This window comes from Eleutherodactylus coqui, chromosome 9, assembly GCF_035609145.1.
Source record: "Eleutherodactylus coqui strain aEleCoq1 chromosome 9, aEleCoq1.hap1, whole genome shotgun sequence".
In the NCBI taxonomy this organism is placed as follows: Eukaryota; Metazoa; Chordata; class Amphibia; order Anura; family Eleutherodactylidae; genus Eleutherodactylus; species Eleutherodactylus coqui.
In genome coordinates this window covers 57,801,157-57,873,071 of record NC_089845.1, presented here as the reverse complement: position 1 = coordinate 57,873,071, position 71,915 = coordinate 57,801,157, and the positions used below count along the sequence as shown (strand labels likewise).

The 71,915-nt window shown below is 46.5% G+C and overlaps 3 protein-coding genes across 3 annotated transcripts in view; 2 read left to right on the top strand and 1 right to left on the bottom strand.

Annotated features, from left to right (window-relative positions):
- The first annotated feature begins 37,617 nt into the window (after window positions 1–37,617).
- C9H6orf62 (chromosome 9 C6orf62 homolog) lies at window positions 37,618–48,203 on the top strand. The gene is made up of 5 exons (XM_066579438.1): window positions 37,618–39,034; window positions 42,646–42,822; window positions 43,337–43,459; window positions 43,961–44,095; window positions 46,927–48,203. Exons 1-5 carry the CDS (start codon window positions 38,906–38,908, stop codon window positions 47,050–47,052), a joined length of 690 nt encoding a protein of 229 aa, XP_066435535.1. The 5' UTR covers window positions 37,618–38,905; the 3' UTR covers window positions 47,053–48,203.
- Window positions 48,204–58,149: 9,946 nt separating this feature from the next.
- On the bottom strand, window positions 58,150–65,673 carry ACOT13 (acyl-CoA thioesterase 13). The gene is made up of 3 exons (XM_066579437.1): window positions 65,491–65,673; window positions 60,072–60,256; window positions 58,150–58,428 (listed from the first exon to the last, which is right to left on the bottom strand). The coding sequence occupies exons 1-3, from the start codon at window positions 65,572–65,574 to the stop codon at window positions 58,272–58,274; spliced, it is 426 nt and encodes a 141-aa protein (XP_066435534.1). The 5' UTR covers window positions 65,575–65,673; the 3' UTR covers window positions 58,150–58,271.
- A 682-nt stretch (window positions 65,674–66,355) lies between these two features.
- The window catches only part of LOC136579114 (tyrosyl-DNA phosphodiesterase 2-like), a 12,535-nt gene continuing 6,975 nt past the window's right edge, over window positions 66,356–71,915 (top strand). The window contains exons 1-4 of the mRNA XM_066579435.1: window positions 66,356–66,477; window positions 68,294–68,406; window positions 69,650–69,826; window positions 70,673–70,764. Of these exons, the coding sequence (XP_066435532.1) occupies window positions 66,388–66,477; window positions 68,294–68,406; window positions 69,650–69,826; window positions 70,673–70,764 (472 nt within the window). The 5' untranslated portion in view covers window positions 66,356–66,387. The remainder of the gene's footprint in view (window positions 66,478–68,293; window positions 68,407–69,649; window positions 69,827–70,672; window positions 70,765–71,915) is intronic.

Below are 71,915 nucleotides of genomic sequence, written 5' to 3'. Positions count from 1 at the left end.
AACCCGGAGGCGGACGCCCACTCCGGATTCCGTAATGCAAATCCACCCGTGTGTAGGCGGCCTTAGAAAGAAAATCATACCTTGCAAAACCAACCATAGTGGCTCAGTGTTTAGCACTGTGCCCCTGCAGTACTGGGGTTTCAAATTTGACCAAACGCAACATCTGCATAGAATTTGCATTTCTGCATATTGTTATATGGGTTTCCTCTGGATACAGCGGTTTCTTCGTACTCCAAAATATACTATTAGGAGAATGTAGATACCGGTAGTAACCCCCCATGGGTACAGAGCCCAGTTGTACATGATGATAATCAGTGTTCGCTGCTGTGGAATCGGTAAGTGCAATATAAAAGAGTAACATACATATAATAACTGATTAACTAGCGGTCATGCATGTTGCCCATAGCAACTTATTAGATTCCAGCTTTATTTTTTCAGAGTGAGGCCCAATGTCCACCTGCAGATTTTATTTGCAGAATCCGCGGAAATCCGCAAATCCGGCTACCCATAGGAAAGCATGGGGCGTCCGCAAATGATTAAAACCACGCAGATTTGATTTTTAAGGTTTTTATTGGAGACCCATGCGGATCTAAAATCGCAGCATGCTCCATTTGATCACATATGTGGCTCCATTCATCCACAGCGATCTGCAAATACATTTAAATACATTTGCGGATTTCACGTGCGGATTTGAGTCCTGGGAGGTAGGGAAAAGGGCTGCGTACTTCTGAGAAACAGCTCTGTCGGCTATTTTAGCCAACATGTTTAGCATGGGCAGACTAGTGGCCTTGATGCAAGACTATCCAGCTATTTGGGAAACAAAGCATGCAGATTTTGCCGAAAGAAATATCAAGGAGCGGAGTTGGGAAGATTTGGACATGCCATGTATGCTCACGAATGGACCGATGGCAATGTCCAAGCACAATGGATTCCAGGCATTGGCTTGTTGGCTGGATATAGTTAGAAGGTGTTTGTCTTCTCTTTCTGCGTGGATTATCCACATGTACATCTGCGCGGAAAACCCCCACAATCCGCGATCACCCGCAAGTATTTTAAAATCATTTAATAGATGATCCGCAGTGCATCCACTGTGGATATCCACATCATATCCGCACTGAAATCACTGTGTGCCGTGGACATTTGGCCTTAGAAACGACCTTATTGCATGATGTGCATAGCACTGAAACTTTTTTGCTAGAACCTTTTCATTATACATGAGGGCTACTGCATTTACATTTATATTAAATGGCTTCATAAAGTCCAAAACTAAATGCTGCACTCCACACTTAGGCTGGATTCACACGAACGTATATCGGCTCGGTTTTCACGCCGAGCCGATATACGGTGTCCTCATCTGCAGGAGGAGGGGGGGGGGGAGAGCCAGGAGCAGGAACTGAGCTCCCGCCCCCTCTCTGCCTCCTCTCCGCCCCTCTGCAGTATTTGCAATGAAAGGAGGTGGGGTGGGGCTAAGTTCTGAGAATTAGCTCCGCCCCCATCCCGCCTCTCCCCATTGCAAATAGTGCAGAGGGGCGGAGAGGAGGCAGAGAGGGGTCCGGGAGCTCAGTTCCTGCTTCTGGCTCTTTCAGCCTCCACCCCCTGCAGAGAGACGACGTATATCGGCTCGGCGTGAAAACCCAGCCGATATACGTTCGTGTGAATCCAGCCTTACTGTGAAAAGCTAGGATTACTTTGTTCGTCCATGCAATATACTAGATCCCCTTAGACTATGTTTTCACATGGAGAATAAAAAACAAGGGTGGAATTAACTGAAAAAAGCAGCAAAATTCTGCATATGTTACATGCAGATTGTGATGTAATTTTGCCATGGCGTTCTTGCAGTGCATAGCAATGGTTGGTGTCTGTGACAAATCTGGAAATGGGAGGTGTTCATACAAAGTCTGATACTATCAGTGATGATTGGACGGTGTCAGACTTTATAGAGACACGCCCCACTGACAGAGGGAATGGTAGTAGCACCTAATTGTCAATTTATTAATGGACTTCTAGGAGGAATAACAGAGGAATGAACCAATCCAGAGTGTTTTTGTATAATGCCATAAGTGCATGTATGGTCTGCAACAAGGAGATACTTTACAAACTTTTTGTGTAGATAGCTGACCCATGTATGGTGGTATTATTTGCTATATCAGTCTTAGTATACACTTGTCCCTGACTGGAAGAACAAGCATAGACCTTTCCCGCTCTACTTCCCACTATTATTTTCTTTATTGTGCTAATAGTGTGGTTTACATATTAAAGACAAATCTGACACATGTTGATGTTTTTTTTAACCCACCACCACCAGATTGCAATACTGGACCCTCCTTGGAATACACTCATATGAGCGGAGACAAGACCTTCAATACAAGATGCCTACTACCCGTGGGTTCTGTGTTTCTTGATGCACCCATTCAGAAATTAGTATTACACATAAACAAGGCTTTAGTGCCCAAGACGGTCATTGGGCCTATACTGTGACAGTCGCCTCACCACGTGGCTCTGTGACTCCGGGGCTGAATACCTTTGTGTATTTCTCATAGAAACTTTTCCAGAAACTGCGTCATCTATCTGCTACATTTTTAGCAAATCGTTGATGCGGCGATTAGTCACCACATCTGTAGAACGTGTTGGAATAGCTAATGTAAAAATGCTAAAATAGAAACGATAGAATTCCACTCAATTTAGATGATAGTTACGGTCAAATAGGGCGAATCATTCTGACTATGGCTTTATTCTGCAGGTGGGGGGATACAGGATAAGCCGCTTGTACTTGCATACAGAAAACATTTGCACTCTCCGTAATACAGTGCCAGATGCAAATAAGTAAACCTTACTACATTGAACTAAGGCCATTTTTGCTAACAATGGCCAGCTCCCATTTTCCCTGCCGATGTCCTATTGAAGCTGATTGTGAATTCAGGGTCGTGTAAATGAAAAATACAGCATTTAGCTAAACTAACAGGAAAGCATTTTTCAGGTCGTCCCTCATGACAGTACACCGGAGGTAGGTCCATTGACTTCTAAAGGTACAGGAACGCATTGAGGTTAAAGGGCCCCTTCCACATTATTTTGCTACCTCTTCAGGAGTCGGTAGGACAGAGGTTTCCTGTATGCTGCAGGAGGCTTGAGCGGCATAGGACGCACATTTGCAACCAGAGTTTCGATCATGTTCAGCATTCCCTTCCCTACTTTGCAGCCAGGCCAGCAGCTTCTCCTCGAGAGGTCTCCAAGCCTTTAGGTACGCTGGAGCTATTGACTCAGTATTTCACACCTGGTTAAGAGCTCCTGATTCCTGAGGTTTGTCTCCCCTGTATGGGTTGACCGGCTGTGGGACCTCTAGATCCCCTGTACAGATCCATGCCTATATGGTCAGTAATTCTCCTGGAATTGTAGCACTTTTCTTGCGTGCTGCATAACTGGAAGTAACATGTCATTCACACTGACAGATGATCACTACAATATCACTACTACGACAGTTTGAGCGATCATCTTTGCATAGTTATAGTTGTTAAGTAGCTACTTAAGAGCTATGCAGGCAGAGCGGGACACCGCCGCTATCACTTGGCGAACAGTATAGCTGTTTTGCATAAGCCATTGGACATGCGCAGTACTTTCTTTTTTTAACCCCTTAAGGACATGGCCTTTATTTGGGCTTAAAGGGGTTGTCCCGCAGAAGCAAGTGCAGTTATGCACTTCTGTATGGCCATATTAATGCACTTTGTAATATACATCGTGCATTAAATATTGGCCATACAGAAGTTATACACTTACCCCCTCCCGCTGCTGGTGTCCCCGTCTCCATGGCGACGAACAAACTTCTCCTCTGGTCGCCGCAACAGTCGCGCTTGCGCAGAGAGGAATCCTCTTCTGGATGGTCCGGGCTCACGAGCTGCGTCCTGGCTCCTCCCCTTCTCAGCGTCATCGTGTAGCTCCGCCCCGTCACATGGTGCCGATCAGCCAATGAGGTGGCTGGAATCGGCAGTGGAGCGCACATAGCAGAAGAACATCCACGGTGCACCGTGGGAGAAGACCAGCGGCAGCCATCTTGGAAAGAAGATTTTTTAAAGTTGCTGAACGGGGATTCAGGTAAGGGAATTTTTTTTTTTTAATAACACCTGGCAGCAGTATTCCTTTACAGGTACTGGGGGACTGGGCAAAAAAAAAATTTTCTCTTTAGGCGCGGGACAACCCCTTTAAGGTTGCAATGATTTTTAGCAGATTTTTCAAAAGCCATAACTTTTTTATTTTTCTGTCGACACGGCCCGAGTAAAGGCTTGTTTTTTACATCGGGAACTGTAGTTTTCATCAGTGCCATTTTTGGGTACATAGACTATATTGTAAAACTTTTATTATTTTTTTTATGATAGCAGGGAGAGAAAACGCATTAATTCTGCCATCGTTTTTTGTGGGGTTTTATTTACAGCGTTAAGGTGCATTCAGACGACCGTATATCGGCTGGGTTTTCACGCCCAGCTGATAAATGGCGTCCCTCTCTGCAGGGGAAGCTGGAAGAGCCGGGAGCAGTGCTCTGAGCTCCCGCCTCCTCTCCACCCCCTCTCTGCCCCACTTGCAAATAGTGGCGAGGGGCGGAGAGGGGGTGGAGAGGAGGTGGGAACTCAGAGCACTGCTCCCGGCTCTTCCAGCTTCCTCCCCCTGCAGAGAGGGACGCCGTATATCGGCTGGGCGTGAAAACCGAGCCGATATACGGTCGTCTGAATGCACCCTTGATCATGCTGCATAAATGACACAATATATTTTTTCTGCGGGTCGGTACGATTACAACAATACCAAAATTCTTATACTTTTTTAGTTTTTTTCACTTTTCCGCAATAAAAACCCTTTTTTTAGAAATTATTTTTTTCTAAATCACTGCATTCAAAGTCCTATAAGTTTTTATTTTTCCATGGACGGAGCTCAGCCCATAATGGAGCTCTAAACAATTGTAACACAAAAGCTGTGTGGCTGAGCTCTTGGAAGGTTTAAAAATAAGCTAAGCTCTATCCCTTTTTCACATGTTTTTGGCCCAATCTTAGAAAAATATTAGAGAAAGCCCCGTTTACCAGAGAGAGATGACAGGAGGGAGGATTACATGGCAGCCTGCTGCACTGCCAGGGAGACCATAGCGGGGAGGACAGACACTGGCTGCGAGGTGAGAATTGCATTTTTTTTTTAACCTAGTGTAGCTAGGGCTTATTTTCGGTGGAGGGCTTATATTTCAAGCTCCTTCCTCTGAAAATCAGGGTAGATCTTATTTTTGGAAAAACACGGTAGAGGCTACGAGTATATTAGGTTTCATGACCATTTGCATTCAGATATTACCTTGGAACCGGTTTCCTTCCAGACTACTCCCGCATCTAATCGTATCCTAGGATTGTTGGCATAACTCTCTGAATATGAAAATTCTGATCTCAACAAAGGTAAGTCTTTGGATTTGTGGAGGATCCAAGAAAACCTGAAAAAAGGTACACTGTGGAAACTCTCTCACCACATTCTAATTTGCATAGACGCAAATCACCAAGGTTGAGGAGCTCAGGTTCAAGGACAGATCTTTCAGGGAACCTGGCCTCAGGCCATACATCAAAGATCTTCCAACTACAGAAAGCTAAGAGCAGTCCTGGAGACTTTATGGAACGTAGAGTCTCTATTGGTAAATTCCCATACACAAATTATGTTTGACAATGTCACAGCGATTGCCTTTCATCGACATTAAGGCGGTACAAGATACCATCATTTCCAGTCACTGGCCTCAACAATTTTAAAGTGGGAAGAGCATGTTCTGTCTATTTCAGCAGTCCATCTAAAGGGCTTGAAAAACCACACAGCTGACTTTCTGAGTCGCAAGAAAGTCAAACCAGAGAAATGGTAATTAAACCAAGAAGTTTTTCAAATGGGATCTTCCGCAAGTGGACTTTTTTACCATGAGGATGAACACAAAGCTAGAAAAAATATTTTCCTTAGACCCTAGAGACAATCCACTTGCAGTAGAGGAGTTATCCCATCCATGGCAGGTGGATCTAGCCTACGCTTTTTCACCATTCCCTCTGATACCTTTATCAGAAGAAAATCTGAAACTCCACAGTAAGAGTAATTCTTGTGGTTGTCTTCTGGCCAAAACACAGTTCTTCACTACTAAGAAGTCTAGCCATAAAGGATCCTCTCTTTTTTCCACTAAGGAAATATCTCCTGCACAAGGCCCATCATATTTTTACTACAAATGTAGAATTTAAATCTCACATCATGGAATCTTATACGAGGAGTATATCAACTCGTAGGAGTATATCAAACAAAGAAGCCTATCAGACTGTGTAATAACTACTATACAGCAAGGGTCAGAAGCCAGTTACTTCCTCCATGTATCAAAAAGTATGGAAACGATTTTGCTGGTGTGTAGCCTGAGGGCTTCGAGGAATCCCTATGCAGATATTCCATGTACACTAGAATTTCTTCACAGACTAGTTTCAGACCAGTTCACTACAGTAAGTTGCGATCCCATGCACGGAGCAAGGAATGGAGTGTCCAATCCAGTTCAGGATAAATCACAGCAGAAATGAAAAAATCTTCCAGCACTCAAATATATATATAAAATTTAGCTTTGATTCGATGGTATTAAAAAAATGCAAAACATAAAAACAGAATGATCTAACTGTGTTTTGAGCCTAAACACCTCGGCTATGAGTAAGAGCCAAGGTATTCAGACTCGAAACGGGTAATAAGTGTTCTGTGTCTTTTATCTCTTGCATTGCATTCTAATACAATGAAATTAGAGCTAAGTTTTATATTTATTTTTTCAGTGCTGAAAGATTTGTTCAATTATACTGGAGGTTCTGCAGGAGTTTGACAAAGGGTTAAGTTTCAGTACTCTGAAAGTCCAGGGTTCTGCTCTCAGCAGTTATATGGACTTCCCACTTGCAAAATATCTGCTAAAAGGTATATAACAATATATTTGAGAATTTGACCACAACTCAGAAAGTTATCTCCACCCTGGGATTTGAATGTTGTGATTAAGGGCCTCAGTACAGCCCTATCTATACATTTGTCAGCAGTTACCTTGAGAATTTTGTCTCGTGGGCTGCATTCCCACGAACGTATATCGGCTCGGTTTTCACGCCGAGCCGATATATGTTATCCTCATCTGCAGGGGGAGAGGATGGAAGAGCCGGGAGCAGGAACTGAGCTCCCGCCCCCTCTCTGCCTCCTCTCCACCCCTCTGCACTATTTGCAATGAAAGGAGGCGGGATGGGGGTGGGGCTAAGTTAACTGAATTAGCCCCGCCCCCGTTCTGCCTCTCCCCATTGCAAATAGTGCAGAGGGGCGGAGAGGAGGCAGAGAGGGGGCGGGAGCTCAGTTCCCGCTCCTGGCTCTTCCATCCTCCCCCCCCCGCAGATGAGGACGACGTATATCGTCTAAGCGTGAAAACCGAGCCGATATACATCCGTGGGAATGCAGCCTTAAACAGCTTTCTAAGGGTCCTTTTAGACAAATTGATTCTCATTTGAACGAACAACTGATGTCACTGCTAACTCATTCACACTCGTGCAGCCAGTTTAGACAGGCAAATGCATCTTTGGCTCGTTCAAACAAGAATCGTTCAGTCCCTGTATAAGCGAATGAGAGGGACTGAACAATTGCCATTTATACCAAACAATAATCGAATGAGCCAACTATGGTTTTTTTCTTGCCTGTATAAAAAGAACGACGAACGAAAAGTGAACAATTCTTGTTCGTTGTTGGCTCGCGCTTAGACCGAATGATTATTGCTCACTTTCACTCATTTGAGTGATTTTTTTGAATAATAATTGGTCCGACTAAAAGCACCCCCAGTTACTGTCACAACAGATGGGAGACTAGAAGGACAGGTCCTTTCCATAAAGGGGCCATGTTTAAGAATCCTACAAGATAGAATTGTCTTAAAATTGAATTCAAATTGTAAGGAATGGAGGCAGCACTATGGTATACCTGGCTAAACAAACAATTACCAAGAAAATTGCCAGAGGCAAGAGAATAGCCTACGGCTGGGTTCACACGGTGCAGAAATCCTGCATAATGCCGGCAGCGGGACCACACGGAAATTCCGTGAGATTTCCGCAATTGAAATGCCGAGACATTTGGCGCAGGCTTAATCCTCTGCGGCCATCTCTACTCATAAAGAGAGGGCCCGTAGCAAAAACGGCGCTACAATTGACATGCCACAGCTTTCAATTCCACGTGGCATGTCAGTTTTAGCGCTGCTTGGCCACAGCGGACTGGCCGCAGCGTGTGGGCGAGATTTTTGCAAATTTTGTCTACTTTGCTGCTTAGTCTCAGGCTTAGGCCTCATGTCCACGGGGAAAATCAGGCCCGCTATGGATTCTCCATGGTGAATCCGCAGCGGGTCCCTCCTGCCCCGCGGACATGATGCTAAAAAATCTGAATAAACTTACCCGCAGCGGTCCATGCGTGTCTTCCTTCCATCGTGGCCAGATCTTCTTTCTTCGGCCCGGCGGATGTACTCGGCATGTCGGCTGCGTGCCGCGCACATGCGCCACGCACTTCCGCCGGGCCGAAGAAAGAAGTTTCCGGCCGTGAAGGAAGGAAGACCTGCATCGCCCGGAGCAGGTGAGTTTAATTCAGGCGCGGGTCTCCCGCGGATCCAGACGGCTTCCATAGAAGCCTGCGGGAGCCGTCCCCGCGGGAGACCCGCGCCTGCAGGGAAAAATGACATACACAGGTATTTGACTACCTGCGGGTGTCTAATGCATCCCTATGGGGCGCGGATCCACGTGCAGGAAAAACGCTGCAGATTTAAAATCCGAATTTGCCCGTGGACATGAGGCCTAAGGATTGCAGGCTGAATTTCCATGTGGAAAGTCTGCACATAAATTCAGCACCAATGTCATTGCCCAGGTGGCTAGGGTCTCCTGGAGGAAACACTGTCCCAGTTGACATCTGCTGCAGGCCATGCGCCTTCCCAGCCACCAGGCTAGTTACTGTGACTTGTGGCCTGCCCACCTTATAGCCCCCATACATCTCCTTAGCCACTCCTGCTGAGAACAAAGATGCTTATCTCTATTAATAAGGGTACCAGTTCTACAGAGACACCCAACCATTACAATTGTGAGACATTTGGAGGGAGCACTCCTTGATTTATTGTGGCATTTACAGTGGATGTGGGACTAAGGGACCGTTTACACCAAACGATTTATTGTTTAAATGAGCGAACAAAGTCAGTCATAGTCAGATACATCGTTGACTCGTTCAAACAAGAAATAGTTCAGGGCTCCCACACACTTGCTTTTTTTAACGCTGCATTTTTTGTTAACGCGATTGTCAATGGGTCTTTCTAATGTTAAAAACGCAACACACCAAAAACGCAAGTTGCATTGCGTTGCGTTTTTAACATTAGAAAGTCCCATTGACAATCGCGTTAACAAAAAACGCAGAGTTAAAAAAACGCAAGTGTGTGGGAGCCCTAAGGCCTCATGTCCACGGGCAAAAGAAGAATTAAAATCCGCAGCGGATTTTAACTCTTCTCCTGCCCGCGGATCCGCATCCCATAGGGATGTATTGACCACCCGCGGGTAGATAAATACCCACGGGTCATCAATAAAAGTAATTTAAAAAAAAATGGAGCATGAAAAAAAATGGACATGCTCCATTTAGGTGCGGGTCTCCCGCGGGGACGGCTCCTGCAGGCTTCTATTGAAGCCTATGGAAGCCGTCCGGATCCGCGGGAGACCAAAATCGGAATTTTACTCACCTGCTCCGGATCTTCCCTTCGCCGCGGCTTCATCTTCTCTCCGTCGCGGCCGTATCTTTTTCCCTGTGGACATGAGGCCTAAGTTAATGAAAATAAATGAATGATCATTATTTAAACTGAATGATGAGTAAACGAGCCAAGAGTGATTTCTATTCTTACATAGAATAAACAAAAAGCAAACAGTTTATCATTTGTCATTGGTCAGCCTCATGTCCACGGGAAAATTTGGGCCCGCATGGATTCCCCATGCAGAATCCCACAGCGAGTCCCTCCTTTCCCACAGACATGAGGCCAAGAAAATAGATAATACTCACCTGTCCGTACACTGCGGGTCTCCCCTCCATCGCAGCCGGATCTTCTTTCTTCGGTCCGGCGGATGTGCTTGGCATGCTGGCAGCATGCCTGGTGCATGCGCCGTGCAGACTTTTTTTAAAAAAACTCCTGCTTTCCTGCGGTGCTGCGGCATGGCCGCAGTGACAGCTGCGTTTGTACCACAGATCCGGACGGCTTCCATTGGCTTTAAAGGCGGAAAAAAACACACAACAATGGAGCATGCTGCGGTTGTTTTCCCGCGCGTGCAGTCCGCATGCCGGGGAAAAATTACATCCGCAGGTATTTAATTACCTGCGGGTGTCCAATGATTCCCTGTTGGCGCGGATCGCATCCACGGGAGACCCGTGCGATTTTTTAATTCTATTTTAGCCGTGGATATGAACCCTTTTCGTTCACTTTCGTTCGTTTGAACTATTTTTCCATCTAAAAGGCCCTTGATTCTCCCTTGGGCAGTGTAACATCAATCTGCCCTGTATATACTTATACACTACAGAGTTCTGTATTTCAATCCATTAATTATACAGCCTTATTGGTCTAAATTCTTAACTACATTGTAGAACTCTAATCCTCTATTGCCACCTAGTAGTCAACTTTGATATTTACACCAACCTTACTTTCTGGAAACCGGATACACGTAGGAAAGCGCAATTCTTTTTTGCCAAACCATAATTTCAGGATTGCCACTTGACTTACTATAAGGGAGTCTACCCTTCTACAGTTGTTTTCTGGAAGCCTGCCAATAAGGAACTTCCAGTGGTGGTACCTTAAGCAGGGCCACATCTTAGTAACACCTGCACATCCGAAGCAGTTCCAGTGCACCTTTGCTTTCTTCCTGGAGGTATTGGCCTTCATTAGACATCATTCTTACCAACATAAACTATGATATCTAACTGGCAAAATGTTTTCTATGAGTAGTGAGTTGCAGTGACACTGGTGTGTGAAACTGTGACCAACAAGCCTACGCACTATTGCCAATCATTTAGATTCACCCAGGACAATCGCTACTCCTAACATAACCAGCTCTCCCTCGCAGAAAGAGGAGGGGGATAGCTTAACCCACATATTACCCTTTGGCAACTCACTCTAGAATAGACAAATTCCTGGAAGACCACTCAGAAAACATGGTCAAAGATAACTCGAAGTTTAAAAATTCTCTGCAACCTTCTGATACGACACAAAAACTGTTTGACGTTGTGAAAAATGGACAAAGCAGCCTCAAAAATAGTAACCTCTCACCCTCCCTCACCAACTACCTCGGAGATGGGACCATCGCTGTCACCAAGCTCACAAATTTGCTCACCCTCTCCCAGTCCTGCTGTCCTCACCTCCCTGGAACGCTCTCATGCTGTAGCAGTGGCAGAAGAGTTTTGCCATCTCATATTACCTCTTCGATAAATGACTAGAAATTCTCCATACCTCCATCAATAATGACCTGACACCAATAACATCCAATACTCAATGACCGGGCAGGGCAGAAACACGAATTAGTACCTGCAAAGAAACAATAACAACAGTCCAGGAAACGCTCATTCAACAAGCTGAAACCAACCAACATCTTCTGGATAGTTCGGAAGACTTATAAAGCAGGAGCCAGAGAAGTAACTTCTGCTTTGTAGGCATTCTAGAAGCAATAAAAGGGGACCTCTTTACTTTTCTAACAGTTGTCCTCATGAAAACTCTTAACCTCCCCACTGAACATGTTCTTCCTCTAATTGAACGGGCGCATAGTTTAGGTAGGGAAACCGATAACAAAGATCAACCCAGAGCCACTATTGCAGAATTCCTTCACTTCTGCTCTAAGGAGAGCATATTTCATGCTTACAGATGGGTCAACACCCTAGAAGTTAGGCATCACAGGATACTAATATATCAAGATTTCTCAACATTGATCACACAAAATTAAAAGGCATTCTCAACAGTGTGCAAAGCTCTTATAGAGAAAAATATAACATTTTAGTTGCAATATTTAGCCAAACTTCGAGTATCCCTCCATGGCAAGACAATAATCTTTAATGGCCAAGAGGAAGCTTGGATGAGAATCCTTGAACACCTGCCTGCACATGAATAATACCAAAAGGGACTATATCCCATTTACATTGTTCATAACCCCTGCCACCTTTCTTCCTCTTAATGAGGTTTCTGAACATGCTTACTGCATTATTACAGTTTTCTGGATTTTACATGTTTATTGTTCATTTTCTTGCAGGGAGATGCAGGGATCACTCATACTCTGGCTCTTTAGTGACCCGCTCACTAGGATGGGAAGTCTGGGAGAACTGAGACTATTTCTATATACTCAACTCCTTCTTGGTCAGGTATAAGATGACTCCTTCCCCCCTTCATTCTGTTTCCACTCATACATTACCACTAACTTTGAACATAGTCTCTTAGAATGCATGTGTATAACTCTCCTAAATAGATTACATACTAACCTCCACCTCCCTTTACCCAAAAATTCAACATAGGTTCAAAGATAAAATCCTGATCTCTTATCTTGGCCCAATTTGCATTATTGTAGATCTTCAAATGTCCTGCATGATTATTTAGAATTGGAGGTTTCCATCATACTTGAAAGAATTTCCTGATGGGAACATTTTTTTAGATGACAATATAGCACAGACAACCCAAGGCTTTTTGAAGGACTTCAAATGCTGTGATGCATCGTATATTATTTTTCTCACTGTAAAAAACAGCAGGCTATTAAATATAACACTCTGTATCATGCACTCATGGAGGCACACGATCACCATATCAGAACCAATACAACTGAGTCCAAACATTGCTATCTCAAGGCTAAACAATTAGTGGAAACTTTCCTGAGGTACCAGGCACAGTGGTCTGTTGACACTTCCAAAAACAAACTTTTTTTTTTTTTTTTCTTCTCTTCCAAGACATTTTATTGCTTTTTCATAAACATAACACGTAAGATTATAACACATAAAGGAAGGCTTTCTGATATTGTACACCTCAATCATATAAAAAAGCAACCTTTAACGTTTTCAGATATCTTGTACAAAATCACCAATAAACCTTCTTGAACTGAATAAACTTCCTATGTGTATTGATACTCATAATTAACGATAACAAAGGGGGGTTGGGTACACACCGACGGGTGGAAGACAACAAAGGAAAAGGGGAGAAGGGTAAGGAGGGGGCGGGGGGGGGGGGGGGGGGGAGGCCATCCAGGATCCATTCTTAATTGTATCAGCTGTTATATACATGTACTGTATGTATACCACACGTCACTCACACTTGCCTGTTGCTAGCCATCTCGAAAACCTAGGTGTATTTCGTATATCTATCCAAGTTGCCCAAGTACGATAGAACTTATCATATCCTGTTGGATCTTCCGCCACTCTGAGTCTCTCCAATCTCTCAATCTCATCCATCGCTCCCACCCATGCACTTCTGGGAATCTCTACACTCTGTTTCCAAAATCTAGGAATCACCTGCCTTGTGGCTATGATAAAGAATTTTAGCAGACCTGTTTTGAACAAATGAACTTTCTCGTGAGCGATGGACAAAAGTGCCAACTCGGGTGTCAGGGAAAATGACTCTCTACACACTCTCTCGTATAGGTGTTTCACATCCTGCCATATGGGTGTGACCATGGGACAGTCTCACCAAATATGGAGCATTGAACCGGTGTCAGCTCTGCAACGCCAGCAGATGTTCGGAGTTGCGGGAAAGAAGGAGTGTAATCTCTCCGGGGTCAGGTACCATCTTGAGATGATCTTGAAATTTAGCTCCTGAAGCCTGCTGGATATTGACATTTTGTGGGTAAGCTGAAATGCCTTACCCCATGCCTCCACCGGGAAAGACCTGCCCAATGCCTCCTCCCACGCGCCTATCCATCTGGGTTGGTGATTTCCAAGATGTTCCTCTACTAGTAGATTGTAGAGTATTGATACCGTGTGTTTAGGAGTTTCCGAGGCACAGCAAAGTTTCTCGAAGGGAGTATGCGTCATGTTCCAACCCTGGGAGGGTTTAATCCCACCCATATAACTACGTATCTGTAGGTATTGCATCCATGAGCCCGGGGCCGCCCCTCCAGGTCCCCTCAGGGACCCCAGATCCCGTGTGTCCCCTGATTCTATTATTTCCCCCACCCTAGCCTCTACTCCTGGGGGTAGGAACTCCAGGTTTCGTGTCATTAGAGTTGCCCGTAGATTTGGGTTTCCAGCCAGAGGGGTAAGGGGCCCCGGGACCGAGATCCTGCATCCCCCTTTCCAAGCCCTTATCAATGTGTTCATCATAAATGATATCTCTACCTTCTCCCAGTGTACCTTACCCGGAATCCAGAACACCCCTCTGGTTTCAGAAATGTTGTTATTGTTTTCTATGTGCACCCAGAGTTTATCCTCCCTGTGATGGAACAGATCCAATATGAAAGTTCCAATTGTCGCTTTGTGATACCAGCGAAAATCGGGAAACCCCAGTCCACCCTTATCTTTTGGTTTGGTTAGACTTTTATGACTAAGTCTTTTAGAACCACTTTTCCAGATGAACTTAAGCAATTGGCCTCGCAGTTTATCGAAGAAGGTGCTCGGGGGGTTACACGGAGCGGTCTGGAAAATATATAACAGTCTCGGGAGTATGTCCATCTTAATTGCGCTCAATCTCCCAAACCACGTCATAGGCGTCCCCGACCATCTCTCTAAATCTCTTGCTAATGTCCGTAGGATTGGCTTATAATTTAGCTCGTATATCCTAGTCAAATCCGTCGGAATTTGTATCCCTAGGTATTTAAATGAATCATCTTTCCATAGAAACGGGAAGGCTGAGGCCAGTTCATCCGCTTCCCTTTTAGGAATCGACACATTGAGGATCACTGACTTTTGGGCATTAATTTTGTAATTGCTCAATTTGCCAAAGGCTATAAATTCTTGCATGATATTAGGGAGGCCTATTCGTGGTTCTGTGATGTAAACTAGTAGGTCATCCGCGTAGAGTGAGACCTTATGTTCTCCCCTTCCCACCCGCATCCCTTTTATTGAGGGATTATTCCTAATGGCGTTGGCCAAAGACTCCATCACCATTATATATAACGTGGGGGAAAGGGGACACCCTTGCCGTGTACCATTCCTAATCCTGAAATAAGTAGACAGCTTGCCGTTGACCCTGACCTGGGCCGAGGGGTTCCTATAAAGCGCCATGATCCAAGCCAGGGCTCTAGGCCCCAGACCTATCCTCTCCAGCGTTGTTTCTAGAAATCTCCAACTGATCCTGTCGAATGCTTTCTCTGCATCGACAGAAAGCAGGCAGAGTGAAGATCTTTTCTTTTTTGCCCAATCGATCAAGGACAGGGTCTTGGCCGCATTATCTCTAGCCTCCCTTCCTGGGACAAAACCCACCTGGTCCCCATGTATGAGTCGTGGTATCAAGGTATTTATTCTGTTGGCTATGATCTTTGAGAAGATTTTGAGGTCGCAGTTAATGAGCGAGATCGGTCGGTAATTGCCACACGCCAAGGGATCCTTCCCGGGTTTAGGGATTAGTACAATGTGGGCCTGAAGAGCCTGGGGTGGTAAGGGATGGTCCCGGGAAATAGTGTTGAAGGCCCTCAAGAGTAAGTCTGAAAGTAAGTCTCCGCAAACCTTGTAAAATCCCGGTGAGAACCCATCAGGTCCCGGGCTTTTCCCAGTTTTAATTCCTTGAATCACCTGTTTGAGCTCCTCTGCCTCCATATCCCCTTCCAGCGCCAAAGTTTCCTCCGAGGAGAGATGCCTCGATAGATGGAGATCAAGATATCCCTCTATCCTCTGTCTGTGTTGAGCATCTGATGTGGCCTGTGTCTCGGGAATATTATATAATTTTGAGTAATAAAGGCGGAACTCTTCTAGTATATCTTTCGGAGAATACAACCGTCTGCCCTCCGCTGAGTTGATATGGTGAATATGTGGGTGTGCCGTCCTAGGATGTAACGCTCTAGCTAACCATCTACCGCTCTTATCCCCATATTCATAATAACCCGCTTTAAGTTTATCCTTCCTCCCCAAGGCTTTTTGATCTAGAACGTCTAATATTTTATGTCGCAATTCCGAAATTTCGACTTGTAGGGCAGCAGTAGCCTGTGATTTATTTGATGTTTCTTTGGCGTTTAGGTCCCTTATTAATTCGGTGAGTCTAGCTGTTTGCTCTTTTTTGATCCTGGCTCCATGGGAGATGAACACGCCCCTTAACACACATTTAAGGGCTTCCCATTTTATTGGGGCTGGTGTGGGGTCCACTGCGTGATCAACTCTAAAATTTTCTATTGTTCTTTTTATCTCATTTAAGCATATGGTGTCCCTGAGTAAGCTGTCGTTGAGACGCCATGTTGGTATGCCCCTTTCCCCCTCTCCCGGGCCCATGGATGCAAACACTGGTGAATGATCTGACCACAAAAATACATCTAAGGAACATAGAGGGTCCCCATCGAGTAAACTATGCGATATGAAAATATAATCAATTCTACTATATGTATTGTGTGCCATGGAATGGAAACTGTAATCACGCTTACCCGGATGGAGAGTGCGCCATAAGTCGATCAGGTCCATACTCACAAGTGTTCTCTGAACTTTACGTATAGCTGCTCTTGTGAGTGCGGAGCGTCCCGTGGAGGAGTCTAGCCGGGGGTCCATACACATATTAAAATCACCTCCCAGGATGATTGGTGTACCTTCCGCGAACTCCTGCAGTCTCCGGAGAGTCTCCAAAGCAAAGCCCACTTGACCCTGGTTGGGGAAGTACATGTTAGCAATTGTGAGACTTCTATTGGCCATGGATACCTTAAGGAAAATGTATCTCCCGTCATCCCCTATCTCTTGTGACAAGATTACGGGGTTCAGGGATTTATGGAATGTTATGGAGACTCCACAGGTTTTGCTTTCTGGGTGTGTGGAATGGAACCATACCGGGTAAAATTTGTTCCTCCCACAGTCCGGGGGACCCGTACGTGGGAAGTGCGTTTCTTGGAGTAAAGCAATTGTTACCTTTTTCCTGTGGAGCCTGTACAACACCTGATTACGCTTATTAGGGCAGTTCAGACCCTTTGTGTTGAACGAGCAGACATTTAGTCGGGCCATCTCATAGTATGAGGAGGTTGTGTTGGTGGTCTTCTAATTCTTGGAGGTAATATCTCACCTCGGAGGGTGGCCTGAAATAGGGGGGGGAAGGGATCACACATAAGGGTAAAGGGGTGAGGGGAAACATAAAAAACAAGCATCCACTTTTGAAGATACATTAACATTGCCGGCTTTGGTCTCATGGGTGGACAAGATTTGGTTACTAACAAACGACTATCGTCTGTACAACCGTATGCGGCTGTAGTCCCTAGTGGGGGGGGGTGACTGGGTCCGGTCGAATCTGAGTCCCGCTCCCCTCCCCCACGGCGGCTGAAAACAACATGTTGGGCATCCATCCCTTTGTAGAAAAGAAAAAGGAGAGAAAAAAGGAAAGAAAAAACTCAAGCGATGGGAGAGAGAAGACAAAGTAACGAAATATAGGGGAGGACCCCCCCCGAGGAGGGAAGCCAAACCAGACTAAACATTCGAGAGGTGAAAGGGATTTAAGTATCTCAGGATATGAGGGTATGCTGTCACTGCTAGTCTGACTGTCCCTGGTGAGAGAGTCCGTCTACTCCGATGCCAAATTCGTAGTGTGTCCCGAATTCTGAAGCGGGATATAAGTCCCATTCACCCAGAGTCAGTAGCTTCTTGTGGAGTGGTTGTTGAGATATATGTCCCTTTGTTTATGTCTCTTCAGGGCTGCCTTGTGCTCCTCGGGAGAGACCCGTATTGGGTACGTACTGTTTCTGTTTCATTAAGTGCGGGTCTTTAGGGGGGGTTCCTGGTTGTTCGCATTTGACCTTTTGCGGTTGTTGTTCACTGGTTGCCATTGCCCCCTAGGGGGGGTGAGTGAAGGGGCCCCCATTTTTGGCCATTCCGGTAGTGAGACCGTCGGTAGCTTGAGTGCCGTGAGAAATTTGGGAAGGTCTCCCAGAGATCTAAAGACTGCCCCTTCTCTCCCCGAGCCCGCCATCAGTTGGAAAGGGTATCCCCAACGGTATGGGATCTCCCTTTCCTTTAGCAGTAGTAGCAATGGTCTGAGCGCTCGGCGCTGTTGAAGAGTCTTTCTGGAGAGGTCCGGTAAGAACTGCAGATTTCTGTCTCGGAATTTGATCGGTCCTTTATTCCTGATCTGGCGTAGAATTTCTTCTTTCTCCTTGAAAAAGTGTATTCTACAGATTACATCTCTAGGTCTATCTGGGTCTGTAGGCCTGGGGCCCAGGGCCCTATGTATCCTATCTATTTCTATTGGGTCATTCGGGGGTTTTTCCAGGAGTTCCCCAAAACACTTGATGGCCCAGGCCTCTAGGTGTTTGTTTTCTATTTCTTCATTCAGTCCTCGGATTCTTAAATTATTCCGTCTGTGACGGTTCTCTATATCATCTAAATGATTGGCAAGTTCAGCTATTTGAAAAGCGTGCTCGCTTAAGATGTCGTGATGTTCGTTTAGGTGCTGGAGCATTAGGTCTTGGGTCTCCTCGGTTTCTCTGATGCGGTGCCCCATTTGTTGAATTTCCCTTTGTAGGGACTCCAAAGCTGATTTTTGTGATGAGGCAAACTGGGCAAAGTGTTTGTCCAGGTCCTCTCTGGTGGGGATCGACCTAAGGTGTTCCTTCCAATCCAAACTATCTGTGGTGTCTGTGCTTGGGCGTTTTGGGTTTTCCCCTTCTCTCTGCGCATGAAAATCGTGATGGGCCCTTGTGCCTGATGTTTGTCCCCCTCGTTGTTGTTTAGGGGACAAGGGATTTGTGGGGGTGATTTCGGTGGCTTCCCCGCCGGATATCAGTGGCTGCGGCATTCTCCCCTTAGCCTTGCCTTCTCTTGTGGTCTCATAAGCGGGGGATTCTGGGGCTTGCCCTGTACTGGGCCTTTTGTTTATGTGACTTGCGGGCCTCTCTCCTCCTCTTCCCTTCAGGGGTCCAGGAGGTCCCGGTGAGGCAGCCCACTCTTCTTCCCCATCTGATATGGTGTCCCTGGGATGTGGGGGCGGTGGTCTGCGTATTGCCCCCTCTCTGTATATCGCCTCCTTCCCGGGTTCATATTGCCCCGGCCCGGCTTCCCGCATGGTGGTGGGGTTGGCCCTGACCCCCTCCCCTGTACCTACATTTGGGGGAATGTTCTGCTGTGCTGTGGGATCTCCCGCCGCTTCCCTCCGCGGCCGTGAGCTCGCTGGATCCCTCACTTCCGGTGGAGGGCTACAAGAAAATGGCCGCCGGGCCTGTACTTCCGGCTTGGCCTGCGGATCCTCCGGGCTCAGCGCCTGTGTCTGGAGTGCCTTGTGCGGTGAGTGGGGTTTCGGGTGTGGGAGGGGAGCCGGATTCTTCTCACCCAGGTCCGAAGCCGCGTTCTCCGGTGTTCGCGGGCGCTCGCGGTCCGCCGTGCTGCGACCGCCGCCATCTTGGGTGTCGTCCGGGTGCCGCGCTGTCGCTGCCGAGTGCACCGGTCTGGTGAGGCTGTCGGTTCTCTGTGGGGGCCTGTCCCCCGCGGTAGTTGCTGCTGTGGTCGCCGCTTGAGGTCTTCTCTCCTTGGCCTCCGTGGTCGGCTCCGCGGTTGATGGCTTCCCGCCTTCCCCCTCCTGCTTGCGGCGGTCCCCGCCGGCAGTCATATAGCGGTCCAGCGGACCGGGGTCCTCATCTCTGGGCTTGCAAAGGCTGGTGCCCCCCTTCTTCTTTCCCATCCTTGTCTCCTGCAGTAATTTGGTAGGTGGATGCCTATTTAAGAGCGTTTAATGCCGTGAGGGAGACGGAGCGCAAGTACTGCACGTCCTAGCTCTCCATTAGCCAGGCCACGCCCCCCAAAAACAAACTTTTTTCACATATCCTGAGATTGAAAGTACCAGATGGGTCAGTTTATACCTTCTCCCCATCCATAATACAATAACTTTTCATAGTTTACTAATCCTCGCTTTATGCTAACTCTATGTACGACTCTCTGTTTACCTGGGATCTACTACATGCCACTGAACCCCCTAAATTGTCGACCTCACATCAGGAATTCCTCTCTAGTTCATTTATGGAAGATGAGATTATACATACCATAAAATTCCTTCCTAATAAGACTCCCAGTTCTGATGGCCTTTCGGGGTAATACTATAAAATCTTGACACGACTACTTGCCCCGACACTCAAACAACTCTACAATGCAATATAAATTGATGGTTTATGAATCCCACAATCCCAAAAAGCAAGCCTGATCTTCCTCGCAAAACCAAATCAAGATCCTACTCTAGTACAATCATACAGTCCAAATTGTTTGTTTAACCAGGATTACAAAATCTGCACGAAGATGATTGCAAATCGACTGCAAGTCATCCTGCCTGGGACTCTGACCTCTTCCCAGCTGGACTTTTTAAATGGCAGACACTCCACTAAAGAAATTAAAATGGCCATAGTGGCAATAATTCAGGCTAAAGATAAATTCTGTCCTTCCACAATGCTTCTCAGCCTAGCCTAGATGCTGAGAAAGCATTCAACATGGTCTCATGGCAATACCTGCAACTATTCTCTTATATAGAAACTTTGGTACTACTTTTTTTCATTCCTGAACATCCTACATTCTATTGTTCAGATATTTATCATTGTCAATGAAAAGAATAGCCCCCTGATAAATTTACATTGTGGCACCAGGCAGGGTTGTTCTCTGTCCTCCTTGCTTTTCAATTTGTCCTTAGACCTGCCTAACACAAACTGATCCCTCAGTTGAGGAGATCTCACTGGATTCCTAGGAAATGACACTGGTGGCGTTTGCCGCCAACCTTTTGTTGTTTTTATCGTATTCTGCACGCACATTGCATCCAGCTCTTAACCTCATAAAACAATATGGAAAACTTTCCGGATTTGTGATTGACCTGGACCAATCAGAAGCTCCTATTCTGCAGGGCCCAGCGAGTCCCTCTTGGGGTGCAAATATACCACCAAATGGGCAAGGTCTTTTACAATCCCTACATGCTATTAACCTAAAACCCAAAGATGAGAAAGAGATTAACACTCTCTTTAGATCCTTATCTGGAATGATAAAAAAAATAGCTCTCTGTATTCTAAATCCAAAACAGAATGGGAGGCTCAACTTTCCAAACGTATGTTACTACAATTTGTCCTCACATTTGCGTGGTGCAGCAGACTGGAATAATTCCTCAACTTCCTATACAGCCACGTTCATAAGTCAACACTTTACGAAACCCTTCCCTCTACTTCTTGCACGCCAGACAAAACTCATTTCCAGTGGATCTGAGAGTCAACTCACCCCTTGTTCTTTCAATTATAAACGTTTGGCAACATCTAGATGCTTACTGGCCATAATCTACATTATTCTACGCTTTGTGAGTTATCCATTTTGTCAAAAGGGTGATCTACACAGCACCTTAGACTTTCCTGGGCATCACTAAGATAGGTAACTTTTAAACTATGGATGGCAGGCGCACATTAACCTTTTCAGAAGTACAGAACAAATTCCACATACCAAATAATAGGATCTGACACTACATGCAAGCACAAAGCTACTCAGCGAAGGTTTGGCACATGCTTCCAGCCACCAGTGACATTATGGTGGATACTTTAGTAAATGCTCCCCTTTTGATGTGTAAGATAATGCTACTCAAAAGTTTCCATTGCAATGTGGACTGTACCTGCTGCCGCATGAGTGTCTCAGGATGGTTAGCGAACTTTCCAGGTCTTTCACCAGGAGACCTAGTTGAAATCACCTACAAAGCTAACAAGTGGTTGCCATCCTCTATGTTACCTGACATAGCACTTAAAGGGGTTGTCCTGCACCGAAACGTTTTTTTTTTTATTCAATAGGCCCCCCGTTCGGCGCGAGACAAACCCAAGGGATGGGTTAAAAAAAAAAAAGGTTTAGTACTTACCCGAATCCCTGCGCTGCGGCGACTTCTTACTTACCTTACCAAGATGGCTGCCGGGATCTTCACCCATGATGCACCGCGGGTCTTCTCCCATGGTGCACCGTGGGCTCTGTGTGGTCCATTGCCGATTCCAGCCTCCTGATTGGCTGGAATCGGCACACGTGACGGGGCGGAGCTACGAGGACCAGCTCTCCGGCACGAGCGGCCCCATTCACCAGGGAGAAGACCGGACTGCGCAAGCGCGTCTAATCGGGCGATTAGACGCTGAAATTAGACGGCACCATGGCGACGGGGACGCTAGCAACGGAGCAGGTAAGTGAATAACTTCTGTATGGCTCATAATTAATGCACGATGTATATTACAAAGTGCATTAATATGGCCATACAGAAGTGCTGAACCCCACTTGCTATCGCGGGACAACCCCTTTAAGATCGTACATAAAGCTTATAATTCTCCCTCCCGTACAACTGACCATTTGTTCACCCTTGGCAAATAATGCCCAAATGGGTCATTTTTGGCCTAACACCCACCCATATACAGGTGAAACTGATAAGCAAGAAATTACTTTACTTCATCTCCAATGCTGGAGACCCTTCATTAATACCCTGCTGCTTCGGATACATTCCAAATTGCATTCCTGCTTCCAACACACCACCTGGTTCTTGGAAAGTTATTAAGACAAGAAGCGCCGTTAGCCGTGATTGAACAAGACTTCAAGACATTGCTCTCTAATGATTAGAAATTTGTGAGCGGTCATTTTTTAAGTCCTTTGGGATATATTTTTCAATTGGACCTTAAGATCTGTGCACAAAGAAATCCAGTGATGGAGCCAAAAACCACATGCATCAAAGCCAACTATTGAAAGTCTCAACCCACTCAGATGAACGCCTTTTTGACATTGTTTGAAAGGATACAGAGAGGAGGTCCCATTGCACTAGCGTAGGAAATCAAAAATAACATTTTTATAATAATATCCCTGGCCTCTTTATGCGGGATGAAGCCCACCTGGTCACTTTGTATAAGAGAAGGAACAAGCTGATTCATTGTATTAGGCAATAGTTAGGCATATATCTTATGTGACAAATTGGGGGTTGTTAGCTCATCGGCCCATAATGAACCTTAAAGGGGTGGTCTCGCGAAAGCAAGTGGGGTTATACACTTCTGTATGGCCATATTAATGCACTTTGTAATATACATCGTGCATTAAATATGAGCCATACAGAAGTTATTCCACTTACCTGCTCCGTTGCTAGCGTCCTCGTCTCCATGGTTCCGTCTAAATTCGCTGGCAGCTTGCTTTTTTAGACGCGCTTGCGCAGTCCGGTCTTCTCCTTTCAGCACGAGCCGCTTCAGTGTGCTCCCCGCTACAGCTCTTCTGCGCATGCGTAGACGAGCTGTCACTGCTCGGGAGCGCGCTGGAGCGGCCATTCTGTACCATCCTCTGTTAGAGGAAGGTGCAGAAACTGGAGCTGCCCAGTGGAGAAGCCCAGCCCAGCCCAGCAGCCCCGAGAAGCCGCCCAGGTAAGTGATGGGTCGGGGGGTGATCTTCACTAACAGGTGAAGGTCCCGGGCCACAGCGGTAGGCCCCAGAGCCCAGCGCTAGGTTCCGGAGCCCAGCGCTGGGCTCCGGAACCTAGCGCTGGGCTCCGGAACCTAGCGCTGGGCTCCGGAACCCAGCGCTGGGCTCCGGAACCCAGCGCTGGGCTCCGGAACCTAGCGCTGGGCTCCGGAACCTAGTGCTGGGCCGAGGGGGCCTTCGTCTGTCAGGGTCTAGCGCTGGGGAGCCGGGGCGGTAGCACTGGGGAGCCGGGTCTAGCGTGGGGGGGCCGGGGGCTGCGCCAGTTACCTGCTGCCTGGCGGTGGGTGACTGGTCGGCCGTGTTCACTCCAGGGGTCCGGTCGGCGGCTGCGGGGCGTCGTGTTGTCATGAAGACACAGCTGGCAGCGTCTCGGGAGCGCGCACGTCGGGCTACAGCAAGCGACGGGAAAAAAGCCGGCGGCCATCTTGGGGAAACTTTTATAAGTTGCTGGAACGGTAAGTACAAACCAGCTAGAAAAGTCATTTACAGGGGGGCTTAGTAATGTATGCTTAATTAGGGGGACTGGGCAAAAAAAAAAATTCACTGCTTCCTCGAGACATCTCCTTTAAGCTCCGAAACTTATGAGCTTTTCTGTACTGCAGCCACACTCACCCAGGTGTTAGCTAATTTTAAAAAAAAAACTTCTGTTCTGGAGATTTTTCTCTCAAACCCTATTCTCAAGCCCCCTAGAGGCCACTTCTGGTACTGTACTCCTACACTTAACATCCTACACTATATTGACTAAAGATAGGTCATTCTATGATTGGAAGACCATCAGTATACTCCTCTAGGGCCAACAACACGGATGAGACTAAGTCCACCTGACCTCGGTGAGAAAGACAGAGCTTGAGAAAAAGAAATCTACCATTTAAATCCAACCAGGACTCTAATATAGTATGTGGCATATCTTGATGAACAGGTATTGAAAGTCCTCAGGTTTTGACTCTGTGAATGCACAATGTAACTAAACTGTGTAATATGTGTTCTTCCAAAGGAGATCTGGTTTAGTTGAACATGCCTTTTTCTGCAGCAAAGCTAGGGAAACCTTCTGCAAAAAATTATTTGAACCGTTTAATGTTATAAGAACAAACCTTTATCTAACCCACACCCATTTATATTTATTAATAAAAAGTGTAAAAAGGAGGGGCAAAGAGGGGAGTAAAGAAAATAAGTGGGGAAGGACAACGGACATACCCAAACATAGAAAAGGAAAAGACAAGTAGACAGTGCATGAAGAATTTGCATAAACATATAAGATGTTACTATACCCCCCCCCCACCCTTCCCCAGCAAAAGTATAATTATAAAAATAGAATTCTAAAATTTGAAACCTTTAGAAAAAGTTGAGAAAAACATTTTCGCAACAACAGAAGAAGTGAGCTATCTTCACTACCAGAAAAAAAAGGTAGCCCATGTGTCCCATAACATTGCAATGTGTCCAATAACGTGACCCACAAAGCCTCTAGGGCAGAATCCTAAACACAAACAACTGAACTGAAACCCAAGTGGTTTTAGAGGGTGAGATCTGGACCTTCATCCTGGACCCCAAAAGAAAAGTGGCCGGTCCCCTATGGGTCAAGCCTGAAAGGGATCATTTGAATTTTACTTAAACATCAATAGAAAGTGCCTCTAGAGGACGACATACAGCAACAGAAACAAAAGCAAATTTTAGATGTAATCGATATGGACTGTTCCAAAACTATTCCTGAACAAACACAGATTGGGCCCCCTTAGCCCAAAGTGTTCTTTTTTGACTTTGAGAAACGAAGAGTCACTTCCTTCCATTGTTCCCTTTCAGATGGGGATATCAGGGCAGGTAGGATCGGCCATTCAGATAGAGAGGTTATCGGGAGTTCGAGCACCCCTTATTAGTTTAGGCAAGTCCCCAGTATCCGAAAACAGACAATTTGCTGTCCTTCTTGGCAATGGGATGAAATTAGTCGCCCCACCAGTAGGAATCATCCCTTTCAACATAATGAGAAGCAAACTGTTCTACAGATTTGAAGAGTTTTGCGAGAGAGAGAGAGAGAGAGAGAGAGAGGAGAGAGAGATCAGGGAAGCTCTGTACGCTGGCAACATCAATGTTTCCTTTCTGCCACGCAGCTTTTAAGATGTCTTCCTTAACTGTATACACATTGCATAAAACACTTCAGGGTTAAGAAGCTTCTTTAGAGCATGGGCCCAAGGTCCAATTCAATGGGGGGGGGGGGGGAGATATTACGAGCTGGAAACCAAAAACGAACTTATACCGTTGGCTCCAGTCATAGGAACTATTTTCCCAGAAATTTTACCCCCCATTTTTTTTTACAAAGTTAGACATTGTACATTCATCAATCAAAGGGTCTATTGAAGGGGATGGGGGGTTTGAGCGGGTTCAATTTCTTAATATGGACAGCAAGGGTTGTGGCTCTGTAAGTTCAAAGAATTACTGGCAGGAGAGCTTCATATGGGTGCTGTCACCATTACATTTATATATGTATTTAAATTTGACAATTAAACATTTTCTTCAGTTTAGAGCACTGCCTAAATGTAACCTCCCTTGAATGTCTGTAGTAGACAGATTTTGTGAATACTTAGATACTTCTTCCTCTTGCAAACCACTAGCCTCCTTTTAACATAGTATCTGAAATATACTCATTGTCAAAAAAAAATCAAGCACCTAGAAGTTTTTAGAATGGAATAAAACTTTCTCTGTGTGATTGCAACGTTGATAGAAGTAAGTGATTACAATATTACACCAAAAGGGTAATTTATTGTGGAAAAATGAACCCCTTGAAGGAAGGCTCTAGTATCCTGTTGGGCCACATCTAGCCTGGATACAAGATGTGATATTGGCAGACATGGAGGCATACAGGTTCTGTATGCTATCCTGCAGCATACTGCTCCACATTTGCTATAACTAAGCCTCTGGATTGTGCAAACTCGTTGGCTGTCAAAGTTAGCATCCCAGATGGTCCCATATATGTTCTATGTACGATAAGTCCGGCAATTAGGCAGGCCACAGAAGTGTGCACCCTAGCATTATTCTGCTGGAAAATGCCTCTTGAAAGCCCTGCCACGAGAGTCAATACATGTGGAAGCAGAATGTCCTGAACATATAACTGAGTTGTTGTTACGGATTTACAGCTTGTGGATCCACTGGACCAACCCACCATGCTGAGGCCAGTCCTGGAGGCATATTAGCCTTTTACTCCACACTTCTACACGAGCCAACCTAAACAACCAATGACCGTAAAATAGCCAAACCAAATAACCAATCACCATGAATGAGGCAACCCAAATAACCAATCACCAGGAATGCGTAAATCGCAACAACCAATGAGGTTGCTGGAATTGCTCAATGCTACTGAGGTGCTGAGTAAAAGGCTAATATGCGTCCTGGAGAGGTTGGTAGCTGACTCCTAGACAGACTGACTGTGGACAGGTGTTCAGCACGAACTCAGATTCAGGAATACAGGCAGAACTGAGAAGGCATAGACAGAACTCAGAACCAGGAGACGAACTACATACTCGCGGACAGGCAGAGGCGTGACTGACGCCAAACACCCAAAACACTCACCAGCATACCCACACGATTAACCAGATGGAACTGAAATAAAAGTACGAGAAATTAGTTTGTAAATTGGCCAAGACGCTTAAGCCGCAAGCCCAACTTCAAGGGTCCTCGTTGTCTCGCGGTCCCTACTCTAACGAGACGACTAACCCCAGGATACCTGCCTGCAAGCAGGGCGATTTCCCCGATAAAGGCAGCCCTGCACTGCAGCCTCGGGTCTGACTATCCCTGATGGTGTAGCAAACGTAGAAACAGGCTGCAGAAAAAGGAGCACACAGATGCAGGACAGAGAAAATCATAAACAGAAATGGGAACTGACAGAAAATAAACGTACAAACAGATCAGATATGCAAGAAGCCTCAGACAGAACAGAAGGCCTGAAACAGACCCAACACAGAGAATCAGACAAAACACAGATATGACAGAAATTAGACAGAACAGAGTGACCAAAGAAAGCAGAGTGCCAGGAACTAACAAACACCAATTCAGAGGCAACAGGAAGTACATCAGCTCAGCTTAAATAGGGGAGCAATACCTAATCAACCCCTCAGGTGAGCTGAGAGCCAGAGAGCTGGTTAACCCTCTCAGCGCTGGTAACCCTCTCAGCGCTGGACAAAAGCAGACAGGGAGAGCAGAAGGAAGCTAGCGACTGCCCAAAACCGCATAAAGGCAGCAGAAACAAGCAGCGACCTTACAGTTGTCATTGTTTCTCATACCACTACTAGGGGTGATTGTAAAAGTACAATTTATCTCACAAAGAAAGCTCTCAGTTTGCATCGTAAGGGGGGATGAGAAGTGCCTTCCTTCTTTTTACTTTTGATTATAGCTGGTTGACTATTAGCCACTCAGTGGCATCCTAGATGGAGCCCTATATTCAGGTTACAGACTGTGTTGTCAAAGTTGACCACAAAAAGGAGCTCCAACACAAAAAGACCCTAATGACCTGAGGGCCAAAGAGATGGCTGAAAGGAAAACCAAACTCCCTCCCGCAGATGCCAGACACAGAGGAGTCGGCGACAGGACGTCAGCGTAGAAGAGAAGGACCAGCACAAAGTGTATACTCTTTCTCCCGAGATTGTGGCCAGGGTAGGCGATGTGGACTTTATGGGACTGTGTTAATAAAAGCGTATTGGATTTATGGCACCATAGTTGAGTGTGAGGTCTCACAGAGTTAATAGTTGTGTTGTAATGTAATGTATCCATGATGTACAGCATATATTATATTGTTAATGGCACAGCAAGGCACTGGATGGGTAGAGCAGCACTGGATATTTAAGGTGGAATGTGATACTGTAAGTTGGCCAGGTATGCGGGGAGAGACCTGTTTTGAAGATAGAGACCTCGGTGGAAAAGGAGTCTACGACATTGTGCTTTCTGGTGAAAGGTCCTACAGAACAGCAGTTGGGGCTACATATGAGGCACTCCAATGTAATGGCTAGTGGTATAAACCCTGATCCCGGTGACGTCTATGATGTCATACGTCCTGTGGAGAAAGGATGCAGCTTTCAGAGTATAAGGAGTCGGCCAAGAGATGGCGTTGGTCATAAAGGAAGAAGTCCAGTGAGCCGTGCCTTGTTGCTACTAGATTAAGACAATGTACCAGCCATGCAAGGCGGTGTGAGATACCAGGTGATAAAGACATATTTTTGGGATTAGAACATATAATCAGTTACTGTCTCTTTATGAGTTTATGACACAATTTTTATTAGGCCAGCTTCACATGGGCCTGGTTTGCTTGTAATACCACCACTGAACTCATTTTCTGCAGAAAGGTGACCTAATGGCCGTGGGAAAGTGAAATCTTTAAGCCTCTGGGATATCTGTATGGGTTAGATATGAATTCTTTGATTGGCCAGAAATAGAGATGAGCGAACGTGCTCGTTTAGGACAATTACTCGAGCATCACTTTTTTCTAGTAACTGCCTAATCGGGTGAAAAGATTTGGGGGGCGCCGGGGGTGAGCGGTGGGTTGCGGGGGAGGGGGGGAGGGGGGGGGAAGAGAGAGAGAGAGCTCCCCCCTGTTCCCCACTGCTACCCCCCGCTCCACCCCGCTGCCCCCTGAATCTTTTCACCCAAGTAGGCAGTTACTCGAAAAAAGCAATGCTCAATCGAGTAATTGTCCTACATGAGCACGTTCGCTCATCTCTAGCCAGAAACTGAAAAAGTTCCTTACATACTTCTGGGCGTTATCCTAGACAATTATGGCGTATTTATGCAGAGTATTACGTGTGCAATTTTTGCATGCGTAATACACAGTGAATAGAACCCATTGATTTCAATGGGTTAGTTCACATGCATGTTTTTTGTGTATGCATTTTCGGCCATGCATAAAAAAGAAGAGTATGCGCTATCTTTCTGCGCTTCAAAGTTCCCCATTGAAATCTATATGGGTGCGCAAATGTGAAAGTAATACGCAAGATGCGCGAAGACTGGTGTAATTACGCTGAAAAAAAGCACGTCTGGAGCTAATTAGCAATTTCAATCCGACAGAAAAAGTACAGTAAAATACACTGATACGCACACAAAAAAGCCTTGGTCATAACGCAAAAAAGTTATGCTAAGGCGTGTGCTATTGTGCTTATGCTCATGTGAAGCTGCTCTTACACAACATTTAGGGCTTCTTTAGATGGATGTATATGCGAGTGTTTTGGGGCATGCAATACGCAGAGAATAAATTGATGTCAATGGGTTTGAGATTTTACAAGAGGAACACTACTGTGTCCAGAAACTTTGGATAGGATAGACTTCGTAGGTAGAATAGAGTTGAGCAGATTGAGAAGGTTAGGCATAGACGCAGGTTGTTTAGAGAATGGGGAGCAAAGTGAGCAAAGACAAAGGCCATAGAGCTTGTGATTTGGTTGCTGAAAAGGAGGGAGCAGAGTTTGCTGAACAATGGGAAAGGATCAGGAAAAGTTGCAGAAAGAAATGTCGGGTTATGGACAGATAAGCAGAAAGAAAGGTGTATTAGATTGCTAGGAGAAGGTATAATGTAGGAAAGAGATTCAAGATGAGAATCATGAACAATGTAATGCCTTTGTGTTGACTACAGCCCCTCCCTATAATGGCGGCCACACTTGCAATGTTTCTGCAGCAAGTGTGGTGAGCCCTGCTCCCACCCTGAAATTACTTCCCCCCCCATGTGCTCACTTTCAGGGTGTGTGATGTTACTTCCGGCCATTCCAATCTGGGATAGGACTAAGCCCCGCCCCTTCCTCCTCCAGCAGCCATGTTGCCTCACCTGGGAGATTTGTAGCCCCGCCCCTTTCTGCCTCTGGCAGCCATTTTGCGGCACTTGGGAGGCCTACATTCCCTAATGCCACTGTATCGAGTGCTAACCTCATGATTGTCTGAAGTAAGGTTTTGTTTGACCGGCCTTTGTTACACTCCAAGATGTGGCCACTTTGGATGTGTGATAGGTTCAGGGAAACAAACCTTTGTGAAGATGCAGCTTGGGACATAGTAGACGACTAAGCTGGTTTATAGTGCATGGAAGATTGGAGTTGATGCATGGGGGGCAGAGGCCGGGAATACATGACAGGGGACGCTCTCTCATGTTCCCAGGGGCTCTGTTTTCCATTGCCCGCTTCTCCAATGGATGTTCAGACAGATGATGTTACGGAAGGCTCCTACAGATGGAATAATTTCCCTATAGTCACCCAGCAAACTTTTTCACGCAATTTGATGAAGTAATTTTAATTTTTATGTGAGAAAGAGGGACTGAATTGCCCAGAGTAGGATGTTAATTCATCCGTATTCTTTCGTTTTTCCTTAAGTCTTTTGTATATTCTAGTGTCAGTCTACACTGAAGCTATAATTACATTCCAACAGGAGAGTGAAAGTTAAACGCTGGACGTTCCCTGAAATACTATTACACTGGGTGATGTAAAATTGTACTTGTGTTGCGCCCCCTTGTGTTAAAAAATGCTAACTGCGACCTGAAAAAAAAAATTTTAAGGAGATTTTCGCTCAGACTTCGCTGTGTACAATGTCACCTTGACCTACGAAGTGCTTGTTTTTGTACCTCTTGGTTTCCTTTTTCAACGTTGTACTAGTTTGAACGCCTTTACTCTTTTTTCCATTGAGTATTCTGGTTCAAAAGGGGGGAGGCATAGGTGATCTGGGTCATAGATGATCTAGGTGTTGTAGATCAGCTATTGGGTTTAAAAAAAAAAAATAACTAAATGATTTTGTGCTACAAGATTCTGAGCCATGTGAAATAGACTATCAACACGATTATTTAGTACTAATACAGTAAGAAACTGCAGGTATGCAAACAGTTACCAGAATCTCTGTTTATAATGCATATGTTGAGCTTTTTGCAGATGGTACCAGGGTGAGGATTGACGACTCCACATCGGATATGCAGTGGTCACACAACAAGATGTCCTAGAAGCAGAAGCTCTGCCTCCGCATGTCTCAGCACAAGAAGCGGAACTGAAGGCCCTCACTGAGGCGTGTAGAGTGGCGAGAGGTAAGACGGCAACCATTTACACTGACTCCTGGTATGCATTTGGCATAGCTCATGATTACGGCCCAATGTGGAAGGCCAGACAGTTTTTACCTTAGCAGGACAACCAATTGAGAATGGTGCAGCGGTGCAGAGTCTCATGGAGGCCCTGCTTCTACCTGACAAAGTTGAGAGTTCGCACCGATTCCTACACTGGAGAAGCGAGAGATGACACCCTCGCCAACAGCACAGCAAAAGCAGCGGCCGTCAAGCCGTGGAAGAAAGAAGAAAGATACTGACAGCATGAGTCAGTGGTAAAAACTTTGGACATTGACAAAATTTGGACTTTGATATGCTAAAGACTTTTACAGTTACAAGCCAGCAAGGAAGGAAAGGATAAATGGACTAATATGGGAGCAGCAGAAACAGGACAGCGTATGGTGAACAGTCAACAGCACTTGCCCACCACAGTTCCTGTATCCCATGATGGCCCAGCTGATGGACGGAAAGACCCACCTAGTAAAACAGCAATGACGACGACGCTTGAAAGAGGATGGGCGACTTCTGGGTTCTCTGTAGCTGCTGCATCATTTGTCCAGTTTAGCATGATCTATGCCAGTGATGGCGAACCTTTCAGAGACCGAGTGCCCAAACTGCAACCCAAAACCAACTTATGTATCGCAAAGTGCCAACATGTCAGGGGCGGGGCTTATCACGACATGATTTTACCCCCGTCATTCTAAAAAGGACAGGGCTGCTTAAAAATAGACAGGGTGTAGATTCTGACTGCTTTTTGGATGTGGAAAATTCTGCAGCATTTCTGCATCCAAAAAGCAGTCAAAATCTGCACCCTGTCTATTTTGAAACAGCCCTGCCAGTTTCTGCCGCATGTAAACATACCCCAGTGGTAATAGTGGCCCTCCTAGCGATAATAGTGACACCCCCCCCACCCCCACCCCACCCCAGTGGTAATAGTGACATACCCCAGCGGTCCCCCAGCAGTAATAATGCCCGCTTCCCCCCCAGCGGTTCCCACAGCAGTCATATTACCCCCCCCCCCAGTGGTCCACCAGCAGTCACAATGCCACCCCCAGCTGTCTGCCAGCAATAATGCCCCCCTCCCCTCAAGCGGTTCCCCCAGAAATGATAATGCGCCCCCCTCAGCGGTCCCCTCAGCAGTCATAATGCCTTCCCCCCAGCGGTTCCCCCAGCAGTACTAATGCCTCACCCCCCAACAGTTCCCCCAGCAGTCCTAAAGTCTTCCCCCCCAGCGATTTTCCCAGCAGTCAGAATGCCCCCCCCCCCCAGCGATTTTCCCAGCAGTCAGAATGCCCCCCTCCCCCCCCGCGATTTTCCCAGCAGTCAGAATGCCCCCCCCCCCCAGCGATTTTCCCAGCAGTCAGAATGCTACCCCCCCAGCGATTTTCCCACCAGTCAGGATGCCCCCTCCCCCCAGCGATTTTCCCAGCAGTCAGAATGCTCCCCCCCAGCGATTTTCCCAGCAGACAGAATGCCCCCCCTCCCCCCCAGCGATTTTCCCAGCAGACAGAATGCCCCCCCCTCCCCCCCCAGCGATTTTCCCAGCAGTCACAATGCCCCCCTCCCCCCCCCCAGCGATTTTCCCAGCAGTCAGAATGCCCCCCCTCCCCCCCAGCGATTTTCCCAGCAGTCACAATGCCCCGCCCTCCCCCCCCAGCGATTTTCCCAGCAGTCAGAATGCCCCCCCCCAGCGATTTTCCCAGCAGTCAGAATGCCCCCCAGCGATTTTCCCAGCAGTCAGAGTGCCCCCCCTCCCCCCCAGCGATTTTCCCAGCAGTCAGAATGCCCCCCCCCCCAGCGATTTTCCCAGCAGTCAGAATCCCCCCCCCAGCGATTTTCCCACCAGTCAGGATGCCCCCCCTCCCCCAAGCGATTTTCCCAGCAGACAGAATGCCCCCCCTCCCCCCCAGCGATTTTCCCAGCAGACAGAATGCCCCCCCTCCCCCCCAGCGATTTTCCCAGCAGTCAGAATGCCCCCCCCAGCGATTTTCCCAGCAGTCAGAATGCTCCCCCTCCCCCCCCAGCGATTCTCCCAGCTGTCAGAATGCCCCCCTCCCCCCCAGCGATTTTCCCAGCAGTCAGAATGCCCCCCCCAGCGATTTTCCCAGCAGTCAGAATGCCCCCCCCAGCGATTTTCCCAGCAGTCAGAATGCCCCCCCCCAGCGATTCTCCCAGCTGTCAGAATGCCCCCCCAGCGATTCTCCCAGCTGTCAGAATGCCCCCCCTCCCCCTCCCCCAGCGATTTTCCCAGCAGTCAGAATGCTCCCCCTCCCCCCCAGCGATTCTCCCAGCTGTCAGAGTGTTTGCGCCACTGATAACGTCTGGGGAGAAGACTGCCATTATTGGGGATTAGTGGGATGGAACGCCGGAACAGACTAGTCCTATAAACCGCGAAGTGCCTTAAATAAGAAAGATAAGAGCGGGAAATCCCTAATTAGTCGTATAACCCTCCTTGAGAATAATAAAGACAGCAGGTATTGGAAGGCTGAACTTAGTATGTTGCTTGGTTTTAATGCAGTTTTTACACTAACCATGGGAGATCCAAGCCCAGGGGACAGGGGGACTTACAGTCTGGGGACATACCGGGGGACGGGAGGACAAATCCCTTAGGGAAGTTCAAAATAAGGGGTATGGTAGATGCACCCGAATGGAAGCCTTCACTTAGTCCCGTGCCCATAATTAACCCCCTACGCCGTAAGATAAAGACCTTGATGAACATGATGATCATAGCCGACCCTACCTTTGTGGACACCTTGACAGTAGCGACTGGCTACTCTGACCAGACTCTCTGGTTGGAGTTGATGAGGTACAATGCTAACAGGAGCAACAAGTCTAACTGTTGCGTGTGCGGTAGTGCCCGACTACACTTGGGGATGGTCCCCCTAAATCTCCCGGTAGATGCTGAAGAGTGGTTTCTTAGTCTCTTCACGAACATTTCCGCTAATTACACTGTCCGTGAGAAGTGGAAGAAGGAATACTCTATAACTACTTAAGTGTTTTGCACCGGAGAGAGAGTATTACTGACTACCTTGGAAACTACACCTGCCAGGCAAATGGGCAGGGTGGAGGGAGATTTTTTGGGGAACTCACTAACGGGTGTTGCTCCTACGGTACGATAGGAGGGGAATGGATGCAGAATCAGGTTCAGTCCTTAGGAGACGTTTACTGGCTTTGTGGAGACATGAGGTAGAGGACCCGCCTGGAGGGTAATTGGACAGGGGAGTGTGCCTTAGTAAAGCCCTTATGCTCCTCCACATCCTGTCAGACAGCATTGAGGATAATGAGGTTACCCCCAATAGTTACTTTATCTCGATCCAACTCTGCTGTGTTCTGTAGTTATCCTGTCATGTTGGTCTATCCTTGTTTTCCGCATAGGTACGGCGGTTCCTTCCAGTCTTGTCACTAGGTAGTGTAGGGTTAGTGTTTGCGGCCTGGACGTGTCCACCTTTGGGGCTATCTCCAGGAGGGACATTGGTGTGGGTGAAGATTAGGGAGTCCGACGCCGTGCGTACCTGTGCACACTACTAGTATTGTAACAGTACACTAGAGCGAGAAGAGAGACTCCTGGTGGTAGTTTTGATCTACACATGTACATTGACGTCATAGGGTAGCCAAGGGGGGTACCTGACGAGTTTTAAGATTAGAGACCAAGTTAAAACTAGATTCGAGTCCATTTTCCTGATCATTAGGGAAAATAAAATGTTGACTGGATTAATTATGTTTATTATAATTAGCAGCGGTTTATAAATTATACTAGAGATGCCTTATAGGGACTAGTCGACCAATAGGACCTACCTCGACTAAGACTTTTCAAAATAGAATGGCCTTAGGTACGATTTTAGCTAAAAAGGGGACTGTCTGTAAGATGATAGGGGAGACTTGTTGTACCTACATCCCAGACGACACGTGACACGCGGGTAAAGACGCAGTTGCCATTAAAGAAGCTGACCGCACTAACTAAAAAGAGCTAACCTTTGGGACCAGTACTCGCCATGGATGAGCGGGTGGTAAAGGATCCTGGCACAGATGGGCGTCGCTGTTGTATGTGAACTGATTATCTTTTTCGTTCTAGTCTGCTGTGTTATCCCCTGTGTCAGAGAGACCTGTGAAACTGATGCTGGAAAAGCCGCTCCCACAATGAGTTTGCTGGATGCATCCCCAGTGGACAAGTCCTACACCTCCTTGAAGACCCTAAATCGAACCTTCAACGCGCTCCGATTATAGGCTCACATGCAGAGAACTGTGAAAATTAGATGGAGAGTTAGAGGATAGACATTTTAAGGGGGGATTGTGATAGACATGATGATTAGTCAGTGTAAAACGTCTATTGATTTGTACTAAACTAGATGTATTACGCAGCTGTAGTGACTTTAACTCTTAGAGGCTAATGACTGCATAATTTCATTATAGTAATTGCTGGACAATGGCATGGTGAAAAGATGTGTGTTTTGTGACTTCAGCCTAATGTGGAACTCAGCTGCATAAGGAAAGAGTTAAATCACAGTGTTATATGTTATTGCTTGTGTTCATCTTGAGTGTTTTCCCAGTCCTTCCCCATCCCCCACACAGAATCTTCTTCAACAAAGAGATACTTACTTTCAGTTTCAGTTTTGGCCACATGTTAAGACAAAGGCTCCTACTTGAAAGAGGTGGGGAGAGGGGGAGGCGGGGGATTCTATATGATCCGACAAATGAGAATCCTATATGTTACTGATGTAATCTGTTGCACGCCCATTAAAGGGCAGGTGTTATGCTTTACAATAAAAGGGGCTGTCTGGGTGTTTCTGCCCAGAGAGCCATTTTGGATATGAGACTGATAACTTGTGTCTGATCTGGTCGATGATGTGTGCACACTATACACTTTGGAAGCTACAGAATACCCCGAAACCGGCTGGAGAAAACCATATTCCAGCTCAGGTTCTTTCACAGGAACAATTTTTTTGTGCACATTTTAGTCCCATGCAAAAAAATACGACCTGCCCTATCCTTCTGAAACTTTGCTCAGCAATGGTTCCCATAGAAGTCTATGGGAGGTACGCAAATGTGCAATACCGTGAAAAAGAGAACACACCTGGACCTCATTAAGTTAAAAAGCCTTTTAAATGAGGGCAGGCCAGGGAGGGTGTCGCACACGCATATGAAGAGGCCCTGAGTATGCAAAAAAGTACACTGCAATGTGCCAATACGTGGGCAAATCAACCTCATTCACTGCACCGATACATTGCGCCGAGGCGAGAGTATTTGCAGATATGCTCGTCTGAAAAAGCCTTTACGTATTTAAAACCTCGTGTGCATGAAATTAGCATTGGGGTTAATTAAAGTTTAAACTGTTATCACGCCTGCGTTAGCGTCAGTTCAGGATTTGCGTCTCCTTTTTCTAATTTTGGCAGAAACGCAAATAAAACTGAAAAAAAGGTGATGCGCTTATTTCCCCCATTGATTTCAATGGTTTAAAAAAAAAGCTTTCAGTCCACCGTGATTTTCTTATTTTTGGTCAGAAAAATAGTGGTCTGTAACTGCGTTGCTGAAAATAAATTAAAAACTTATAGCTCTTGTAATACGAATCAAAAAAAACAAACACAATGCTTGGTCGTTAGGGCCCCAAATCCCACTGAACAGTCTCTATAGAGAATGTGTTTACGACTCATGAAGGGGCCGTAAAGCGCTCTGGCTCTGTACACTTCCCTGTTCGCTTCTGTCATTGCAATAAAGTTTATTGACAACCTACTCTGGCCAGCTAAATGTCATGTGAAAAGACGTCAGCATGCTAAGCGTAGGGCGCTCCAATGTGGGCGCTACCATTCCATGAAGGAAGAAGGGGGGTCCGCATGGCGAATAGAGCCGTTACTATTTTATTTCTCTACCGATTGTGGCGCAATATCTAGTGATATCACTAGCTGCTGTATTTACCGAGCCGCTCAAGTCTGTAATAGGTCTCAGACCTACTTAACCACCATCCTACTCCCCCGCGCTGTGATGGTACGTCCCAGAGGCTCCCTGGCGGGAGAAGGCAGGAGGTGACGCAGCGGCGGCCATCTTCTTCTGCTGTGTGAGGCGCTGGGTGTTTGTGTGCAGCTCCCGGGCTGTGAGGACCTCCGTCTCTCTCGGTGAACGACGTTTCCGTTAGGCCTTCTCCTCTTCAGGACTGTGCGGTTGGAGGCCTGCTCCGCCTCTCTGTCGCCTCCTCTCCCCCTCCTCTCACAGCGAGACCCCCGGTCCGGAGTATGGGTGGGTCGGGGTGGAGTAGGGTGTACAGCCCGCTGAGCACCGCCGCTCACAAGCAGAGGGGTCCGTTGGGGTCCCTGGTGTTCTCTTGACATGGATCCCGTCACCACCAGCCTCCCCCCTCAGCTGCCCTCCCGCAGACATGACCGGTAGCCGGTGTGGCTAGTGCAGCAGACAGCCCCTCCTGACCGCCGGACTCTCCTCCTGATCAGCCTCCCCCCCTCCCCCGTCACACACAGCACGACTTGTATTTTCTATTGTGTCGCAACTGATCGCGACATGACTGCCTGCACTCCTTACCGCTGACCCCGGGAGCTTCCACTGCGCAGGGCCATCATGGTGGGCTTCCTCTCCGCCCTTAGGCCCGGTGTTTTGGGGCGACTGACCGTGAGCTGTGAGCACCCCACCCCCACCTGTCAGACGGATAAATAATCTCTCTGGTGTGTTGCACTGTGACGTCATCAGACAAGGGGGGCCTCCGAGTACAGTGACGTCATCTCTTCTCCTTAGGATGCAGTCTTGGGGCTGGCCGAGCCGTCTTCGTGTTCCGCAGGGAGGCCTAACCAGCAGGCCTACGCAGGATGGCTTTTGATTTTACGGTATAGGCTGATAGCAGGAGACATCTTTGTTATTTTTTGGGTTTTTTTTTTTTTCTTTTCATTTTTTTCATCACCCCTCCCCAACTTTTTTTTTCTCAGTTTTTTTTTATTTTATTTTTTTTAATTTTGGGTTTTTCTACATATGTATAGGATGCCTCTTCTTAGTTTTGTCAGAAAAGAAGCTACTTGCCGTCATGGCTGTACCGCCGCTCGTCTTTCTCCGCCCCGGTAGTATGGCGGGCCGCTCACACGTTGCCTACCTAGTGGTTTAGCTTGTATTATTGACCCGACTCGAGAGTCGTTGGAAGAAGGGGGGGGTTAGAAGAAACATGGATTGTTTCTGTTGACTTGGTGCACAAAAAATATATATATATATATAGACCCGAAATTAGCGACAAATTATAATTTTTTTTTTCAAGACGTAGGCATTTTTTTCCGCACCGGCGGCGTTCATTTAAATAAAAAAAAAAATTTAAAAAAAAGAAAAATGGGGGATCCCAACTCTCGGAAGAAGCAGGCTCTGAACAGACTGCGCTCGCAGCTGAGGAAGAAGAAAGAGTCTCTAGCTGACCAGTTTGACTTCAAGATGTACATCGCTTTTGTGTTCAAAGATAAGGTAAAGTGGCTGCCGGGAATACATCTGTCAATAGCCGTTACTGTAAAAAGGGGATTCTGGGCAGCTTATGTTGATGACTTATTCGGTTTAGGTCTGCCGCCCCGGATTCTAGCCGATTAGATGTAGCATTAAAATGTAGTGAGTGGAGAAGAAGCGTATAGCTCCGATCACTGTCCAGTGGTTGGTGCTTGTAATTGCAGGCACAGCTCTGGTTTTTTTTTTTTAAATGGAAGTTGTGCATGCAGTTAGCAGTGCCGGCCACTACACAGGGATCGGAGTGATCTGCTTCTGCTCTGTATTCTTTTTTTTGTGGGTGTCCAAACAAGTGATCGGTCAAGGATCCCAAGTGGCGGACCCCAGGTGATCTACTACTGATGACCCCTCAATAGAAACTGCCCAGAAAACCCCTTTTAAGGAAAGTTATACAGTGTCTGAGAAAGCTGAGTGGACAAGCAATAAGTCAACATGGCATCTGGCAGGGCAGATGTTAAAGGGACATTGTTGTCACCTTTAGAGCCCTATAAAGCTATGGGGATTAAAGGGGTTGTCTCACGCCGAAACGTTTTTTGTTTGTTTTTTTTTTCCATAGGCCCAACCCCCCACCCCCACCCCCCCGTTCGGCGCAGGACAACCCCAAAGGATGCGTTTAAAAAAAAAAAAAATAAAATTATTACTTACCCGAATCCCCGCTCTGCGACGTCTTCCTTCACCAAGATGGCCGCCGGGATCTTCACCCATGATGCACCGCGGGTCTTCTCCCATGGTGCACTGTGGGCTCTGTGCGGTCCATTGCCGATTCCAGCCTCCTGATTGGCTGGAATCGGCACACGTGATGGGGCGGAGCTACGAGGACCAGCTCTCCGGCACGAGCGGCCCCATTCACCAGGCAGAAGACCACAGAGCGCAAGCGCGTCTAAAAAAGCAAGAAGACATCAGAATTAGACGGATCCATGGCGACGGGGACGCTAGCAACGGAGCAGGTAAGTGAATAACTTCTGTATGGCTCATATTTAATGCACGATGTACATTACAAAGTGCATTATTATGGCCATACAGAAGTGCATAACCCCACTTGCTGCTGTGGGACAACCCCTTTAAGGGTGAGGGAACGGGGAGGTATGTTTTTCTACTCGCATAGCGCCCCATTCTTGCCAAGTCGGCGCACACCGTCAGCTTGATTCTTCCTGTGCATGCAGTTCTCAGAGATGAATGGAAGACCAGCTGCTGGCGTGTGCCGACTCTGCAGGGGTGTTGGGTGAGTATGAACGATACCTCCCTGTTCCCCTACTTTTAGTGTTTCTTTTTGAGCTTTTGTGGACTTCTGAGTAAATCGTAGTATGTAGTAATGTACTCCTTGGTTTTGCAAGAGGTTGGGACAGCTGTGTGGTAATAACAGCCATACTGGTTGCTGGCCTGGAAACAAGCTGAAGGGACGTAATGCTCTATTAAGTGACTCCTGTTTACTGGTGATTTGTTCTCTTACGGGGTTATTACTAAAATTGACTTCTCTCCTACCCACTTTTCTCCCCAGGACAGGCTTGGAGCAGCATGCGAGGTGCCATACAGCTCTTATGGGACTGTTGGAGATGGCAGAGCGCTTGCACTCATTTTTTTTTTCTGTTGGCTCCATTGAAATGAATGGAAGAGCAATGCTCATGCTCGACTGCCACCGTTTAATCTCCAAATCACTGTAGGTGGTGCAATGGGCCAGTACTTAGGAGAAGAGAGGCACAAGGAGACCCCTTCAACAGAATAGGTTACACTCTCAGTGGTGAGACCCCCACCATCGAACTCTTGTCATTTATCCTCTGGATAGGTGACAAGTCGGTCTTGGGATAGCCCTTTAAAGAGGCCCTGTCATGTCAATTGGATAAGCTGCATAGGTTTCCTCCATCCACTGACATCACACATCAACAGTGAGTTGAGAAGCTCACTTCAGATTCAAAGCCAAAACTAACAGTTTGGTGCAAGGAGGGGAGGATAGGAACAAAAGACAGACTTGTTGTAGCTGCAGAGCGGTTATGCAGCTAGCCCTGCTGACCGAGGGTATGATGAGTCCTTTGAATACACTGTGTAAATTGGTAAAACTTTCTTAAATAAGATCTTGGGCTTTTATTATAAGGGACACAAGAACTGGGTTTGGTCCCGCCCCCTTCCGCCTTGCAAATAAGCTTGAAAACCCACATTCTATACACTACAGACTGGATTCCAATTTTATCCAAATGGATCGCTTCTTAATGTGGATTTTGACATAGATTTGGTCTGGATTCTGTGGTGAAAAGCCATGTGAACGTACCCTAACACACCACCATCCAGGATTTGTGTTCCCCCCTGAAGATTGAACGGTGCTTAAAAATCTGAGTTTTCAGAGTCCTGTGCACTATAGCATATGCAATGCACTAGAGTTTTAAATCAGTCTTCATTCTGGCGCTTCTCTTCTGGTGCATTGTGTGTGTTAGTGTTCTTCTATAGGAGAAAAAATGGACGGTGTGGTGGTTAAACCATTTAAAGTCTTGAGGGAAAACCCCTTTAAATACATTTTCTGAGCAGGCTCATGGACTTCTACCATAGGCATTGTATGGTGTTATACTCTTCCTAATAGTTTAAAAGGTCAGTTACTTTATGGGCATGTGAAGATGACAGGAAAGGCACACATCGTTGTGAACAGAGCTTACTGCAGCATGTGCAAAAAAACAGGATGCCTTAGCCTAGGTTCACACAGGGCGGATTTGCCACGGTCCTGCCGCAGCAGATCTGCCCGCGGCAAAACCGGCCGCTAATCTCGGGATTAGCCAGCCATGTGGACGAGGTTTCTCAGAAACCTCGTCCGCACGGGATGGCTAATCCGCTGCGGTAAATCCGGTTGCAGCCGCGGTTTCAAAAGAAGCAGCATGTCTGTTTACTTTCGTTTTTTTTTTTTGTTTATTTACGTCGGGGCCGCACTCTCCTCTATGGGAGCGCCGGCCGTAACGGAAAAGCATGCGGCCGGGTCGCTTCAAAGCCACCGCGGCGATACTCAAATCTCGCGGTTTTTGCTGCAGCAAAAACCGCAAGATTTCCGCTGGGAGAACCGCCGCGGCAGCTTTGAAGCATGCTTTTCCGTTGCGGACGGCTCTCCCATAGAGGAGAGCGCGGCCACGACATAAATAAACAAAAAAACGAAAGTAAAGTAAACAGACATGCTGCTGCTTCTGAAGCTGCGACGGCCGCAGCCGCGGTTTCAACCGGATTTACCGCAGCGGATTAGCCATCCCGTGTGGACGAGGTTTCTGAGAAACCGTCCACATGGCTGGCTAATCCCGAGATTAGCGGCCGCGGGCAGATCTGCTGCGGCAGGACCGCGGCAAATCCGCCCTGTGTGAACCTAGGCTTAGAGTAATTCACCCCATTGTTCCTCGGGCAAGTAGTCTGTCATTGGCAGCAGTTTACTAGGTGGCTCCTGACCTCTGCAGGTGCCAGATAGGGGTGTACTGCCCTGCCAGAGATTGCCGTGTATAAATGTTTTGATACCATGTTTATTTTCTGACAAAAATCTAGAAACCTGTAATGTTTCCATGGGGTGAACTTTGTACATTGTTACATCTGATGTTCTATTTTTTTTCCCCTGTTAGAAAAAGAAGTCGGCTCTCTTTGAAGTGGCTGATGTTATACCTGTTATGACTAATAACTATGAAGAAAATATTCTGAAAGGTGTGCGGGATTCCAGCTATTCCTTGGAGAGTTCCCTCGAGCTCCTGCAGAAGGACATAGTACAGCTTCATGCACCTCGCTACCAGTCAATGCGCAGGGTAACGTTACACTTGTTTCCTGGCTTCACCTTTGTTCTATCGCTCACACGATAATATGTAACTGAGCTCAGCAATTTATGTTACTCTTTGTAACAGTGTATTTACACAGACAAGTGTGATATCTGTCACATAATGGACTTTTTTTTTTTTTTCTTGCAAGTGCGATGCTTTTTACAAGGAAAAACCCATAGCTGCACTTATAATTTTCATGAGCTTGAAAATTGCATGTTCCAATAGTGTTTAGAAGAAAAAAAATTAAAGAAAATGGTATTGCACTGACACTTGCATACAACCACATGTAAATTAACTTATTTAAAATGTGTTCTTTTCACGTGTGATTTCTGTGCATCTCGCAACACACAAATTGCGCTTGAAATCGCCTGTGTGAATACACACTTGGGTCAATGCAAAAAATCCTGAGCATTATGCTCGGTGCATTCTTCAAAGTAGTAATGGACTTATTTGAAGATGTTTTTTGTTCCATTCTAAATATCTTTTTGTCTACATTTTCTAGGATGTAATTGGGTGTACTCAAGAGATGGACTTTATTCTTTGGCCTCGGAATGATATAGAGAAGATAGTTTGTCTTCTGTTTTCAAGATGGAAGGGATCAGATGAGCCCTACAGGCCTGTTTTGGCAAGTATATTCTACTGGATTGCAGTAATATTTAAAAAGGTTTGGTACTGTGTTAGCCAGTAGAGCAAAGTGTGATTGTTCTCAGTGGGAGAAACCAAGTAATCTTGTAAATATAACATTTTTAATGGCTAACAAAAATACATGATGTTACAGCAAGCTTTCGGGTTCTTCTATGAAACCTTCATCAGGCTTTTAAAATGGCTTGGATGGGGCACAGTAATATTTGAGACAGTAGAGATGCAAGAAAGGAGCTTTTCCTACTTCACATAGCAATGTGACTAAACAGGAGTTGGGCATTCGGTGAAGCATATTTCCTTGCCTAATAGGGTGCCCAACCAGCCTCCTTCTTCTCCCCTCTTTCTGATGGTTTTGTTCTGCACTTGCTCTGACAGCAGTGGTTTTGTTCGGAATTAATGTGGAATGTCGGGAAAACTATCTGAATTCCAATTTGTACATGCCATTTCGTAGTGTCTTTAAATATAATCATTTGTTTCTCTCTAGGCCAAGTTTGAATTTCATCATGGTGATTATGAAAAACATCTTCTGCATGTACTTAGCCGGAATGACAAGACTGGAATTGTCTTGAACAATCCTAACCAGTCAGTGTTCCTCTTCATAGATAGACAGCACTTGCAGGTTAGTATCTTAAGGCTTTATGTAGCATGTAAGCCTACGTAACTGTGCTGCAATTTGTGTCTAACTTGCAAAAGCCTCTCCTCCACGAACCCAATTTCTTATTTTTGCATCTGTTGTAAGAACATGCAACTCCCATAATATGACATGTAGTTGTAAGCTCCCTGCTTTTTATTTCTCAAGATAATTTTACAAATGGGGTAATAAGAGAAAAATAACTGGGTTGGCAATTAAAAGCAATAACGCACATCCAGGTGTTCTGTTATGGATTAAGTTTAAGCATAAAATCTGACACCTTTCACAGCCAGGACTTAAATGTACATCATTGAAAGGCTTGTATTAAGCCTCCATGATGGATAATTGTAATTGTGCAGACACAAGAGCCCGCGTGATCATCACGGGAGGCAGGCACTGACTGGTAGATGGCCTCCAGCAGTAATGGGTAGGATCAGAGATGACAGTGATCTCTGCTGTTTAACTCCTCAAATGCTGTGGGGATTGCTGACTGCAGCATAAATGTAGTTTGACAGGAAGGGTCTCTCTCTGACATTGTCCTACTGTATTGCAAGATGCTGATCTCTTGTTATGACACCCAAAGGCTGGCTGGGCTTTATCGCAGCCTAATCAATAATGTGTAAAACTGCAAGGCAGTGGGCCTAAGGTTTTCCTATAGAGTATACCAAAGCATTATAAAAGCTATTGCATTGTTACATCCCCCTAGTGGAACTAAATAAACTAACACTAGTTTAAGAAAATTACAATTTTGTTATTTATTTTTGAAAAGTGAAGTAAAATCACTGCAGTCATCACAACTGAAATAGTAAACAGACCACCAGTAGAGGATCCTCTGACGAGCACAAAACATTTGTGTTCGTGCCTAGAGACCTAGGAGTGAGCACTTCAATCCTGTTTTTTTTTCTAAGGCGTGGCACACTGACACTACTGGTGTGATGGTCTGGGGGTCCATCACATACGACAGTCACCCCTAGTAGTGGTAGGAGGAACATGACAGTTCAGAGATATGTTCAGTACATCCAGCAGCCACATGTGTTGACTCATGGCAGGGCTTCCAAGACGCATTTTCTACCAGGATAATGCTTGGTCGCATGCAGCCAGAGTGTCACAGGAATGCCTCCACAACATTATCACACTTCTGTGGCCTGCCCAGGTGCCAGACTTATTGCCCAAAGAACATGTGTGGGACAATCTGGGATGCCAATTTTGACAGCATAGAAGTTTGCACGATCTAGAGGCTGTTACAGCAAATGTGGGCTAATATGCTGCAGGATACCATATGGAATCAGTATGCCTCCATGTCGGCCCGTATCACATCTTGTATCTAAGCTTAGAGGTGGTACAACAGGGTACTATAGCCTCCCTTCAAGGTGTCAGTTTTTTGCATTAATTATCTTTTTGATATTGTAATCTTGTTATATCAGTGTTACAATCGCACAAAGTTGAATTCAATTTTAACACCACCTTAGGCCCAATGCACACAGGTGTATTTACACTTCAGGATCCAGAGCTTTGGATCCTGCAGTGAATACTGCTCACAGGACATGCATTGAAAAATGCATTTCCATGCCCACAAGCGGATATCAACTGCGATGTTCTGCTAATGGGGTGGAAATCGCAGCATTTCCTACTCTAGTGTAAGCCTCGCAAAGGATTGCACTAGCCACATCCTCGACAGCACTGCGGATGTGCGCCAGCTGGCACAAAGGAGGCTAGTCTTTTCAAGAGGCAGCGATATCAATATTTTTAGAACTTGTGAAATAAAGACGTTCAACAGAGATTACATTTATGCAGTGCTCAAGACTAAAAAAAAGGAGAGACATTAGGGCCTCATGTCCAGGGGCTTAAAATCCGCAGCGTTTTTCCTGCACGCGGATCCGCGCCCCATAGGGATCCATTGGACACCCGCAGGTAGTTAAATACCTGCGGATGTCATTTTTCCTGTTAGGCATGGATCCGTGCGCGGGGGGAAAAAAAGGACATTCACCATTTTCGTGCGGGTCTCCCGCGGGGATGGCTCCCGCAGGCTTCTATGGAAGCCGTCCGGATCCGCGGGAGACCCGTACCAGAATTAAACTCGCCTGCTCCGGACAATGCGGTTTTTCCCTTCTTCGTGGCTGGATCTTCTTTCTTCGGCTCGGTGGATGTGCCTGTGCGCCACGCTGCCAGCGTGCCGAGCACATTTGCCAGGCCAAAGAAAGAAGATCCGGCCGCGAAGGAAGATCCGCATCCGTCCGGAGCAGGTGAGTGTGTATTTTTTTTTTTTTTTTTTTTTGTGTGATAGGCCTCATGTCCGCAGGGCAGGAGGGACTTGCTACGGATTCTACATGAAGAATCCGCAGCGGGCCTCATTTCCCCCGTGGACATGAAGCCTAGCTCCTAGAAATGTTAAGGGGCCAAACTTAAATATTTTAATTTCAATATAAATGGTATAATGGTGACAGCCCCCATGTAATCTACACCGATCAACTAAAGTGCTCCGATCAGTAATCATTTTTACTCTTCCAGAGCCACATCCCTTGCCATTCATAAACTGAACCCATGCAAACGCCCCCTTCCAGTAGACTGCTTTTTTTTAATTTTTTTTAATTTCTCACCCATTACTTAAATTTGGACGTGGCTTACTAGCTACAAAAGGTTGGGAACCTTAGAAACAACTTCTGTATACTGCCCTTCTTAAAGAGCAAAGTTAATGGAGTTAGTTGGGAGTCCACATATATAACTGTGCTGTTCAATTTCAGATATTGAATTGTTTTTCTTGTTTACTAGCTTTCTTCATTTACCTTTGTATGACACCATATAAATATTCCTGTCTGCAGACTCCTAAAAGCAAAGCCACAATCCTGAAGTTATGCAGCATCTGCCTCTACCTGCCACAGGAGCAGCTCACCCATTGGGCGGTTGGCACCATTGAGGATCACCTTCGCCCATACATGCCCGAATAAGGTTGTGACCAGTCAAACTGGGAAGATCAGTTAATTGCAACAATTTAGGTTTTTTTTTTTTTTTGTTTTTTTTTTGTTTTTTTTTTGTTTTTTTCTTTATTAGTATCCAATATCAAGAAGAATATGGACTCATGCTCAGAACACTTGTATGTTGTGAACCTTCATGCTGGATATTTTTGTTTTCATCATTTTTGTCGTTTTTTTTTTTTTTTTTCCTTCTAGGGTTTTTTTTTCTTTTAATCTTTTGCATGGACCTTGTGAAAGAGGATGTTCTGGAACATCTATGATTTAGCCTTGAAAAATGTGAAATGATGGGACTTTGGCACACTGAATCAAATGTATCAGAAAGCACAAGGTATAATTTGTTTTGGTGGTCTTCCCACTTGCACTGGTCATATCCCCTAACAAAGTTTAGAATGTTAGACTACAGTTGTAAGGGTGAAATATGAAAGTAACAGGTATAAAAGCTCCAATGCTTTACCAGTCTATGAAAGCACTATCTGAATCGCTTCAATGAAGTAAGGATTTTCAGCAGTAAATAAAGGCTGACTTTGGACAGATTTATAAGAAATCCTGTTAATTCAGCATTTGCTTTCATACCATAGTTCTTATTGCAGGGATGAGACAAAGTGTCCAGGCACTTCAATTTCTATCTCTTCTCCCAGTTGCTGCATACAATCTGCATTTCCCACTGTGGGTGCACTAACGTTAATATAGCCTAGATGTCTACGGTGGCTATATTAAATGTAAGTACTTGGGCACTGTGGAAAACATGCTCTGAATAGAGGAAATGAGACAAACCTGCTGGTGTTTGTGCAGTTATTACTTTTCTAGAATAAAGTAATACTTCTATAATAGTAAACCCATGATGGGTTCTGGAAACTAAGTTATAAAGCAGTTACGAACTGTAAATGAAAGTTGAAGCGTGCTGAGTCGGATGAGATTTTAATTTTGTGCAATGAAAATAAGGTTGACTACTGTATTGTATTGAAAGAAAGCTTTGCTCAAAGGGTTTCAGTACCTTTTTGATTAAACTTGTATAGGCCTGCTCCCGTTGGCTAATACTAGTGCTTACCTGGTTTAAATTTGTATCTAGCTTTTGTTTGAAATTGGATTACATTGAAAATTTAAAATAAAGAAGCTTAAATCTGTGTATGCGGTGTTTTTTTTTTTTTTTCCTGCAATGCATGAGAACGTTGTCATTTTGCCATGCAGCATTTGTGTGAATTAACTAAACGGATTTCTATTGTTAAAAGACTTGGAGGTTTGTGTGCAACACCAGCTTTCACAATCTCACATGTCGTCCTCAACACACTACACAATCCTAAGGCCAGGCTCATACAGTACAGGTTTTGTAGCCGGAATAACGATTGAGGTGCAAATGAGAATCAGATTACTTTTCCTCTGTTCATACATTTTGGGACCTTTCAAACGGGATCGGATTATCACGACCTTGAATTTCACACTAACTGGACTTTGATGTAGAGTTGCCTGCAGGATTGTGCTATCTTCAGTTCTGTACTTGATCGGTGCAGCTTTTGGGGTCTGCATATCCTGGACTATTCATTCATTTGGGTTTTTTTAACTTTATTTTTTTTTTTTAAAGCGGGGAGAATCAAACATCTAGGTCACGAAAGGGTTAATTTAGTAACATCACCAAATCGTGCTTAGCTGTTGAACTTTAGTTATTTTCAATAAAAAGGAGATTAGTTTCCTGCATCAAAAGGAATATTAATATTTAATTTTAATAGGGCCGCCCAGGGCTTTTAGGTATATTGCAATTAGTTACTGAATTCGAGTATACGCAGGGGCATGACCACCATATGTGGACCATGTCGCCTGGGGTCGAACAACCCTGGAAACGGGAGTAACTTGGTACTGCATGAGCTTACTAGAGTGGGGGTTAAGTACAAACGCAATAAGATTTTATGTTTTTCAAGCATTAGTATTTTGCAAGTGCTACTCTTGGTAGATTCCCAGATCTGGCACCAGTCCTCTGATAAGGCTTCACCCATATCTTTCTCCTATTGTGAAACAGGTTACCTCTGTTCGGTAGGGGGAATGGACTAGTCTAGAGTAAATTTGGGAGATTTGCTCTAGAAAAAGCAATTGGATTAGAAAAACAAATGAACAGCGCCTAGTCCTTTGGCAACATCTGATTTTTTTTTTTTCCATTCAAGATATAAATGAAAATGACTCCCCTGGTGGGGGTTACTTATGAAAAGACAACCCACCAGCACCTCTTTGTCCTGGTTTGCCTAGTATATAGAGCAGCCGTTCTTCTGATGCCATCCTAATCCAGGTGATCTGGAGAGTCATCCAGGAGAATATCCCACTAATTCTTAGGGAGCATACATGCATAAAAATCCAAATTTGAAGAGAAAAAAAAAAATCTAATTGGCATTAGAAAGTCCCATTGACAATCGCGTGGAAAAAAAATGCAGCGATCTTGCATGAAAAACTGCCAAGCAAAACGCAAGTGTTCAGGAGCCCTCTCACTATTCCGCTTCAGACACCTGTAGCAATGACGCTATCTACGGGTTGGGCGTGTAAGGAGGAGTTCCTAAGGATTGACGTAGAACGTTTAGGATGGAATGCAACGTGCGTCTCAGAAAGAAAAGTCCAGGAGTCTTGGGAGTGCAACATGTGCTACATTGATACATAGTGACTAGAGATGAGCGAGCATGCTTGTCCGAGCATTAGCATACTCTGGAGTACTCGTTACTCTAGAAAGCACCACGCGGTGCTCGAGAACATTTCACCCTCTCCTCTCCACATGTTTAGTGGCTTTTTTAAGCCAATGAACATGCAGGGAAGGCTTTGGCACCTCCTGCTATGATGTGCACGTCTATAGCAGTGATTGGCTGGCTGGAACAGGTGACCTGGGATCATAAAAACTCAGGTCACCTGATGCTCGCCTCACACAAAAGGTGGATTAGGTGAGTAACAGCTGCTGTGAGTGAGGAAGAGCATTGATGTATTTTAGAAGAAGCGTTTAGGCAGGGATCCATATACAGAGAACCCAACAGTCCTTTTTAGGACTACAAGTCCACTTTTGTGCATCAGCAGTTTGGCTGCCTGGGACCAGTAGTGCGCACAAAGGATTCTGGCTGTATACTGCATACACTTACCGGTTCTATACAGTATACTGCTACATGTGTACACACTAATTAGGAACTAACAAAACTCATTTTATTGGTACAAGACTACACATGTCTCACGGTCTTCTTTGCTATAGTGTATGCAAAATACCCCAGTGTGTCCTGTCGATCTGCACTATATAACCAGACTGTACAAACTTTTCATGGTCAGCTTGGCAGACTAACACACGTGCCATTCCTGGCCCACATGTTCAATCTGGTGGTTCAGAGCTTTCTTAAAAACTACCCCAATTTGTCTGACCTGCTCAGCAAGGTGCGTTGCGTGTGCACACATTTCCGCAAGTTCGCTACAGATGCTGCCACCCTCAGGACACTGCAACATCGCTTCCAGCTGCCAGTGCACCGACTGTTGTGCGATGTGCCCACGCTCTGGAATTCTACGTTGCACATGTTGGCCAGGCTTTACGAGCCGTGTAGAGCCATTGTAGAATACCAGCTGTAACATGGCCGTCAGAGTGGTAGTCAGCCTCACCAGTTCTTCACAGAGGAGTGGGCATGGATGTCTGACATCTGCCATGTCTTAGGAAACTTTGAGGAGTTTACACAAATGGTGAGCGGCGATGCGGCCATTATCAGCGTAACCATCCCGCTGCTTTGCCTGCTGAGAAGGTCGCTGCTAAGCATTAAGGCTGACGCTTTGCGGATAGAACAGGAGAAAGGAGATGACAATACGTCGCTTGTTAGCCATACCACCCTCACGTCTGTTTCTGAACGTGTATTAGAGGGGGGGGAAACTGCTGCCCACACTGCAGGGGGTATCCATGCTACTTCCTTCACATCTGTTCAGCGTGTATGGGCTGAAGAGGAGGAGGAGAGTGATGTGTTGCGTACTGGGACTCTTTTTTAGTGACCAAGCCTGTTTGCGCCTTAACCCTTTCTAATCCACTGTCTGACGTCTGAAGACATTCTGATTTAAGGCTGTACAGCTCCGATGTCGGAAGACGTCCAGTAGGGTATTCTTACTGTATAGTAAAGGCCGCTCTGTTGTCGGGGGGCCTCTCCAGCATGTCCCATACCGCAGTACTGGCTCTAGCCAGTAGATGGCGTCATTGTATAATGGCAGAAAGAGAAAGCCCCCTAGGAAACCCTGAATCCAAAATTGGATTGCAAAGAGTTAATGACCAGGCCAAATTTTGATTGGATAATGGCGATCATATGACCGAGGAACACTCACTGCGGCTCCCAGTGACATCTCCAAGCTCTCTGCTACCTTTAGTAGAGATTTAAAATTTCCTCTTGTCCTCCCCAGCTTGTGACCACCATTTTGGCAACAGGCGCATGCGCCAAAGCTGGGGAAAGGTCCACAGATAAAGATCTTGTCAGGGAACATCGCCGGTGGCCTTGGTTAAGTAATTTCACCTCCACTCACGGATCGGATCCCTGACGGGAGGTGAAAATTTAGTTTTTTTTAACTTTTACGTGATTGCCGTTATCCATTGGATAATGGCGATCACGTGACTGGAAATAGCATACTGTGGCACCCCGTGAAATCTCCAGGATCTTGGCTACATTTAGTAGCCAGGTGCGGGCAGACTTTAACCTTCCACTTTTGCGCCTGCGTCCTCCATTTTGGTGATGGACACGTGCATAGAAGCCAGGGTAAAGTTTGCGGATAAATCCAGAGGCCTTAGGTACCTAATTTCATCTCACCTCACGGATATGATCCATGAGGGGGAGATGAAACAAACTTTTTTCTTCTTTTTTTTTTTTTTTTTTACACTTTTTAAAAAACTTTTTTCAACTTTTACATGATCGCTGTTATCCATTGGATAGCAGCGATCATGTGACTGGGAACCGCATACAGTAGCTCCCGGTGACAGCTCCCTGCTCTCGGCTACTCATACTAGCCGGGATTAGGGAGCTTTTAAACTTCCCGGGCCTCCCAGCGCATGCGCATGACGTAATGCGGCTGGCGTGCATGCGCAGACGCCGGCGGAAGGTCCGGGGAGAGCGAAAAAGACAATGGGCATCGCGGAGGAGAGGGGGTGAGTATTCTCAGCTCCCCTTACGGATCCGATCCGTAAGGGGAGGTGAAACTAACTTTTTTAAACCTCATAGGCTTTAACGTGATCGCTGGTATACGGTGATCGCGTGACCGTATATATTCCTCTGGGAATGACCGCATGGAGCTGTCATTCCCAGAGGAGGCATGTTTTTAAGTCCTCTAGGAATTAAGTCCAGTAGGCCAGGGCGTAAAAAGGCAATGGGCTGGTCACTAAGGGGTTACTGATCAGACCAAATTTCTGAAACCTGACATGTGCCACAAATTGTACTTCAGTTATGTGGTAAAAATAGACCGATAGAATTAGTGCATATTTATTAAAAGTGGCAAAATTGGGAACATTTTGAGAAAATTGTAATTTCACATTTCCAACTGCAATATGTGCAAACATATTGTACAAATTTCTGATGAGATATATATTTTCATCTGTTTACTTAACTTTATTCTGGGACACATTGGAAAAACTTTAGTTTTTTTCTTTTAACCACAGGCTGAACTAGATGGACATTGTCTCCCTTCAGCCTAACACATTGTGTCACTATTTAGGAGACGTACAAATTTAAAGGGGTTGTCCCGCGAAAGCAAGTGGGTCTATACACTTCTGTATTGCCATATTAATGCACTTTGTAATGTACATTGTGCATTAATTATGAGCCATACAGAAGTTATTCACTTACCTGCTCCGTTGCTAGCGTCCTCGTCTCCATGGTGCCGTCTAATCTTCAGCGTCTAATCGCCCGATTAGACGCGCTTGCGCAGTCCTGTCTTCTGAATGGGGCCGCTCGTGCCAGAGAGCGGCTGCTCGTAGCTCCGCCCCGTCACGTGTGCCGATTCCAGCCAATCAGGAGGCTGGAATCGGCAATGGACCGCACAGAAGACCTGCGGTCCACCGAGGGTGAAGATCCCGGCGGCCATCTTCACAAGGTAAGTAAGAAGTCACCGGAGCGCGGGGATTCGGGTAAGTACTACCTGTTTTGGTTTTTTTTATCCCTGCATCGGGTTTGTCGCGCGCCGAACGGGGGGGCTATTGAAAAAAAACAAACCCGTTTCGGCGCGGGACAACCCCTTTAACATTAACACTTTGAGGAACATTTTGTTTTCCTACACCAAGCCAAGATTGCAAAGGTTTATAAGTATCAGAATGATAGATACCCCCACAAATGACCCCATTTTGAAAAATACACATCTTAATGTATTCACTGGGGATGTCATGAGTAATTTGACCCCACAGTTTCTTTTCAGGAGTTAAAGGGGTTGTCTCGAGGAAGCAGTGAAATTTTTTTTTTGCCCAGTCCCCCTTATTAAGCACACATTACTAAGCCCCCCTGTAAATGACTTTTCTAGCCGGTTTCTACTTACAGTTGAAGCGTTTCAGCAACTTATAAAAAGTTTCCCCAAGATGGCCGCCGGCTCTTTTCCCGTCGCTTGCTGTAGCCCGACGTGCGCGCTCCCGAGATGCTACCAGCTGTGTCTCCCTGACAACCAGACGCCCCGCAGCCACCGACCGGACCCACCGCGGCCGCCGACCACGGCACACGCTCTTGGGCCACAGTCACCCACCGCCAGGCAGCAGGTAACCGGCGCTAGGCCCCGGGGCCACAGCGGTAGGCTCCGGGGCCACAGCGGTAGGCTCCGGGGCCACAGCGGCAGTCCGTCACGTCACTTACCTGGGCGGCTCTGCTGGGCGGGGCGGCTGGGCGGCTCTGCACCTTCCTCTAAGAGAGGATGGTAGCAGAATGGCCGCTCCAGCGCGCTCCCGAGAAGTTACAGCTCGTCTGCGCATCCGCAGAAGAGCTGTAGCGGCGAGCACACTGAAGCGGCTCGTGCTCAGAGCAGAAGAACGGACTGCGCAAGCGCGTCTAAAAAAAGCAAGCCGCCAGCGAAATTAGACGGAACCATGGAGACGCTAGCAAGGAAGCAGGTAAGTGAATAACTTCTGTATGGCTCATAATTAATGCACGATGTACATTACAAAGTGCATTAATATGGCCATACAGAAGTGTATAGACCCACTTGCTGCCGCGAGACCACCCCCTTAATGCAATATAGAGGACAAAGAATAAAATCTCATATTTTTGCAAATATGTCATTTTTAAGTTTTCTTTTCTATAGTGCACATGAAAATGAAGATTTGCACCCCAAAGTGGATAGTCCTGTATTCAGAAACATACCCATTGTGGCTCTAATATGTCAATATGCACAACGGGGCCCAAACCAAAAGGAGCAGCCGGTGGCTTTCAGAAATTTTGCTTGAAGGGGTTTCCAGCCCCATTGCCCACTTGTAGAGCCCTTGAACGGCCAAAACGATAGAGAACCCCCACAAATGACCCCATTTGAAAACTACATCTCTTTACAAATTAATACTGTATATTTTGACCCCACAGTTTTTGAATGAATCTAAGCCAAGCAGAAGGAAAAAAGTTACGATTTTCATTTTTTTGGCAATTGTGTCATTTTAAAAACAGGTTTTTTTTTGTACAGCACACATGAATGAAGACTTTCACCTCAAAATGGGTACCGCTGTACTATGTTCAGAAACATACCCATTGTAGCCCCAGTCTGTTTATTGGACACAGGACTAGGCCAGTAATGGAGGGAACACCGATTGGATTTCAGGGCACAACTGAATAAATTCCAGGCCCTACTGCTCACTTGTGCAGATAAAAAGAATACGGACTCCCTAAAAATAATCTTCCCCCTCCCCTTTTGTCATTTCCTAAATCTTAGACAAAGGTAATAATGTAAACTGTGTGGCATGTCTGAAAACGGGTAAATACGGGGGCCTGATTGGGATGGGCAATAAAACCGTGTATCCCTACTCTTCCGATGCTTGCTGCAAATCTGACCCTTTATTTTTTTTTGGGGGGGGGGGGGGGGGGGGGGGGTTATTTCTTCACCTTGGTGGTAGGGGTCGGGTGTAAAAAGTCACGCTCTGTGAGGCTTTGTAAGCTTGCTGAAGTGCGGTGGTCTCAAACATTAGGAAGGCGAGCGGTCCCCGGGACTTCTTGTAAATTACATATTACAGGTAGCGATCTGAATAATGCCGGGCTCACACGTCCGTATGTGGAATCCACGTGCGGAACCCTGTGGCAGACCCCAGCTGTGCCCAGCCGTGGCCTTGCGTACGGCTGCGTAAGCTACTGCGCATATCTGCTTACTCAAACTGGTGGTCATGCGCAGTACACCCTTTTTGTGTTCAAATTTCCTGTGCCATCATTCAGCAATGTAGTTGCATATGAGCTGCATGTATTTCCATAACCATAGAGCACAATGGGCTCTATATTTTGGATATCCGCAGTAAAATAGAACATGCGTTCTTTTCTGTGAGTGGATTACATAATTCTGACCCACTAATCTGAGCAGAATTACGTAATCCAATGCATTTGATTGAACTGCGGATTACCGTGGATCAAGCACATCAAATGCAATATGTGGTCCCTGATCATGTGACCGGGAACCACATACGATGGTCGTAAGTGACATCTCCCTGCTCTTGGCTACTCAGGCTAGCTATGAGCAGGGAGATTTTAAATCTCCCGGGCTCCCCTTCATCTCCAAATTACTAAAACGCCTGGTCTACTTCCATCTCACGTGGTTTCCCTCTGACAACTCTTTCCTCGACCCCCTCCAGTCCTTATTCCACCTTCTACACTCGACCAAAACCGACCTCACAAAAGTATCAAATGACCTGATGACGGTGATTACTCCCTACTAATCCTCCTTGACCTGTCTGCTACATTTGACACAGTCGACCATGACCTCCTTCTCACTATGCTCTGCTCTATTGGCCTAAAGGACACTGCTCTCTCCTAGTTCTCCTCCTACCTCTTTAACCGCTCTTTCAGTGTCTCCCTTTGCTGGCTCCGTCTCCTCTCCACTTCCTCTCGCTGTTGGGGTCCCCCAGGGCTCGGTCCTTGGTCCTCTTCTCTATCTACACAGCTCCAATTGGACAAAACATCTGCAAATTCGGCCTCCAATACCATCTCTACGCTGACGACACCCAATTATACACCTCCTCCCGCGAGATCTCTGAACAATTCCTTCAAAATATCACCGACTGTCGGTCTGCTGTCTCTAATACTATGTCCACCCTTTTTCTCAAACCTAACCTCTCTAAAACTGACCACCTTGTCTTTCCGCCTTCCAACCGACCTCCCCTCAACATCTTAATTCCAGTGTCTGGCACCATCATAACCCCCAGACAGCATGCCCGCTGCCTTGGGATCACACTAGACTCTGACCTCTCTGGCCCGAACATGCCACCTGCGCCTCAGAAATATTGCTAAAATCCGTCCGTTCCTCACCACGGACACGCTAAAGACACTCGTCGCCCTTATCCACTCCCGACTCAACTACTGCAACTCGCTATTCATTGGCCTTCCCCGCACCAGACTCTCCCCTCTCCAATCCATAATAACGCGGCAGCTAGGCTCAATCTTCTATCCAGACGTTTCTCAGACACCTCTGCACTATGCCGGTCACTGCATTAGCTGCCCATCCACTGCAGAATGAAATTTAAACTCACCCACAAAGCTCTCCATGGCGCCGCACCACCGTACATCGCTTCCCTCCTGTCCGTACACCACCCAGCCCGCACACTCTGATCTGCTAACACACAGACTAAACACCCCTCAAATACAAACCTGACATGCTTGCCTACAGGACTTCACCAGAGCAGCACCCATCCTCTGGAACGCTCTACTCCAAGGCATCCGGACAATCCCAGATGCACAAAACTTCAGACGTGCTTTAAAAACACAGCTCTTTAGGGAGACATACCAAATCTCCTGACCTAGTCCCTATGGCTCCTCACACCTTCCACCCTGCTTATTGCATATGACCTCTACCCCTGCACCTCCTTACTGCCCTCATCCGGTTTGCTTCTTAATAACTGATTTCCACATGTAATTCCCGTACTGCCTGTGTGCCCCCATGCCTTATACCTCCCGTATCACTGTTTTAAACTGATTGTATATCACATGTAATTGTTATATTGTCTGTGTCTCCTATGCTTGAAAGCGCTGCGGAATAAGTTGGTGCTTATACAAATTTAGATTATTATTATATTATTATTACAATGATTTGGAAATCTCATATAGGCCGCTGCAGACAGCCGTGTCGGATACCGCAGTGAGAATTCTCGCTGTGGACCCGTGCTCCTGCAGAGGCCTCCGTCTCCTGCTATGCGCCGACCCGACACTACTGACATTTCTGTGCGGGCCTCTGCGAGACCCGCACAGAAATAGAACAGGTCGTGAACATGTCGTGATTTGTTTTCCGCGTGTGTTTTCACGTTTACAAATCGCAGCTGTGTGCCATAGGATTGCGTTTTGCAATGCAGTCCTATGCAGGCAGGCACGAGCGGGAATTCTGCGGGAAATCCCGCTGCAGAATTTCCGCCCGTATGCAGGGGGCCATAACCCTATTTTATCAGAAGTTGGAAGTGAGATGTTTTTCAATTTCATTTATAAACTCATTTAGATTTATAGCAGCAACACGTCTATAAAAAATTTTTCTCAAAAGTTGGGACAGGACCAAGTCTATCATTGTGTCATCCCTCTTCTTTTTAGAACAGTCGGTAAATGTCTGGGAAGTGATGAGTTTTGGGAATTGAATGTTGTCCTACTTTGTCTAATGTAGGATTTTAGCTTCACAACAGTCCGGGGTCGTCTTTGCCAGATTTCTTTGGTTCCCAATATGCCAAATGTTTTCTGGTATTGGTCTTTTACCAATTTACGCATGCCGCACCACCAACCCAAAGACCCACTGCCTATCCAGAATATTGCATGGGCTCCCATGTGCGAGTACACACTGTATAGTTTTCACATAAGTGTTGATTTAAATATACATTATTCTATGGAATGCTCACAATTTCTCCTTCAATAGAAGGTTTTTCCTCTTTGTCAATGAAGTAAAATGCCGAACAACAAGGGAAATTTAGTGTTTTATTATTAATACAAACGATCTGTTGCAGCAAACCTTTGCAGGAGTGAAAGTTCTCATATAACATGTATCGTTTTGTAACAAAGTCCTTCAACAGACCTGAAGGCTTAGCTCTAGCTCCCGAGATGTTTCGTGTGCCTTCCTTGCGCTATTAGTTTCCCCGTATCTTTATTAACCAAGTCTACAGTTGCAAATGCTAGCGTTCTTCCTTGCTTCAGGATCTGCGCAGTGATGAGAACGGATTCCCCAATCTTGGCAGCATTCATATACCTTTAAGAGCGCAGAAGAAAGGAGATTATTATTTATTTTTTTAGTTTAAAATAAGTTTTAAATAAGCATAACTTCAACATTCTGATCTCCCAGGGTCCTCTCCTCACAAGTTTATATCTTGGGTCCCATAAATTTGGTGGTCTAAGGTTCATAGAAACAACTTTTAGAACTGCAAACTGCAGGGGCTTTCTATACCCAGTTTTAAAAGAAAATGTAAAATTAAAGAAAAAAAAACAAAACACAACACTATATGAAACGGTATTAGACATATCTATGCGTTAACCACTGCCAGGATAGAGAAAACATTCCCTGTCCTTCCAATCATCCTGCTGTCCCATCACCAAGCTGCCTGCTCTCTGACCTGTGTCCTACAATTCTCATATTCGCTAACTAGCAGAGGGACTTTGCCCAGCTTAAACATCCTCTTCTCCATTAAGACAGAACCATTCCAAGGTGTGTAATGAAGTAGGATGCAAGAAGATTCACCCCTCTTTGTGTGTGTCAGCTATTGCTCCCTGTTATCAGCCACTTCCTGAATGAATACTGCCATGTGTTCGGTGCCATCAGGTGTGTATCCCGTGGACGATTTTCTGGGGTCCCGTATGGCCCTCCTGTGATGATATTGCAGGGAGCCGTGCAGGTGTCATGGCAACCAGGGGGTCTTCTGAAAGGACTGTTGTGGCAGAATGCCTAACAAGCCATCCCTGTGGGGTGGATTGATAGACTGCTTGTCCAATCGCAATATGATGTAATGCTGTGGGATTACATTTTACTGCAGGAGCGATCAAAGCATCACATGTTGTTGCCCCCTCTGGGGACTATAAAAAAAAAATATGATACAAAAAAAGGTCAATAACGTTTTACTGATTTTTTTTTAAAAGTCATAAAAATTTGAAAGAAAACCCCTTTTGCTAGGTCTATAATAAAAGAATCTAAAAAAAAAAAATACATATTCGGTATAAAAAAAAAAAAAAAAAAAAAAAAAAAAAGGTCTGATCTATCAAAGTAACTAATTTTTTTCCCCGCCAGATGGTCGTCTGAAAAAAATTTTAATAAATAAAGAATGCCAGAAAAGTGCTTTTTTTTGCCACCCTGCTACCAAAAAAAAAAATTCAATACAAGGAGATCAAAAAGCCGTATGTACTCCAAAATGGTACCAATAGAAAACTACAGGAGGTCCCACAAAAATGAGCGCTTGCACAACTATGTCGACGGAAAAAAAAAAAATAAAAAAAATGTATGACTATCAGAAGATGGCAGCAAACCTTCTAAATACCCCTCCATGTGAAAACAGCCTCGCATCACTGTGGGGGTTTCTGTGATGCCATTGCTGTCAGTGGGGCGGCAGCAGCGCTGGCCCCATTGAAAGCAATGGGAGAACATTGCGCTCTCCTGCTGCTGTCAGTGTTCTGTGATGAGGGGACCCCCCACAGGGATGCACATCTGTCATTTCCCTCGGAACTGAGCATGGTCCAGAAGCGCCAGCAGACATGCGTAGTACAGACTTTCCTGCGACCTTTCGCAATGTTAATATGTAAGTGTGTGTGGTAGGAGGAAGGGGCTGCAGTGGGAAGAGGTTAATCAGCCATTGTGTGGGAAGGTGATAAATGGCCCATGGCCCAGCCCAGCCCAGCCACACTTACGTGATGTTCATGTCCACACTGACGCCCGGAACCCCTCTCTCTGTATACATCAAGGCAACTGTGGACACCGTGTCCACCAGATATGCTGTGAAGCCTCCGTGCATCGTGCCCCCTTGGTTTGTGTGCTCCTCGTCCACTTTCAGCTCACAGACAATTTTCCCGGGACTTGCAGAGACCAGCTGTACCTGCGGAGATGTACGAGCACAATACATCTTATTTTCTATAAGAGAAACCAAGTAACTTTGTAGATATGATAGCTTTTTGTTATCCATTAAAAGCTATGATGTTACAGCAAGCTTTCAAGACTTCTATCGACCCTTCATCAGGCTAATGAAACCTAGCCTGATGAAGGGTCGATAGAAGACCTGAAAGTTTGCTGTGACATCATGTATTTTTTTTAGCCATTAAAAGCTATCATATCTACAAGATTACTTTGTTTCTCTCACTGAGAACAATCACACTTTGCTCTACTAGCTAACACCGTACCAAACTTTTTTTTCCCTTTTTCCATATTTTATTCTCAAGAGCGGTGAGCTGCCGTATATCACCAAGGGCTGCTCTTATCTCTGTGAGGAAATACTCAGCCACCAGAGGGAGACACTCAGAGGACTGAGTTCTGTGCGAGGCTTGCACAGAACTAGGACATGGCGCGATTGTGTTACCACGCGGATTTTCCGCAACCAAAATCACGGCTGTCTGCATAGGATTGTGCGCACGCATGCACTTCTAGGGCAACGTGCAACGGCGGAAATTCCGTGCGGAATCTTGCTGCAGAATTTCCGCCTGTGGAATTGCGACTTGCTAACGCCGTCTTTTTAACGCGAATGTCAATGGGACTTTCTAATGTCCTCTGCCGCAGTGATTAATGTTAAAAACGCATCACAAGTTTGTGCAATTCGTTTTTAATATTAGAAAGTCCCATTGACAATCGCGTTAACACAGCGCTAAAAGAACGCAAGAGGGTAGGGGTCCTTATAGTGGTCTTCAAAGGGCCGATTGTAGTTGTAAGACTGTATAGTAATCGTGTCCCCAATAATGGCCCCAGTAGTAAGGGCCCCCCATATTGGTGGTCCCAGTAGGAATAGTGTTCCCTAAATTGGACGCAGCAGTAATAAGTGACCCCCATAGTAGTCCAAGTAGTAACAGTGACTCCCTGTTGGCCTCTGACCAGGCAGCATTCCTACGGGCATGGCACTCACCCAGCTTGTAGCCCTGGCCCAGTGGCAGCAGCAGCCACTGGATGCATGACTGCTAACCAGTGCCCCAGCATCTGCTGATACACCAATACTAGCGATAGCTGGGTCCCAGCACTGTATGATGACCGGCGCACCGATACTAGCGATAGCTCGGTCCCAGCACTGTATAATAATAATAATCTATTTGTGTAGCGCCAACTTATTCCGCAGCGCTTTCAGGCATGGATAAATGCAAAACAATACAACAATTACATGTGAGATACAATCAGTTTGAAACAAATGGGGTGGGGTGGTACTGGAGGAAGGGGGGGGGGGGAGCGAGGCACTGGGAAACAGTAGGGGATTTCCTGCGGAAATCAGTTATTACAAAACACACGGGGTGGGGCAGTAAGGAGGTGCAGGGGTAGAGGTCCTGTGTGATAGGCAGGGGGCAGGTGTGAAAAGCCATATGGAGGGGCGTGGGACTGGGTCAGGAGATTTGGTATGCTTCTCTGAAGAGGTGCATTTTTAAAGCACGTCTGAAATTTCGTGCATCGGGAATTGTCCGGGCGCCTTGGGGTAGAGTGTTCCAGAGAATGGGTGCTGCTCTGCGGAAGTCCTGGAGGCGAGCATATGAGGTTCATACCATATAATCACCGGCGCACTGATACTAGTGGTATGTCGCCCAAGCACTATATAATGACCGGCGCACTGATACTAGTGCCGAGTGGGCCCCAGCACTATATAATGACCGGCGCACTTATACTAGTGGTATGTCGGCCCCAGCACTATATAATGACTGGCGCACTGATACTAGTGGTATGTCGGCCCCAGCACTATATAATGACTGGCGCACTGATACTAGTGGTATGTCGGCCCCAGCACTATATAATGACTGGCGCACTGATACTAGTGCCGAGTGGGCCCCAGCACTATATAATGACCGGCGCACTGATACTAGTGGTATGTCAGCCCCAGCACTATATAATGACCGATGCACTAATACTAGTGGTATGTTAGCCCCAGCACTGTATAATGACCGATGCACTAATACTAGTGGTATGTTAGCCCCAGCACTGTATAATGACCGGCGCACTGATACTAGTGGTATGTCAGCCCCAGCACTGTATAATGACCGGCGCACTGATACTAGTGGTATGTCAGCCCCAGCACTATATAATGACCGGCGCACTTATACTAGTGGTATGTCGGCCCCAGCACTATATAATGACTGGCGCACTGATACTAGTGGTATGTCGGCCCCAGCACTATATAATGACTGGCGCACTGATACTAGTGCCGAGTGGGCCCCAGCACTATATAATGACCGGCGCACTGATACTAGTGGTATGTCAGCCCCAGCACTATAGAATGACCGATGCACTAATACTAGTGGTATGTTAGCCCCAGCACTGTATAATGACCGATGCACTAATACTAGTGGTATGTTAGCCCCAGCACTGTATAATGCCCGGCGCACTGATACTAGTGGTATGTCAGCCCCAGCACTGTATAATGCCCGGCGCACTGATACTAGTGGTATGTCAGCCCCAGCACTGTATAATGCCCGGCGCACTGATACTAGTGGTCTGTCAGCCCCAGCACTGTATAATGCCCGGCGCACTGATACTAGCGATCTGTCAGCCCCAGCACTGTATAATGACCGGCGCACTGATACTAGTGGTATGTCAGCCCCAGCACTATATAATGACCGGCGCACTGATACTAGTGGTCTGTCAGCCCCAGCACTATATAATGACCGGTGCACTGATACTAGTGGTCTGTCAGCCCCAGCACTATATAATGCCCGAAGCACTGATACTAGTGGTCTGTCAGCCCCAGCACTGTATAATGACCGGCGCACTGATACTAGTGGTATGTCAGTCCCAGCACTATATAATGACCGGCGCACTGATACTAGTGGTAGTCGGCCCCAGCACTGTATAATGACCGGCGCACTGATACTAGTGGTGTCAGCCCCAGCACTATATAATGACCGGCGCACTGATACTAGTGGTGTCATCCCCAGCACTATATAATGACCGGCGCACTGATACTAGTGGTCTGTCAGCCCCAGCACTATATAATGACCGGCGCACTGATACTAGTGGTCTGTCAGCCCCAGCACTATATAATGACCGGCGCACTGATACTAGTGGTATGTCAGCCCCAGCACTGTATAATGACCGGCGCACTGATACTAGTGGTCTGTCAGCCCCAGCACTGTATAATGACCGGCGCACTGATACTAGTGGTATGTCAGCCCCAGCACTATATAATGACCGGCGCACTGATACTAGTGGTATGTCAGCCCCAGCACTGTATAATGCCCGGCGCACTGATACTAGTGGTATGTCAGCCCCAGCACTATATAATGACCGGCGCACTGATACTAGTGGTATGTCGGCCCCAGCACTATATAATGACCGGCGCACTGATACTAGTGCCGAGTGGGCCCCAGCACTATATAATGACCGGCGCACTGATACTAGTGGTCTGTCAGCCCCAGCACTATATAATGCCCGGCGCACTGATACTAGCGGTATGTCAGCCCCAGCACTATATAATGACCGGCGCACTGATACGAGGAGTATTTCAGCCCCAGCGCTATATAATGACCGGCGCACTGATACTAGGTGTATGTCAGCCCCAGCACTATATAATGACCGGCGCACTGATACTAGTGGTATGTCGGCCCCAGCACTATATAATGACCGGTGCACTGATACTAGTGGTATGTCGGCCCCAGCACTATATAATGACCGGCGCACTGATACTAGTGGTATGTCAGCCCCAGCACTATATAATGACCGGCGCACTGATACTAGTGGTATGTCAGCCCCAGCACTATATAATGACCGGCGCACTGATACTACTGGTATGTCAGCCCCAGCACTATATAATGACCGGCGCACTGATACTACTGGTATGTCAGCCCCAGCACTATATAATGACCGGCGCACTGATACTAGTGGTATGTCGGCCCCAGCACTATATAATGACCGGCGCACTGATACTAGTGGTATGTCGGCCCCAGCACTATATAATGCCCGGCGCACTGATACTAGTGATCTGTCAGCCCCAGCACTATATAATGACCGGCGCACTGATACTAGTGGTATGTCAGCCCCAGCACTATATAATGACCGGCGCACTGATACTAGTGGTCTGTCAGCCCCAGCACTATATAATGCCCGGCGCACTGATACTAGCGGTATGTCAGCCCCAGCACTATATAATGACCGGCGCACTGATACGAGGAGTATTTCAGCCCCAGCGCTATATAATGACCGGCGCACTGATACTAGGTGTATGTCAGCCCCAGCACTATATAATGACCGGCGCACTGATACTAGTGGTATGTCGGCCCCAGCACTATATAATGACCGGTGCACTGATACTAGTGGTATGTCGGCCCCAGCACTATATAATGACCGGCGCACTGATACTAGTGGTATGTCAGCCCCAGCACTATATAATGACCGGCGCACTGATACTAGTGGTATGTCAGCCCCAGCACTATATAATGACCGGCGCACTGATACTACTGGTATGTCAGCCCCAGCACTATATAATGACCGGCGCACTGATACTAGTGGTATGTCGGCCCCAGCACTATATAATGACCGGCGCACTGATACTAGTGGTATGTCGGCCCCAGCACTATATAATGCCCGGCGCACTGATACTAGTGATCTGTCAGCCCCAGCACTATATAATGACCGGCGCACTGATACTAGTGGTATGTCAGCCCCAGCACTATATAATGACCGGCGCACTGATACTAGTGGTCTGTCAGCACCAGCACTATATAATGACCGGCGCACTGATACTAGTGGTCTGTCAGCCCCAGCACCGTATAATGACCGGCGCACTGATACTAGTGGTCTGTCAGCCCCAGCACTATATAATGACCGGCGCACTGATACTAGTGGTATGTCAGCCCCAGCACTGTATAATGACCGGCGCACTGATACTAGTGGTATGTCAGCCCCAGCACTGTATAATGACCGGCGCACTGATACTAGTGGTATGTCAGCCCCAGCACTATATAATGACCGGCGCACTGATACTAGTGGTATGTCGGCCCCAGCACTATATAATGACCGGCGCACTGATACTAGTGGTATGTCGGCCCCAGCACTATATAATGACCGGCGCACTGATACTAGTGGTATGTCAGCACCAGCACTATATAATGACCGCCCGCTGATACGAGGAGTATTTCAGCCTCAGCACTTTACCTTGCTCATGACTCGGTCAAATCCCGGCCCCTCCCCCAAGGCTTTCACCATGGCCCGTAAGGTGCTGACGCATAAGGCGCTCATGACTAGTCCCGGAGGATCACGACTAGAGCGGCCACGGAACTCCGTACAGTGCCGGTCACCTACAACTTATGGGCTGACAAGCCCCGCCTCTACCACGGCAGGAACCCCACGTGAGGGGCGTTGCTAACAGAGCTGCAGCGGTTGGCTGCCGGAGCCTCCTCCGAGGGCATATTAACATCTTCATCAGCACTTCGGCCCTATTCAACAATTCCAGCAACCTGATTGGTTCAGATTCACAATTCCAGCAATCTCATTGGTTGTTTGGGTTGTCTATCTCACAATTCTGGCAACCTGATTGGTGAATAGGTCAGAATGGCTGATGATCTTAATACGCCCTCCGAGGGTCACCAGTGGAACTATTTTACAAGTGCGTAGCTCTTACAGTGTTCGATGAAGTCAATAAAATAGCACATAACCTTCTGCAACGCTCCTGTCCAGCTTAGAGTTGCTGCTGGAAGGTGTGATGTCACAGGATGGGGCGTGGCCTTACTGGGAAGGGGCGGGGGTCTCCCAAGCGCATATATCTATATTACACCCCAGATCGGCACTATGCAGCAATTCCAGCAATCTCATTGGTTGTTTGGCTTGTGTGATTCAATCTCATTGGTTGCTTGGGTTCCCTGATTGATTGCTAGTGCCGAACTGGGGTTTAATATAGATATATGCTGATATACTGCAGCACTTCAGCAGCATAGACGATTCCAGCAGCCTCATTGGTTGTTGGGCACCACGTGGATACACGTCGTGCACGCGGATACAGTTACACAGCTGTGCACGAGAATCACGTGATCAGAGTTTTACTCCTGCTGACAGATGTGGGCATGGTTTGCTCGTGCTGAGAGGAACATAGCTGCTGCATCTAGGAAATATATGCTTACTCGTGCTGAGAGGAAGGTATCCGACGTAAGCTGCCTTTTTTTTACCTTGCATGCTATAGGCTGGATTTGCTGCGGAATCCCGCTCCGCACTGCAGATCCGTCCGTGGACAGGAGCTCTAAATGGCGAATTTGTCGGCGTGTGACGGCGAGGGTCCTGCGCACCACCATGTATCGCACGCTTGCGGTCATGTGACTGCCCTTTGTCAGTGCGGTTGCATAGGATCAGCCTTTACACAAGTATAGCGCTCGCTGCGTGGAGAGATGTCGCACGCCGCCACCCGTTTCTTGCGCATATCTACACGCCGGTGGCCGCGGATCAGGGAGGCCATTTATTTTCATTGACTCAATTCATCGCGTATCAAGAACTATAAATACTAAAAAAAACGTAATGCGTCCCGATGCCACGGAGTGCGGTGTGACCTGCGACTCTCCGAGCAGCTGGTGTGTAACCCCTCATCTGGGCACAAGGATGTACCTGCAGCGCCCCCTGCTGACGTACTAGTCCTGTACACATTGTATGGCGGTCAGATTCTAGAACCTCTAGCGTGTACTGCAGGCTTATTACAGCTTTCCATCACACGGTTGCGGTACCAAGTTTCCTCGAAAATAAGTCATAGCCTGAATTTTCAGGATTTTCAGCAAGGCGTGAAATATAAGCCCTAGTTACATAAAGAAATGCATTACCCAGGCCTCCCCCCGAGCCGCGGCGCGGTTCCCGCAGTCCTCAGTCGCTCATACACGATCACTTTATGGGATTCATGAATCCCACCTACAGGAAGCAATGGCTGTGATTGGTTGTTCAAGTGCTGCATTGATTGGCTGAGCCGTGGCACTCAAAGAACCAATCCCAGCCATTGCATTGGTTCGAACACTGCATTGATTGGCTGAGCAGCGCTCAAAGAACCAATCGCAGCGATCACATCGTTGATGCGGGACTTATGAATTAGCTGAGCCACGGTGCTCAGAGAACCAATCAATGCAGCCCTCCAAGCATTCACAGCTTTCGCTTTGTGGTGGCGGAATTTACAAATCCCATAACCAGAAAGTGATCCTGTGTGGGCGGCCGAAGACTGCGGGAACTGCGTCAGGGCTCTGAAGAGCAGCGGGAAGGACCTGGACCGAGCCTGCTGGATAAGTAAAATAAGACATTCCTGAAAATAAAACCTAGCGCCTCTTTGGGGGAAAAAAGTAATATAAGACCGGGTCTTATTTTTGGTGAAACACCGTGTGCTTCTACCTTCCTGCTGGGGATGCGGCACCAGACGCCTTGCTCCCTGTTCACGTGGGGTCATAGGTGAAGAACTGCTACAAAAGTGTGGACTTCAGACCCTCCTAGAGTGGACCATCCTTCTCTGATACCCCGTTATCAGAAGGGTTGAAATCGCTAATGTTACCGGAGATGAGCGGTTGGTCCGGCTGTCCTTACACATTGGATTGTCGATGGGATCTACTGACAAAAATCTGTGATCCATTTATGAGAACTGTTCCACGTAGCGATCATCCTATCAGATATGTTGGATTAGAGGCCCTCTAGTGGTTGGGTTCAGATGATACAATTTTCCCCTGAGTCAAGCTGATACTGAGGGAGGGGATCCACTGCTGGGAGACCCCCGGATCGGACAATGTTAGCACCGAACGGACCGCATTATAGTCCATAGGATCCATTCAGCGCTGCTCGTTTCCAACATAAGACGGACCGGCACCGCCAGGGGATTCCCCTCTTCTGCTCCCCAGATGGAGCCCCCAACGCAGATGTGAAAGCAATATGTACTGATGTCGTCTTCATCAGTTTTGTATAGTTTTTGGGCCTCATTGCTTCCTTTTCCCTTTCCTACTTTCAGAGGGCAATGAATTCTTACTTTGAACCACAAGTGGAGGCTCCTCCAGAGGAAGAGACGAACGTAACCAATCCACCGCCATCGGAAGCCATGCCTGTAACCTCCTCGGATACATAGTAAGAGCGATGGAAGTTACTATACAGATGTACATGGAGATAGAAGAGCAGGTGCTATTGGAAACCACTCAGCCACTATATCATGAATGCAACTAGATGTCTTCTAATGACACCTGAGGCCTCATGTCCACGGGCACACGCCGAGTCCAAGGCCTCATGTCCCGCGGACATGAGCGCTGAAAATAAGAATTAACTTACCTCTTGCCCGCTCCGGATCTTCCCTTTGCCGCGGCGTCATGTTCTCTGCGTCGCGGCCGGATCTTCTTTCTTCGGCCCGGCGGATGCGCCGGCCCGAAGAAAAAAGATCCGGCCGCGACGGAGAGAAGATGAAGCCGCGGCGAAGGGAAGATCCGGAGCAGGTGAGTAAATTCCGAATTTTGTCTCCCGTGGATCCGGACGGCTTCCATAGGCTTCAATAGAAGCCCGCGGGAGCCGTCCCCGCGGGAGACCCGCACGAAAATGGAGCATGGTCCAGATTCTTTCATGCTCTATTTTTAAAAAAATCCCTTTTATTGACCATCCGCGGGTATTTATCTACCCCGCGGGTGGTCAATGCATCCCTATGGGGTGCGGATCCGCGTGCAGGAGAAGAGTTAAAATCCGCTGCGGATTTTAATTCTTCTTTTGCCCGTGGACATGAGGCCCAAGTGCAGAATTTCCGCAGCGGATTCCATCTGTGCCCGCAGCCATGGACATTTTCTCACCTGTCCGGATGCGGTGCGGGTCTTCTTTTCTTCTGCACTGCAGAGTGTGTGGGTGCGCCCCTCGCATGCACAGTGCCTTTTTTTTGCAAATCTCCAGCTTTCTCACTGATCCGCGGTACATCTGTAGTTTCAGCTGCGGACGGGCCACAGATCGGACAGCTTCCATTGACTTCAATGGAAGCCGCCGGTGTGGGAATCCACAGAAAATGGAGCATGCTGCGATTTATAGTTTTAATTTATTTATTTTTTATCCTGCGCTTGTGATCCGCTATTTAATTACCTGCGGATAGCCAGTGATCATCTATGGGCATATTGAACTGCGGATCATCCCCTCGGGGATTCCACAATTCCATTTTGCCTGTGGACATGGGGCCTAAGAGTTTTGGTTTGTTTCCTATAACTGTCCTCTGGAGTTCCTCCCCATAACAGTGCGAAGCTTGTATAAAGTCCAGTTGTTGGACAATAATATTGGTTATCTGTGCGCCCCGTTCCATGGATAGTAGGATACTGTTGATGATGGTTCTGGTTTTCTTGCCTAGCATCGACCTGACAGATGATACACCAATCATTATAAAGCAAGCGCCCGTCTGCGATAATCCTGCTACACTGAACCAAGAAGACGAAAGCCACATTGTGCTTCTAACCTGGAACGTTGATGGAATTCACAAGTCCAACCTTGCTGAGAGAGCCCGGGGGGTCTGCTCTCATCTGGCATTGTAAGTCTGTTACGTGGCTGCTTTTTTTACATATGTTTTAATATTTTTTTTGCAAGAAAGAGAAGTTTAGACTGATGACCCCAATGTATGGGTGAGCTAAAGAAAAGAAATGGCAAGTGAGACAGTTTGCAGTAGGATTCCTTTTGGATATGATTTGGACATGCTTCCTTAATACGGCCAGCCCTTAACTTTTTTCATTTTCCTCCAATTTGGGGGGAAAAGTTGCTGAAAGTAGGTTTTAATTAACAAAGGATTTCTCACTCGGCAAATTCTCTGATGCTCCCACCGGTCTCTGTTGCCGTCCTTCTGTGACGACGTTGCAACTAACCAACATGTGGCAGCGGCAGTTAATCAATTTCCTCGGTGATAATGGTAGCCCGCTGGGCATATGACCAATATGGACAGTGACTGGCTGTAGCAGTCAGATCTGGGTAGTCCGAGTTGTCGCTCTGCAGGACCGAGACCTGGGTGACCACTGGAGTGGTGCTGCTGGAGGGGGTAGGCAGTTAGCAGGTGTTTAATGCTTAGATTGTTGTTTTATCACATTCCGTGCAGTTTTTTTTTTTAAACATTCCGGACAACATCTTTTAAGAAAAAGTAAAATAAAAAGTTATTACTTACTAAAACTATCCATATGTGCCGTTAAAGTGTTTCTCTGGTCCTCGTTTAGCCTGTGTATGGAAAAGATGCTTGACTAATGTAATGTAACAAGAACCCACCAAGTGAATCCATGCCGCACCCCCCCCCCCCCCCCTCAGTAGGCTGCAGAGTTATACCTAGTGTTTCTTTAAACGAATGCAGATTAGTTCATCTTCAGCGATTTGTATCTTACTTGTGTTATTGCAGGTACAGTCCGGATATAGTGTTTTTGCAAGAGGTTATTCCACCATATTATGAGTATCTGAAGAAGAGAGCCGTCAGCTACACAATCATTACTGGTATGTAGATGTTTTTGACAATCGTACAAGACTTTGTTTTCAGAGTCTTCCTTATAAAAGGGCAACTCTAGTGAAAATGCTTTTTTTCCCCCCATCCCTCACTTGATTAGTTGTCACATTCTGGATATCTCATACACTACCGTTCAAAAGTTTGGGGTCACATTGAAATGTCCTTATTTTTGAAGGAAAAGCACTGTACTTTTCAATGAAGATAACTTTAAACTAGTCCTAACTTTAAACAAATGCACTCTATACATTGCTAATGTGGTAAATGACTATTCTAGCTGCAAATGCCTGTTTTTTTGTGCAATATCTACAAAGGTGAATAGAGGCCCATTTCCAGCAACTATCACTCCAGTGTTCTAATGGTACAATGTGTTTGCTCATTGGCTCAGAAGGCTAATTGATGATTAGAAAACCCTTGTGCAATCATGTTCACACATCTGAAAACAGTCTAGCTCGTTACAGAAGCTACAAAACTGACCTTCCTGTGAGCAGATTGAGTTTCTGGAGCATCACATTTGTGGGGTCAATTAAACGCTCAAAATGGCCAGAAAAAGAGAACTTTCATCTGAAACTCGACAGTCTATTCTTGTTCTTAGAAATGAAGGCTATTCCATGCGAGAAATTGCTAAGAAATTGAAGATTTCCTACAACGGTGTGTACTACTCCCTTCAGAGGACAGCACAAACAGGCTCTAACCAGAGTAGAAAAAGAAGTGGGAGGCCGCGTTGCACAACTAAGCAAGAAGATAAGCACATTAGAGTCTCTAGTTTGAGAAACAGACGCCTCACAGGTATCCAACTGGCATCTTCATTAAATAGTACCCGCAAAACACCAGTGTCAACATCTACAGTGAAGAGGCGGCTGCGGGATTTTGGGCTTCAGGGCAGAGTGGCAAAGAAAAAGCCATATCTGAGACTGGCCAATAAAAGAAAAAGATTAAGATGGGCAAAAGAACACAGACATTGGACAGAGGAAGACTGGAAAAAAGTGTTGTGGACGGATGAATCCAAGTTTGAGGTGTTTGGATCACAAAGAAGAACGTTTGTGAGACGCAGAACAAATGAAAAGATGCTGGAAGAATGCCTGACGCCATCTGTTAAGCATGGTGGAGGTAATGTGATGGTCTGGGGTTGCTTTGGTGCTGG

Coding starts and splice junctions, on each gene's coding strand:
- C9H6orf62 (XM_066579438.1), top strand. CDS start 38,906: ATGGGGGATCCCAACTCTCGGAAGAAGCAGGCTCTGAACAGACTGCGC. Junction 42,823..43,336: donor GCTACCAGTCAATGCGCAGG/GTAACGTTACAC, acceptor TACATTTTCTAG/GATGTAATTGGGTGTACTCA. Junction 43,460..43,960: donor AGCCCTACAGGCCTGTTTTG/GCAAGTATATTC, acceptor GTTTCTCTCTAG/GCCAAGTTTGAATTTCATCA.
- ACOT13 (XM_066579437.1), bottom strand. CDS start 65,574: ATGAGCGCCTTATGCGTCAGCACCTTACGGGCCATGGTGAAAGCCTTG. Junction 60,257..65,490: donor TTGACCGAGTCATGAGCAAG/GTAAAGTGCTGA, acceptor ACATCTCCGCAG/GTACAGCTGGTCTCTGCAAG. Junction 58,429..60,071: donor AGTGTGGACATGAACATCAC/GTAAGTGTGGCT, acceptor GCGCTCTTAAAG/GTATATGAATGCTGCCAAGA.